This window comes from Bufo bufo, chromosome 11 (genome assembly GCF_905171765.1).
Source record: "Bufo bufo chromosome 11, aBufBuf1.1, whole genome shotgun sequence".
NCBI lineage: Eukaryota > Metazoa > Chordata > Amphibia > Anura > Bufonidae > Bufo > Bufo bufo.
Genome location: NC_053399.1, coordinates 14,460,716 through 14,527,781, shown reverse-complemented (window position 1 = coordinate 14,527,781; position 67,066 = coordinate 14,460,716). Strand labels below are relative to the sequence as shown.

The window sequence follows — 67,066 nt, the reverse complement described above, 5'->3', positions numbered from 1 at the left end:
GTTTATTATCCTGTACTGTGACATCACTGTGTGTATTATCCCTGTACTGTGACATCACTGTGTTTATTATCCCTGTACTGTGACATCACTGTGTTTATTATCTCTGTACTGTGACATCACTGTGTTTATTATCTCTGTACTGTGACATCACTGTGTTTATTATCCCTGTACTGTTACATCACTGTGTTTATTATCCCTGTACTGTGACATCACTGTGTTTATTATCCCTGTACTGTGACATCACTGTGTTTATTATCCCTGCACTGTGACATCACTGTGTGTATTATCTCTGTACTGTGACATCACTGTGTTTATTATCCTGTACTGTGACATCACTGTGTTTATTATCCTGTACTGTGACATCACTGTGTTTATTATCTATGTACTGTGACATCACTGTGTGTATTATCTCTGTACTGTGACATCACTGTGTTTATTATCTCTGTACTGTGACATCACTGTGTGTATTATCCCTGTACTGTGACATCACTGTGTTTATTATCCTGTACTGTGACATCACTGTGTTTATTATCCTGTACTGTGACATCACTGTGTTTATTATCTCTGTACTGTGACATCACTGTGTTTATTATCCCTGTACTGTGACATCACTGTCTGTATTATCTCTGTACTGTGACATCACTGTGTTTATTATCTCTGTACTGTGACATCACTGTGTTTATTATCTATGTACTGTGACATCACTGTGTTTATTATCCTGTACTGTGACATCACTGTGTTTATTATCCCTGTACTGTGACATCACTGTGTTTATTATCTCTGTACTGTGACATCACTGTGTTTATTATCCCTGTACTGTTACATCACTGTGTTTATTATCCCTGTACTGTGACATCACTGTGTTTATTATCCCTGTACTGTGACATCACTGTGTTTATTATCCCTGCACTGTGACATCACTGTGTGTATTATCTCTGTACTGTGACATCACTGTGTTTATTATCCTGTACTGTGACATCACTGTGTTATTATCCTGTACTGTGACATCACTGTGTTTATTATCTATGTACTGTGACATCACTGTGTGTATTATCTCTGTACTGTGACATCACTGTGTTTATTATCTCTGTACTGTGACATCACTGTGTGTATTATCCCTGTACTGTGACATCACTGTGTGTATTATCCCTGTACTGTGACATCACTGTGTTTATTATCCTGTACTGTGACATCACTGTGTTTATTATCTCTGTACTGTGACATCACTGTGTTTATTATCCCTGTACTGTGACATCACTGTGTGTATTATCTCTGTACTGTGACATCACTGTGTTTATTATCCTGTACTGTGACATCACTGTGTTTATTATCTATGTACTGTGACATCACTGTGTTTATTATCCCTGTACTGTGACATCACTGTCTGTATTATCTCTGTACTGTGACATCACTGTGTTTATTATCCTGTACTGTGACATCACTGTGTTTATTATCTATGTACTGTGACATCACTGTGTTTATTATCCTGTACTGTGACATCACTGTGTTTATTATCCCTGTACTGTGACATCACTGTGTTTATTATCCCTGTACTGTGACATCACTGTGTTTATTATCCCTGCACTGTTACATCACTGTGTTTATTATCCCTGTACTGTGACATCACTGTGTGTATTATCTCTGTACTGTGACATCACTGTGTTTATTATCCTGTACTGTGACATCACTGTGTTTATTATCCTGTACTGTGACATCACTGTGTTTATTATCTCTGTATTGTGACATCACTGTGTTTATTATCTCTGTACTGTGACATCACTGTGTTTATTATCCCTGTACTGTGACATCACTGTGTGTATTATCCCTGTACTGTGACATCACTGTGTGTATTATCCCTGTACTGTGACATCACTGTGTTTATTATCTCTGTTCTGTGACATCACTGTGTTTATTATCCCTGTACTGTGACATCACTGTGTGTATTATCCCTGTACTGTGACATCACTGTGTGTATTATCCCTGTACTGTGACATCACTGTGTTTATTATCTCTGTTCTGTGACATCACTGTGTTTATTATCTCTGTACTGTGACATCACTGTGTGTATTATCCCTGTACTGTGACATCACTGTGTTTATTATCTCTGTTCTGTGACATCACTGTGTTTATTATCTCTGTACTGTGACATCACTGTGTTTATTATCCCGTTACTGTGACATCACTGTGTTTATTATCCCGTTACTGTGACATCACTGTGTTTATTATCCCTGTACTGTGACATCACTGTGTTTATTATCCCTGTACTGTTACATCACTGTGTTTATTATCCTGTACTGTGACATCACTGTGTTTATTATCCCTGTACTGTGACATCAATGTGTTTATTATCCCTGTACTGTGACATCAATGTGTTTATTATCCCTGTACTGTGACATCACTGTGTGTATTTTGCCAATATTGTGAGACTAGTGTGTGCCCTATCCCTATACTCAGTGTGCATTATTTCTGTGCTGTGACATCACCATGTACTTTAGCCCTGTGCATTTGGAAGACCAATCATAAGTGTTTCTGAACATCGTGGTGGAATGGGGCCCCATGGTTACTTGCCACGGAACCCAGTGGTGGGGATGATCAGGTAAGTATGATTCCCTACACCGGTCCGGCCGCGCTGGTGGGTCTGCCTGAAAGGCTTTCGGGAGTGAACAATCCTTTTAAAGTTGCACCAAATTTATCAATCAACGCGCAACATTTGATACATTTGGTGCAAATTACGACAACACAGGCTTAAAGGGGTCTTCCGAGATTTTAAGGTAATCAGTTGAATACCAAATCCTAGAGAACCCCTTTAAGATCAACTGACTTTGAAAATTCCTCCTATGATACTTTTCCCCAATAGGCTTCAATTCTATGGCAAAAACATAGCACGAGAAGGTGATTTCAATGTTTCCCTACAGGAAAGAAAGCTGCAAACGACCTTGTGAAAACTCCAGTAAAACTGCATCATCTGATTTTTTTTTTGTCAAGTCTTCAAGTATACTCACACCCAGTAGATCTGTTGTAAAAATTAGGATGCCTGCCAACATCATTCTAATATGACTGTAATATACTGTACTGCAATGTATTATATCAGCGGTCAAGTACCCTAGAGGGACTAAAAAAAGAAAAGAAAAAGAAAACAATAAAAACCTACACATCCATAATGACCTAAACTAAAAGGCTACCTGCACATGGTGTGGATTACGAGCAGGTTTTCCAGGTGGATTTTGTGCAGAAAAACCGCAGAGTAAGGCCTCATGCACACGAACGTTTTTTTTCACGGTCCGCAAAAACAGGGTCCGTAGGTCCGTGATCCGTGACCGTTTTTTCGTCCGTGGGTCTTCCTTGATTTTTGGCGGATCCACGGACATGAAAAAAAAGTCATTTTGGTGTCCGCCTGGCCGTGCGGAGCCAAACGGATCCGTCCTGAATTACAATGCAAGTCAATGGGGACGGATCCGTTTGACGTTGACACAATATGGTGCCATTTCAAACGGATCCGTCCCCATTGACTTTCAATGTAAAGTCCGGAGTCCCTTTTATACCATCAGATCGGAGTTTTCTCCAATCCGATGGTATATTTTAACTTGAAGCGTCCCCATCACCATGGGAATGCCTCTATGTTAGAATATACTGTCGGATATGAGTTAGATCGTGAAACCTCATTTCCGACAGTATATTCTAACACAGAGGCGTTCCCATGGTGATGGGGACGCTTCTAGTTAGAATATACTACAAACTGTGTACATGACTGCCATCCGATCTCTTACAGGGGGCCGTGATCAGCACAATTAACCCCTCAGGTGCTGCACCTGAAGGGGTTAATTGTACTATCATATCCCCCTGTAAGAGATCAGGGCTGCCAGGCAGCAGGGGGCAGACCCCCCCCCCCTCCCCAGTTTGAATATCATTGGTGGCCAGTGCGGCCCCCCCCCCCCTTCCTCCATTGTAATAAATCGTTGGTGGCACAGTGTGCGCCCCCCCTTCCTCCCTCTATTGTAATAATTCGTTGGTGGCACAGTGTGCCCCCCCCCCCGCCTCCCCCCCCCTTCCTCCCTCTATTGTAATAATTCGTTGGTGGCACAGTGTGCGCCCCCCCCCCCCCCCCTTCCTCCCTCTATTGTAATAAATTGTTGGTGGCAATCATTGGCCCCCCTCCCTCTATAGCATTAACAACATTGGTGGCCAGTGTGCGGCCTCCCATCTTGCGCCCCCCCCCCCCCCCCCCGATCATTGGTGGCAGCGGGTTACTAGCAATAGTACAAGATTCATACTTACCTGGGAGCTGTCATGTTCGTGTCCGGCCGGGAGCTCCTCCTACTGGTAAGTGACGGTTCATTTAGCAATGCGCCGCACAGACCTGAGGCTGTCACTTACCAGTAGGTGGAGCTCCCGGCCGGACACGAACATCGCAGCAGCAGGTAAGTATTAATCTTCTACTATTGTACTATTGCTAAGTAACCATGGCAACGAGGACTGTAGTAGCGTCCTGGTTGCCATGGTTACCGATCGGAGCCCCAGCGATTAAACTGGGACTCCGATCGGAACTCCGCTGCCACCAATGATGATGGGGGGGAGGGGGGGGGAGATGGGAGGCTGCCCACTGGCCACCAACGTTGTTAATGCTATAGAGGGGGGGGGGCAATGGGGGGCGCACACTGTGCCACCAACGATTTATTACAATAGAGGGAGGAAGGGGGGGGGGGCGCACACTGTGCCACCAACGAATTATTACAATAGAGGGAGGGGGGGGGGGCCGCACTGGCCACCAATGATATTCAAACTGGGGAGGGGGGGGGGGGGTCTGCCCCCTGCTGCCTGGCAGCCCTGATCTCTTACAGGGGGATATGATAGTACAATTAACCCTTTCAGGTGCCGCACCTGAAGGGGTTAATTGTGCTGATCACGGCCCCCTGTAAGAGATCGGGTGCTGCCAGGCAGCAGGGGGCAGTCTTGTACACAGTTTGTAGTGTATTCTAACTAGAAGCGTCCCCATCACCATGGGAACGCTTCTGTGTTAGAATATACTGTCGGTTCTGAGTTTTCACGAAGTGAAAACTCAGCTTTGAAAAAGCTTTATGCAGACGGATCTTCGGATCCGTCTGTATAAAAACTAACCTACGGCCACGGATCACGGACACGGATGCCAATCTTGTGTGCATCCGTGTTCTTTCACGGACCCATTGACTTGAATGGGTCCGTGAACCGTTGGCCGTGAAAAAAATAGGACAGGTCATATTTTTTTCACGGCCAGGAAACACGGATCACGGATGCGGCTGCAAAACGGTGCATTTTCCGATTTTTCCACGGACCCATTGAAAGTCTATGGGTCCGCGAAAAAAAACGGAAAACGGCACAACGGCCACGGGTGCACACAACGGTCGTGTGCATGAGGCCTAAGGGCTCATTCACACGCATTTGCGGATCCGCAATACACGGGCACCATTCCGTGTGCATTCCGCATCACGGATGCAGACCCATTCACTTCAATGGGTCCGCAAATCCGGAGATGGGGAACGGTGCGGAACGGAACACTACGAAGTGCTTTCTGGGGTTCCATTCCGTGCCTCTGCACCGCAAAAAGATAGAACTTGCTCTATCTTTTTGCGGAACGGACGGAACGTGGACACATTCAAGGGACCCCAATTTGCAGTCCACAGCACGGGCACGGGCTTCACACGGTCGTGTGAACAAGCCCTAATACACTACCAGCAAAGTGTATATTAGACAAATCTCACATACTTTTTGCTTTTTTTCATAGCTACTAGTGTTGAGCGAGCATGCTCAGCCGAACTGCTGTTGAGCGCCATGCTCCAGTCTACACCGAGCCAATAAACGTGCAGGTAAGTACTGCCCTCACTGTAATAACAGTAGACATGTTGTCTACTGGCATTACAGTGATTGGCTGGCCGGAACACGTCATCGGGTGCTATATAGCACCCGATGACGCATGTTCGGCTCATCAGTAGTCAGGGAGAACTGCGCTTCGGAAAGGACAGAGAGTGTAGGGAGTCTGATCGCAATCAATTCACTAGAAAAACGTTTCAAAGACCCAAACGTCCTTTTAAGGACTATTGTGTGTGGTGGCAGGCTGGCAGTATTTTATAACTACAGTACAATTTTTTTCCCCCAGCATTTTCAATACTTTTTATATAGAGGGTGTCTGCAGTGACTAGAGGCATCTGTCCAATACCTTGTGTGTGTCAGGGCCAGAGATTGGAGAAATATAACTGAAAAATACTATATTTGTTTGCATAATTTAAAATAATTTCCATATAGAGGGTGTCTGCAGTGACTAGTGACATCTGTCCAATACCTTCTGTGTGTCAGGGCCAGAGATTGGAGAAATATAACTGAAAAATACTATATTTGTTTGCATAATTTAAAATAATTTCCATATAGAGGGTGTCTGCAGTGACTAGTGACATCTGTCCAATACCTTCTGTGTGTCAGGGCCAGAGATTGGAGAAATATAACGGAAAAATACTATATTTGTTTGCATAATTTAAAATAATTTCCATATAGAGGGTGTCTGCAGTGACTAGTGACATCTGTCCAATACCTTCTGTGTGTCAGGGCCAGAGATTGGAGAAATATAACTGAAAAATACTATATTTGTTTGCATAATTTAAAATAATTTCCATATAGAGGGTGTCTGCAGTGACTAGTGACATCTGTCCAATACCTTCTGTGTGTCAGGGCCAGAGATTGGAGAAATATAACGGAAAAATACTATATTTTTTGCATCATTTTAAATAATTTTCATATAGAGGGTGTCTGCAGTGACTAGTGACATCTGTCCAATACCTTCTGTGTGTTAGGGCCAGAGATTGGAGAAATATAACTGAAATCTATTTTCCTTTTTCCCTACTTTTATATACTTTTTCCATATACTGTGCTTGCTGTGAACTGTGACATCCGTGCCACATCTTGTGTGTCAAGCGTACATATAACATTTAATATGCGCAAAGCGAGCAGTAAGGGACGGGGAAGTGGCAGTGATGCTGATGGTGCATGCAGAGACCGTGGCCCTGGGCGCATTGAAACTGTGCCTGCTGCCAGAGCACAAGAAAAACAATCATCCACGATACCTAGCTTCATGTCCCAGTTTGCAGGGCATCGCAGGACAAAACTCTTGAAGTCAGACCAGTGCGACCAGGTGGTCGGTTGGATTGCAACAGATAATGCTTCCAGTCGGTTAAGAACCACCCTGTCTTCCACCAAGTCCAGTCTCAGTAGCCAAGAGTCTGGTCAACAGAATCCTCACCCTGATCCTCCTTCCTCCCACCATGGAGAATCTGACCAAAGAATGATCCCACACTCGGAAATTCCGAGAAGCTCTTTTCATTGCCATTACTTCATTTGGCCCTCTCGCTAAGCCCGCTTGAAGAGGGACATGAGATCTTGTGCCCTGATTTCCGACCTCTTGAGCATCCACAGTCACAAGAACATGACGGTGGGGAACGGCAATTAGTGTTTAATGAGGTAGATGATGATGATGAGTCACAGTTGCCAATGAGTCAACCGCAATTACTGTCTCAAGAGGTTGATGAAGAGGATGAGACAAAGTTGTCAATCACTGAGGTTGTGGTTAGGTCAAAAAAATCAAGAGGATGATCAGAGTGAGGAAGTGGAAGAGGATGTGGTGGACAATGAGGTCATTGACCCAACCTGGGAAGGTGGAAAGCCGAGCGAGGACAGCAGTACAGAGTGGGAAGGATCTGCAGCACCGCAACAGGCTGGAAGAGGCAGTGGGGTGGCAAAAGGGAGAAGGCGGGCGACACCAAATAGGCCCACAACTGTTCCACGGAGCACCCCCTTGTGTAAATTTCCCTTGCCAAGGGGTAGGTGTTCCGCAGTATGGCGCTTTTTTGAGGAAAGTGCAGACAACAAAAGAATAGTAGTTTGCAACCTGTGCCACACCAAAAGGAGCCGGGGCCACCACCAGCATGATCCGCCACATGGCATCCAAGCACCGTAATAAGTGGTACGAACGCCTGGGTCCACAATCTGTGTCTGCGAGTCACACCACTGCCTCCTCTTCCCCTATGGTACGTGCTGGTCAATCGCCTGTCGAAGGCGCAGGCGAGGATGCCTCCCGCCCTGGACCTTCGCAAGCACCATCAGCAACCACATCCACTTACCTGTCCCAGCGCAGCGTCCAAATGTCATTACCCCAGGCATTTGAACGCAAATGCAAATTCCAGCCACCCACCCACAGGACATAGCACTAAATGCACACCTTTCAAAATTACTGGCCTGGAAATGTTACCATTTAGGCTTGTGGACACTGAGGCCTTCCGCGGTACTCTGTCCCCAGCCGACACTATTTTTCGAGGTGTGCCGTGCCCGCCTTACACCAACATGTGTCCCGAAACGTCACACACGTCACACATGCCCTGACCAACGCAGTTACTGGGAAGGTCCACTTAACCACGGACAAGTGCATTTGGCCAGGGACGCTACATTTCCCTGACTGCACACTGGGTGAACATTGCAGAGGCCGGGAGCGAGTCGTACCCTAGGATGGCACAGGTGCTACCGACGCCGAGGATTGCGGGCCCTAATTCCATTAGGGTTTCCGCCAGTACCTACGTTAGTGGCTCCAACCCCCACTTCTCCGCCTCCACTTCCTCCTCCGAATTATCCGCCGCAGAGCTGTTGCAGGGGATAAGGGACCAGACTGAGCTGAGGCTCTCACCGCTCAACCTAGAACCAGGCATGGTTGTGTCTGATAATGGCCGTAACTTGATGGCGGCTTTGGAGCTCGGCAAGCTCACACACATTACATGCCTAGCACACGTCTTAAACTTAGTGGTTCAGCGGTTTCTCAAAACCTACCCCAATTTGCCTGAGCTACTGGTGAAGGTGCGCCGCGTGTGTGCCCATTTCCGAAAGTCATCGACAGCTTCAGCCGGTCTGTCAATGCTGCAGCAGCGCTTGAAATTGCCAGCTCACCGGCTGTTGTGCGACGTGAGCACACACTGGAACTCCACATTCCACATGTTGGCCAGGCTTTGTGAGCAGCAGACGGCAGTAGTGGAATACCAGCTGCAACATGGTTGTCGCCTTTCCAGTCAGCTTCCGCTAATCAGAAGCAATGAGGGGGCATGGATGTCTGATCTCTGTGAGGTTTTAAGAAACTTTGAGGAATCAACAGATGGTGAGCGGCGATAACGCTATTATCAGCGTCACCATCCCGCTTCTGTGTCTACTCAAATGCTCGCTGCTCACAATTAAGGACGACGCTTTGCATGTGGAAGAGGTGGAAATGTGGGAAGAAGACATTACACAGGGTGATAACCAAACCACCCTCCACCAGTCTTCTCAGCGCGAATTGGACAATGAAGAGGAGGAGGAGCAGGAGACGGTTGCCTCCGCTACAGAGGGTAATACCCATGGAAGTTTAATTCCATCTGTTCAGCGTGGGTGGGCAGAAGAGGAGGAAGAGGATGAGGAGATTGAGAGTGATCCTCCTGATGACGACAGCGAAGTCTTGCCTGTTGGTACTCTGACATACATGGCTGACTTCATGGTAGGCTGCCTTTCCCATGACCCGCGCGTTATACGCATTTTAGACAACACGGATTACTGGGTGTTCACCCTTCTCGACCCCCGCTACAAAGAGAACTTCTCATCTCTCATTCCTCAGGTGGAGAGGACGAGCAAAAGGTGCAATACCAGAAGGTCCTTGTTGAAAAATTGCTCCAAAAATTTCCATCTGACAACGCTGGCGGCAGAGTCAATACTTCCTTGGCCAACCGAGGACGGGAGATAAGGGGAACACACAGCAGTTCCAATAGAGGCAGGGCAACACTCTCCAAGGCCTGGGACAGTTTCATGACACCCCGCCAACACCCTCACCCTGATGCACGGCCTAGTGTCACAAGGAGGGAAAAGTTTTGGAAGATGGTGAAGGAGTACGTAGCAGACCGTGTCAGCGTCCTCAGTGATCCCTCAGTGCCTTACAACTACTGGGTGTCCAAGCTGGACACGTGGCACGAACTGGTGCTCTACACCTTGGAGGTGCTGGCCTGCCCTGCCGCCTATGTTTTGTCCGAGCGGTATTTATTGCTGCTAGTGGCATTACAACTGAAAATGCTGACAGGTTGACTCTTATAAAAATGAACAAGGCGCGGATTGCCCCAGACTTCTCGACTCCACCAGAGGAAAGCGGATGAACAAAGGCAGTTTAAATGTGTTGTTTAATGTACTGAATACACTGTATTCCCATGTACCCCTTCCACCACAAACAAGGGTATATGGTTAAATAATAATGATAATAATGTTTTACAGGGTCAGCTCAACTGCAGGTCCTCGCATATAATGTTTTACAGGGTCAGCTCAACTGCAGGCCCTCGCATATAATGTTTTACAGGGTCAGGTCACCTGCAGGTCCTCACCTAAAATCTTTTACAGGGTCAGCTCAACTGCAGGCCCTTGCATATAATGTTTTACAGGGTCAGCTCAACTGCAGGCCCTCGCATATAATGTTTTACAGGGTCAGCTCAACTGCAGGCCCTCGCATATGTTTTACAGGGTCAGGTCACCTGCAGGCCCTCACCTAAAATCTTTTACAGGGTCAGCTCAACTGCAGTCCCTTGCATATAATGTTTTACAGGGTCAGCTCAACTGCAGGCCCTTGCATATAATGTTTTACAGGGTCAGCTCAACTGCAGTCCCTCACATATAATGTTTTACAGGGTCAGGTCACCTGCAGGCCCTCACCTAAAATCTTTTTTTTCAGTGTCAGCTTAACTGCAGGCCCTCGCATATGTTTTACAGGGTCAGCTCAACTGCAGGCCCTCGCATATAATGTTTTACAGGGTCAGCTCAACTGCAGGCCCTTACATATAATGTTTTACTGGGTCAGCTCAACTGTAGGTCCTCGCATATAATGTTTTACAGGGTCAGCTCAACTGCAGGCCCTCGCATATAATGTTTTACAGGGTCAGCTCAACTGCAGGCCCTCGCATATGTTTTACAGGGTCAGCTCAACTGCAGGCCCTCGCATATAATGTTTTACAGGGTCAGGTCACCTGCAGGCCCTCGCATATAATGTTTTACAGGGTCAGCTCACCTGCAGGCCCTCGCATATAATGTTTTACAGGGTCAGGTCACCTGCAGGCCCTCGCATATAATGTTTTACAGGGTCAGCTCACCTGCAGGCCCTCACCTAAAATCTTTTACAGGGTCAGCTTACCTGATGACGACAGCGAAGTCTTGCCTGTTGGTACTCTGGCACACATGGCTGACTTCATGTTAAGCTGCCTTTCCCAAGACCCGCGCGTTATACGTATTTTATACAACACGGATTACTGGTTGTTCACTCTTCTCAACCCCCGCTACAAGGAGAATTTCTCATCTCTCATTCCTCTGGTGGAGAGGACAAGCAAAACGGTGCTATACCAGGAGGTCCTTGTTGAAAAATTGCTCCAAAGTTGATAGGGAAGACATCCAAATGGATCGTCGCCGTCACGGGGACATGCGATCGCCTAGAAGTTATCTAGAGTCAACAAAGCGGCAGCAGGCCCTTACCTACAAGTCCAGTCTCAGTAGTCAAGAGTCTGGTCAACACAATCCTCACCATGATGGCACACTGGGTGATTGTTGTGGAGGCCTGGAGCAAGTTGGCTGCTGGCACCAGACTTGCCCTCCAATAGATCCTCGTTAACGGAAAGTGTACTCATTCCAATAACAGGGCCGCTTAGGAGTGCTGTATTGTTATTTATCGTCACTACCTCCCCGAGTCGGGAGTGGGTAATTGCCGCGCACCTGCTGCCTTCCTTGGATGCTTGTGCTTTAATAACTTGACCCACCCTCTCTGGGTGGTTCACAATTAGGAAAAAAAAGGGGCAAGACAGCAACAGTCAATCAGATTTCAGCCATTGACCTCCCTTGGATGTGGTAGACCTTTCTCAGGCTCCCTCTCCGGCACGAACCCTGATTGCCCGTGGTGTTTCCATCAATTTCTGATCTTTTCCTATGAACCAGACACCCTCCCCTCTTCAGAGCAGGGGGTGCCTGGTTTAAAGCTCGGGTTCTCTCATCAACTTCCATTGTACTTGGGTGCTCGTTAGAGCACCCGAGCATCCCGATGTGTTCAGCCAGAGCCCCCGAGCACTTTGGTGCTCGATCATCACTTATAGCTACAGAAATTGAACTGCTGTGTGGATTTTGAAATCTGCAGCATATCAATTGTGGTTGAGTTCTTTTTTGTGTGGATTTACCCTTTTTAGTGAAAGGGTTGAGATCTGCATAAAATCTGCACCAAAAAGAGTATAAAAACGCACAAAAAATATAATATATAGTCCAGAAGTTCATTTGATGATCGGATGCAGACCCATTCATTTCAATGTGGTCGCAAAAAATGCAGACAGCACTCCATGTGCTGTCCGCATCCGTATGTCCTTTCCATAGTCTGGCAAAAAAAGATAAGAACACGTCCTGTTCTTGTCCATTTTTGAACAAGAATAAGCATTGTTACAATGAGTCCGCAATAAAAAAAAAAAAAAATGCAACATGGATGTCATCCATATTTTGTGCGCATCTGTGTTTTGCAGGCCGTGTGAATGCGCCCTTATGTTTGTATTTTCTGCACACAAATCTGCACCATGTGCAGCCACCCGCCGTGTGAACGCTGCGAAAATGAAACCTAGGAAAAGAAAACATATAAAAAAAATTACAAAATTGCTGCCCACCACCCAAAATTGTTTTATTTTTTTTTACCTTATATGTATTCCAAAATTGTGACATTAAAACTACAAGTCATCGTGAAAAAAAGAAGCCATGGTATGGCCACATCAGTGGGAAAAATTGAGAAAAAAATAAAATAAATGATCGCATACTCAATGTCCAAAGCAGAAGGGGTTAAATGTTTCTTGTAACTTATTTCCCTTAGGAAACAATGTAGTTACTCCTGGGTATTTGTGTTTGTCATTGCCTCTACAAACTGAGATGGTGGCCAAGTCGGTTATCACCCAGCTTTCCCAGGATCAGATGTCATTTTTTTTTCTTGTGCAAACGGCGGCAACGAGTGACCATACTGAGAGAGAGAAGGCGCGGACATGAGGACCTGTGATCTTGCCATTGCCGCAGCTTCTATGCTTCTAATAATTGGCAGAGGGAACACAATGTAACGAGCGCTCTTCATTATCAAATGGAAGAGATAAGTGGTTAATTCTTGTTTTTCACAGCTCTTCTTGGTAATGGAACATTTACCAGGCAGCAAAGGACACAATATAACAAATCGGAAAGATGTCAGAACAGGAACAAAAGCGTTAAGGGGGTTTTCTGGGACTTTTATATAAGGACTGGCCATCAATATCGGGTCGGTGGGGGTCCAACTCCTGACAGCCACACGAACAGCTGCTTTAAGGGGCTGCAGCGTATCCGTGAATGCCACATTTCCTTTAGGCCTCCTGCACACGACCGTATTCGTTTTTGCAATCCCCAAACAAAGACACGGATACCAGCTGAGAGCCTGCCTCCTGCAGAAATGTCCTATCCTTGTCAGCAAAACGGACAAGAATAGGGCATGCTCTATTTTTCTTGCGTGCAAAACTACAGCCGTGTGCATCAGCCCTTATTGTTAACAAAGCACAGCGCCATACATTTTGCAGTGGCCATGTCCGGTATTACAGCTCAGTCTGGCTGCGATATCAGAATGTATGGCGCTGTGTCGAGGAAACCATGTAGGGCATGCCGGTGAACCAAGTCCCCTACAATCAGCTTATTGGTGGAGGTTGAGGGAGTTGGACCTCCTACAGACCTAATGTGGATGGCCTGTCCTAAGGTTAGACCATCAATATTTAAGTCCTAAAAATAAAGCTTAAAGGGGTACTCCCATCCAGTGATGGTCAGTTTGCAGTGTTCGCCAGCGAACACATGCGGGCTGCCATCTTTAGTAAGGTAGAATCACCCGTCCGGCGATGCACAGGTAAGCCCTTACCTGTACCTGTGCCGCGAGCCGGTCTGAAATCAAATGCGGTCACCGGGAGCAGGCAGTTCCGAGAACAGCGCCGGGGGCCTTCATCGGGCTGTTCTCAGAACTGCCTGCTCCCGGTGACCGCATTCGTTTTAGACCGGCTCGCGGCGGAGGCACAGGTAAGGGCTTACCTGTGCATCGCCGGACTTGTGATTTAAGATGGCAGCCCGCATGTGTTCGCGGGGGCGAACTGGCCATCACTGGTGGGGACCCTAGTGGTCGGACCCCCATTGATCTAATAGATATCCCCTATCATTCTTCTGGAATACCCCTCTAATCACTGTATAATGAAAACTTTTGTAACCTGCTAACATACGTTTTGTTATAATTCCTCACCAATTTGATCTCTGCATGCTGACAGTGAATAGAAACATTCTTGTTTACAGAGCATAGTCAGAAGGAAGGGGGGCGTTAAAAAACTGAAATCCTCCATTAGGCCTCCTGCACACGACTGTAGGTGTCCCGTTGCCGTATTGCGGATCCGCAATACACGGGCACCGTTAACGCCGTGTGCATTTCGGATCACGGATGCGGAACCATTCACTTCAATGGGTCCGCAAATCCGGAGATGCGGAACAAAGCACTACGGAGTGCTTCCGTGGGGTTTCGTAACGTACTTCCGTTCCGCAAAAATATAGAACATGTGCCATCTTTTTGCGGAACGGCCGGATCGCGAACCCATTAAAGTGAATGGGTCCGCGATCCGTAGCGGCTGCCCCAAAGACGGTGTTCGTGCATTGCGGCCCGCAGCACGGCCACGGGGCGCACATGTTTGTGTGCAGGAGGCCTTAGGGGTGTATGTGTTTCAGCCCATGGATGTATTCAAGAATGCTTATATCCACTGACAGCAAGCCAAGATCTGCATAAGGGCTCATGCACATGACCGCTGTTGTTTTGCGGTCCGTTTTTCACTGATCCGTTGTTCCATATCTTGAGGTTTTTTTTCTCTGATTTAGGTCCTCTTCCGCTCCGTTATTGCTCAAAACATATCTGTATGGTTTCCGTATTTGATCCGTTTTTTGCAGCTCGTATACAGAAACAGTAACTTATTAATCACCAAACACATGAGCAATATGGGCTGGGCATAGCATTTCTACAGTATGGATCCGTGAAATACAGATGTGTTCCGTGTGCGTTTCGTATTTTTTGCGGAACGGCCATGCAGACAAACGGAATGCACACAGAGTAACTTCTGTATTTTCTACAGCCCCATTGAAGTGAATGGTTCTGCATACGGTCGGCAAAAAAAAAACAGAACGGAAGTGTAAAGAAAATACGTTCGTGTGCATGAGCCCCAGTGCGCCCCCTCCCTGTTGGAACAGGGAGTATGAATCTTAAAAAATAAAGTGTGCTCCGTCCAATCGGCTGAAAGCACTTTCCTTTTTGGCTCTTCCATTGTATGAAAATCCTGTATTATTGCACTTACCCCGTAAGTCATTGCAGCCCTCATGTATTCATGCGCACATTGCACGTAGACGCTCATTTTTTAAGCCGTGCGCGAGGCTGCAGATATGCTCCCATTCTTGTTTGTATCAGTAGCTTCTCATTCTAGGATGTCAACTGCTTTCAACCGCAGAGAAAGTATTTGGTTCTGAGGTTAATTGGATCCCCATGGCAACTACACTTAAATGAACAACTTCAAAAAATAGCAGTACACTCTCTTCAACACTAGATGGCAGCACAAAATAATTATTTAATGTGCATAAACATATATATACACTGCTCAAAAAAATAAAGGGAACACTTAAACAACACAATGTAACTCCAAGTCAATCACACTTCTGTGAAATCAAACTGTCCACTTAGGAAGCAACACTGAGTGACAATCAATTTCACATGCTGTTGTGCAAATGGGATAGACAACAGGTGGAAATTATAGGCAATTAGCAAGACACCCCCAATAAAGGAGTGGTTCTGCAGGTGGTGATCACAGACCACTTCTCAGTTCCTATGCTTCCTGGCTGATGTTTTGGTCACTTTTGAATGCTGGCGGTGCTTTCACTCTAGGGGTAGCATGAGACGGAGTCTACAACCCACACAAGTGGCTCAGGTAGTGCAGCTTATCCAGGATGGCACATCAATGCGAGCTGTGGCAAGAAGGTTTGCTGTGTCTGTCAGCGTAGTGTCCAGAGCATGGAAGCGCTACCAGGAGACAGGCCAGTACATCAGGAGACGTGGAGGAGGCCGTAGGAGGGCAACAACCCAGCAGAAGGACCGCTACCTCCGCCTTTGTGCAAGGAGGAACAGAAGGAGCACTGCCAGAGCCCTGCAAAATGACCTTCAGCAGGCCACAAATGTGCATGTGTCTGCTCAAACGGTCAGAAACAGACTCCATGAGGGCCTGACGTCCACAGGTGGGGGTTGTGCTTACAGCCCAACACCGTGCAGGACGTTTGGCATTTGCCAGAAAACACCAAGATTGGCAAATTCGCCACTGGCGCCCTGTGCTCTTCACAGATGAAAGCAGGTTCACACTGAGCACATGTGACAGACGTGACAGAGTCTGGAGACGCCGTGGAGAACGTTCTGCTGCCTGCAACATCCTCCAGTATGACCGGTTGGTTTGGGTCAGTAATGGTGTGGGGTGGCATTTCTTTGGAGGGCCGCACAGCCCTCCATGTGCTCGCCAGAGGTAGCCTGACTGCCATTAGGTACAGAGATGAGATCCTCAGACCCCTTGTGAGACCATATGCTGATGCGGTTGGCCCTGGGTTCCTCCTAATGCAAGACAATGCTAGACCTCATGTGGCTGGAGTGTGTCAGCAGTTCCTGCAAGACGAAGGCATTGATGCTATGGACTGGCCCGCCCGTTCCCCAGACCTGAATCCAATTGAGCACATCTGGGACATCATGTCTCGCTCTGTCCACCAACGTCACGTTGCACCACAGACTGTCCAGGAGTTGGCAGATGCTTTAGTCCAGGTCTGGGAAGAGATCCCTCAGGAGACCGTCCGCCACCTCATCAGGAGCATGCACAGGCGTTGTAGGGAGGTCATACAGGCACGTGGAGGCCACACACACTACTGAGCCTCATTTTGACTTGTTTTAAGGACATTACATCAAAGTTGGATCAGCCTGTAGTGTGTTTTTCCACTTTAATTTTGAGGGTGACTCCAAATCCAGACCTCCATGGGTTGAAAAATTTGATTTCCATTTTTTTATTTTTGTGTGATTTTGTTGTCAGCACATTCAACTATGTAAAGAACAAAGTATTTCAGAAGAATATTTAATCAATTCAGATCTAGGATGTGTTATTTTTGTGTTCCCTTTATTTTTTTGAGCAGTGTATATACACACACACACAGTCTAGTCCCATTATTCTGACCGCTTTAGACGTCGGCAGTGTGTACCTCATGAAGGAAGTCCCGTGTGCAGAGCTGGCTCGGTGGGTATATAAGTGTGTAATAGGCTGTCTGAACACGTATCCCGCGTTGCGGTCATGGGTAAGAGGAGCGATTTATCAGAGTTGGAAAAAGAGATGATTATTAGCTTTTGGGCTCTGGTATTTCTGAACCTGCAGTGTGAACACGGTGTTCTCGTGCCTCATCCATTTGTTCTTGAAGAGCCAGCCTTCGCCATCTAGATGTGAAATCTCGCGAGGCGTGGTGACATCATACATCACCGCACACAGGATTTCGTGCCGAGATCTTCGATCAAGATGGCGGCAGCCCGCTCCACACACCCAAACAGATGAGGTAAGTATGATTTTTATTTTATTTTTTTAACAGCCATTCAGGAAAAATAGATTCGCTACCACGAAGCACGAGGAAATTTGGCTTAGCTGCAAATTTAATTTTCCCTGAATTTCGGATCGAATTCCACTTCGTGGAGTTCGATTCACTCAACACTAGTCACTGCACCTCTGCTAAAGTTGCTTTCATTTTCGCGCCAGCATTGGAGTCGGACCTCCTCTGATTGGTAAAGGGCTGTCTTCTCCGATGAGTCACGTCTTCTGCTTCATGGAACGGACGGACGTTGGCGTGTCAGGAGAGAAACATCAGAGAGGGAATGCCCTGCAGCCATTGCTGGGAGAAGACAAGCCGGTGGGGGCAGCGTTAGGGTCTGGGGAAGGTTTTCGTGGCGCTCTCTGGGCCGCTCATCCATGTGGAAGGCGCTCTCTACCGATCTGTGTATGAATCCATCCATGCAGATCACGTACACCCATGCTGATTGTCTCCTCTGAAGCGGAAGGGATCTTCCAGCAAGACAATGTGACATGTCACACGGCTAGAAATGTCTGACATTGGTTGGAAGACCCTGACCGAGACTTCCCAGTAGCACCCTGACCCCTAACACCCCAGACTTGAACCCACTTGATCATCTGTGGGACCACCTGGATAGTCGTGTTCGCTCTATGAATCCTCCCCCCACACACCCTCCAGCAGCTGTGGCTCCAGACACCTGTGACCACCTATCAGGACCTTATGGAGTCACTCCGGGCCCGTCTAGCTGCTGTCCGTGCTGCACGCGGCGGTTAATCTGGCTATTAGTTGCTGGTCAGAATAATGGGACTGAATTGTTTATATACAGTATACCCTAAAACATTAAATTGTAATGCTTCATTTTAGAAGGTGCAAGTTTCATTAATTTTCAGAAAATTAATCTCCATGACGTCAGGCACAGGAACCTGCAGGAATATATAGGCCATAATAAAATGGCCCAAAATCTGCTACTGTGACTTTGTTCTTTTGATTTGTTGTTGATACGGTGCTATTGGTTTTCTGTGTAAAAACACAAAGCATGCAAAAAAAAAAAAATGTAAAAAAATAAAATAAAGAAAATAAGCTACAAAAAATGGCAATTTTTTGATGATTTTTTTTGGGGGGAATGGAAAAAAACAAAGCAAAAAATCCCCTGACAAAAACTATGTGGCAGCAGAGTGAGAAGTCCTTCATATTTACCTTCTTTTCTAATCAATGGCCTGAGACGGCTTGAAAACGCTGCATGCACCAGCAGAATAGTGAGTGCAGCTCTGAAGTATAATACAGGATGTAACTCAGGATCAGTACAGGATAAGTAATGTATGTACACAGTGAGTGCAGCTCTGGAGCATAATACAGGCTGCTCAAAAAAATTAAAGGGAACACTAAAATACCACATCCTAGATCTCAATAAATGAAATATGCCAGTTGCAAATCTTTAGTCATTACATAGTGAAATGCGTTGATAAAAAAAACCATAAAAATGATCAATGTAAATCAAAATTAATATCCCATGGAGGTCTGGATTTGAAATGATATTCAAAATCAAAGTGGAAAATCTAATTTCAGGCTGATCCAACTTCACTGGAAATGCCTCAAGGCAAGGAAGGCTCCGTAGTGTGTGTGGCCTCCCTACAACGCCTGTGCACGCTCCTGATGAGGCGGCGGAGGTTCTCCTCTCAGACCTGTATTAAAGCATCAGTCAACTCCTGGACAGTCTGTGGTGCAACGTGGCGTTGGTGGATGGAACGAAAGATGATGTCCCAGATGTGCTTGTTTGGATCCAGGTCTGGGGAAGGCCAGTCCATAGCATCAATTCCCGGTACCTAATGGCAGTCAGGGTACCTCTTGCTTGCACATGGAGGGGTATGGCCCTTCAAAGTAATGCCTCCCCACCCCATTACTGACCGGCCACCAAACCGGTCATGCTGGAGGATGTTGCAGGCAGCAGAACGTTCTCCACGGCGTCTCCAGACTCTCACACGTGCTAAGTGCGAACCTGCTCTCCTCTGTGAAGAGCACAGGGCGCCAATGTCAAATCTGCCAATCTTGGTTTGCTCTGGCAAATGTTAATCGCCCTGCACGTTGTTGGGCTGCAAGCATAACACCGACTTGTGGACGTCGCGCCCTCACGGAGTCTGACAGTTTGAGCAGACACACGGATATCAGTAGCCTGCTGAAGGTCATTTTGCAGGGCCCTGGCACTGCTCCTCCTCCGCACAAAGGAGGAGGTAGCGGTCCTGCCGCTGGGTTGTTGCCCTCTCCCGGTATCTGCTCCATACTCTGGACACTGTGCTGACAGGCACAGCAAACCTTCTTGCCACAACTCGCATTGATGATCGCCATCCTGGATGAGCTGCACTACCTGAGCAACTTCTGTGTGTTGTGGACACCGCCTCGTGCTGCCTCCAGGGGTGAGAGCAATGACAAAATGCAAAAGTGACCAAAAAACAGCAGCCAAAAAGGATGAGAACAGAGAAATGGTCTGTGGCCACCACCTGCAGAACCGCTCCTTTATGGGGGGTTGTCTTACTAATTGCCATTTCTGTTCAATTTGCACAACACTAGGTGCAATGGATTCACATTCAGTGTTGCTTCACAACTGGGCAGGTTGATTTCTCAGAAGTGTAATGACTTGGAGTTACATTGTGTTGTTGAAGTGTTCACTTTATTTGAGCAGTGTAATACGGTATATACACACACTTATATACAACAATCCTTTATGCAAAAATTCAAGTTTAGATTTAGCATCTCTGGAAAAAAAATAAAAATAATGAACACACTTCTACTCATGTATAAAGAATATATTTAATTATGTAAGATCACAAATAAAATTCAGCTTCCACTATTTTTTATTTTTTTAAACAGTAAAATATTAAAAGTAAAAAAAAAAAAAAAAATTGCCAGTGACTACGCAGGTTTGATAAGCAATGGACATTCATCTCACAAAGAAAAAAGGAAACTAACAGAAAATAAAATCAAAAAGGACGAGTTTACCGACAACACACCATGTTTAACCCCTTCCGGGCCTAGTTTCGTATTTTACACGTCTATTTTTCTACAAGTATTGCATGTTGTTCTTATCCTGTACATCTGTAGCAAATTGTAAGCCTCAGGTAGCAACGCTTTAGTGGAATCGCAGGTATAAATGCAATTTCGTATATGTAAACACCCTATTATACAACATGCATAGTCTAAGCCAGGGGTCGCCAGTGCTTGGCGTAATGATTTGCCTTGGCGGTAATACAACCCCCATCATCCTTTGCTAACGAATTACCTAGAGTTGCAAACCAGGGATAACGCTCTGGCCAAAAACAAGTATACCCTGGGTCCTAATCTTACCTCCCGTCTTCCAAAGCCAAACGGCCATTGTGCTTTGCTTCTTATAGGAACTTAACAGATGCATTTTAAGAAAGAAGGAGTTTATTTCCAGGGAGCGCAGGACATCGACTCCTAATGTAAACCTGGCCTTTGATCATCATTTTAAAGTATAAATCATCAAGCAGCCTTGCAAATATTCTAACCTAACCTTACTTGGAGCGGTATACACCAGTCACATCCGGAGCTGCAGTTAAAAAAAAGTTTCCTCTTCTTCTCAAAGTCTATGACTTCACATCCCCGTGTTTCAAACGTTACATTTATTACAATGTACTGTAATGTAGTAGTGCTTTACTGCTGCAGAGGCGGCTAATCCAAATGCCGCTTTGGATGTGACTGGGGTAAATAAGTGCCAAATCAGTACAAGAGCAGCAAAAACAAAGCATTTTGCAAGCGACTGTGTAGACGTAAACGGCAAAACGATGTTCAAAAGCAAAGCTGCTCCTTAGTATTCATTATTCCGAAAGTGTCAGAACATAGTGGCTTAAGCTCCCAGCAGAAGCACCGGATTTAAAGCATGACAAATTTGGTCTCAGTTGTCAAGTCGATAGAATTTTTTAAAATTGATGCAAACTTAAAAAATAAAAACAAGAGAATTGAACTATAAAAATCTCATACTCCCCAATAATAAAAAGTTATAAGAGCGCTGCCGGAGAAAGGGATCCCTGCACAGAAACTCCAGGCAGCAACCTAAAGTGCCTCCTACATGAACTGTGCTGGCAGCCATGTCCACTGGATGAACCTGCTTTCAGTCCATCAAGTCCCTGACCCCCAATACTATGTAGAAGAGGTGAAACACGCTGTAATGATCTTATGGCCCAGCCTGCACAGAGACAGCTCCCCTAGCCACCACTAGAGGGAGCTCACTGCATGCATGCAGCTTCTACACTGAAATCAATAGCACAGCAAGCTTCCTCTATGGCAGGGATGGCCAACCTGCGGCCCTCCAGCTGTTCTAAAACTACAACTCCCAGCATGCCCAGACTGCCTAGGTATCAGTCTACAGCAGGGCATGGTGGGAATTGTAGTTTTACAACAGCTGGAGAGCCGCAGGATGGCCATCCCTGCTCTAGGGGTAGCTGAAGGCTCTACATCTATGCAGGGGATCTGGAGCACTGTATCAGCAAAATATAGCACCCAAGGCTATAAAGATATATTGTGAACTTAAAGGGGTTGTCTGGCTTCAGAGCTGAACCTGGACATACCCTTATTTTCACCGGCAGTGTGTTCAGTGACGTCACCGGGCTTCCTGGCAGCCCCATGGAGAGCCCCGGTACATCACTGGATCTCCAAAAAAAATGCCTTTGCTCTGCGTGATTTAGCGCAGGGCAAAGGATAGCATCGAAGCATGAACTGCTCCGATGCTCAAGTCAGGGGGGCTGCCTGGGTGAAAATGGAGGCATGTCCGGGTTCAGCTCTGAACCCAGACAACCCCTTTAATCAAATTGGTGGACCTGAACATGACAAGTTGATAAAAGTGAACATTCACTTTAAAGGGGTTTTCCAGGACTTTGATATTAAAGGGCATCTGTTGGCAGATTTATCCCTGTGACCCTGTTGGACCCGTTACATGTGCACTTGGCAGCTGAAGACAGTGTTGGTCCCATATTCGTATGTGCCCGCATTGCTCAGAAAAATGATGTTTTATTATATGCAAATGAGCCTCTAGGAGCAACAGGGGCGTTACCATTACACCTAGAGGCTCGGCTCTCTCTGCAATTGCTGCGCCCTCTGCACTTTGACAGGACTAGGTGTGATCACGTTTACACTGCCTGGCCCCTTTCAAATTGCAGAGGGTGCGGCAGTAGCAGAGAGAGCAGAGCCTCTAGGTGTAATGGCAACGCCCTCTTTGCTCCTAGAGGCTAATTTGCTTATATTCAAACGTAATTTTTCTTAGCAATGCGGGCACATATGGACATGGGACCGACAGATGCCTTCAGGTGCCAAGTGCACATGTAACAGGTCAGCCGGTGTCATAGGGACAAAACTGCTGACAGATGCCCTTTAATGACCTATGCTCAGAATGGCAGGGGTCTGGCACCCCCAATAATCAGCTGTTTTGGGCAACTGGAAACTATACAGCGGATGAAGCCGGAAGCAGAAGGTTCCGTCCACTGTGCTGCAGCTCAAGTGCCATCCACTGTATAGTTTCTGAGGCTAGTCCAAAATAGCTTATCTGTGGGGTGGTCAGGTGTCAGACCCCAACCGATTTGACCTATCCTCAGAATAGGTCATCAATAGCCAAGTCCAGGAAAACCCCTTAAAGTCGGGTTTTGCAGGGCATTTGTCAGCTATATGTTGTATGTAAAGGACGGGCACATCCAAAAACATAGTAAAACCTCTAATTAAATATTTGCACTTTGCTCCTTATGGAAGGAATAATAAATAGAATAAGATATTATACACAATAAGATAACAGGAATAAAAGAGGGTCGGAAATGTGTGAATCATTACTCAAAAACAGGATTGTACTGGGGTCCATCTTCCACATATTCTTGCTGTAAGTGAATTGTGCTCAAATTAAATAATCTGTTAACCTTCACAAACAGTCTATAAAAGCTGGAAAACTTTCAGTTGTGATAACTAAAGCTCGTTATATAGTTCCCACAATAAATTAGACTTTTCCGGAATTCACCAGATGGACCAGAACCTTCACATCGATAGATAGATTAGGCCAGAATTTTAAATTAATGCTAATAGGAACTTACAGAGATTCAAGGGAGTCAGTTCTACGACCCCTCTGCTCAATGGTAACTATTCTTCCTAGTGTTAAAAAGAAGAAGAAATGGAAAAATAAGTTGTTGTTTTTTTTGTGCAACTGTTCTCTACATTATAATAAAAATAATAAAGACTAGAACATGAAATATAGAGGCGAAAATGTTCTTCTCCCAGGCTAGAAAACCTTCCCCTCTTGCTGGGAGCTTAAAAAGAGGGTTGCCCAGGCTACACATATTGCTGACCTATCCTCCGAATAGGTAATCAATATCACAAGGATGATAGGTGAGGGTTTACATTCAATGACAGCAAGAAGGGCTGTTTTCATAACTCCTTCAGACTAACGGAGAGAGTGGCAGGCATGCTTCATCTTCCTGTCCTCTCCATCTCGGCCATCGCTGGACACTACGGTTTGCAAATTGGGGGGGGGGTCTCAGAAAAAGGAACCGTAGGAGAAGCTGCAGGCACGTCCTTGTGGGCCTCTGTCAGGACAGGATAACCTCAGTAGAACTCAAGGACCCTGGCTGGTTACTGCAGTGCATGGAGTTGTGCTATTCCTGGGCACATAAGCATCTGCAAAAAGGGGTGCAGGGAGCTGGACAGACACCAATCTGATAGCCTCACCTTAGGTCATCTCTATCAATATTAAAGTTCCCCCCCCCCCCCCCAAAAAAAAAAAAAAAAAAAAAAAACAAAAAAAAAAAACAAAAACTTATGCTGGAAACTAAAACAAGAATTAGGCCTCTTGCACATGACCATATGCCGTCCGAGACATATGGTCCGTGAGCGACATACATCGTGTGCACAGCATCATAGGTTACTATGATGCTGTGCACATCGGGCCGCCCGCGGGACTAATGTCCCGCACTCATATGATATTATGAATGCGGGAATAGTCCCGTGGGCGGCCAGATGCTGTGCACACGATATATGCTGCTCCGGGACATATGGCCCGCTCACGGACGGCATACGGGCGTGTGCAAGAGGCCTTAGCCGTATGTGTGATCGCCACTCCCGGGGTTCAAAACTAGAGAGCTTTAGAAAGGGAATCGTCCGTCTTCCGTAGGAGACCTGAAATATTAGATTTGCAAACCAGAGCTCCATTACAAAAAGCTGTACAAGAAGAAAGGAGATTCAGCAGCAGAGAATGGGACTGGATGTTACCAACTATATTCATAACTGAATCTCTCCAAACAGCAGAGTTTTGAAAGCAGCTCTCGGTGGGATTGGAGTAGTTTTGCAGTTACTTAGCATGATCTGAAGATGTAAGAAAGGCAGCTAAACGCTCAGCAACGGAGGAAGGTACCAACTGTACTATAAGCTACGCAAATAACTCTCAATGGAAGAAAGTCCCATTTTCATCTTTGTGACTTAGGGGGGTTTTAAATGGATCTGTCAGGTCTCTATCCGAGAGAAGCATGGGGTAGAGGTCTGAGCCCCGCTTCACCTGCCAGAGAAAGCCTAAAGCTAACTGCACACGCTGTGGATTACGCGTGTGGGTTCTCAAGTGGAAAAACCATGGTGTAATAGTCAGTGTACAAAATTAGACAAATTCGTACAAATATACACTTTGCTTTTTATTGACCCACTGTGTGGAATTAAAAATCCGCAGCATATCAATTGTTTGCGAGATTTTTGGTGTGGGATTCAGCAAAGCCGCACCAAAAACCTTAAGTAACACGTGCACTTTGTGGTGAGGAAACACACAGAAATCAGCATGAAAAACTTTTCACGTTTTGAATCCTTCACCAGTGTGCACGTAGCCGAAGGGTGGCTGCACACAGTTTAGACCAGGCATGCTCAACCTGCGGCCCTCCAGCCGTTGTAAAACTACAACTCCCAGCATGCCCTCCTGTACTCTGATAGCTGTAGGCTGTCCAGGCATGCTGGGAGTTGTAGTTTTACAACAGCTGGAGGGCCGCAGGTTGGGTATCCCTGGTTTAGATGTTGTGCAGAAAAACTGCAGCTTAATACAGTATCAGTAAAGTGAATGAGATTTGACTAATCTGACGTAGTACTGTGTTTTTTTACTTCAGGCTCACGCACACGACTGTGTGCTGGCCATGTCCACGTTGCGGACCACAAATTGTAGTTTGTAATGCATGGGCACCGACCATCTGCAGACGCAGACCCATTCACTTGAATGGGCTCCGTGATCCACATCGCTAAAAAGTAGTGCATGGACTTCTTTTTGGCATGTGGAGGCACGGACAGAAAATCCACGAAAGCACTTTAAATCTGTATCATGTGCAGGCACCCCAAGAGTCCTCCTTTCCCCACCTACACATAGATAAAGGCTACATGCACACGACCGTGGTGTGTTTTGCGGTGCGCAATTTGCGGAACGGCACAGACAGACTTTAATATAACTGTCTATTCTTGTCCGCAAAGCGCGGACAAGAATAGGACATGTTACTTTTTTTTTTGCGGGGCCACGGAACGGAGCAACGGAGGCAGACAGCACACGGAGTGCTGTCCGCATCTTTTGCGGCCCCATTGAAGTGAATGTGTCCACATCCGAGCCGCCAAAACTGTGGCTCGGATGCGGACCAAAACAACGGCCGTGTGCATGAGGCCAAAGCCTGAGAGTCCTGCTTCCCCTGATCACTCAGACTGTCCCGATTCCTGTCGCCCATACAATGACGGACAGCTTTATTTGTCTCCATTTGTATACAGTGGACAATGTGGGGGAACCAGGACTCTCAGCCTCTGGCAGCATTTAAACAGCTTTTTACATGAAAATACTGTATTATATCATAGAAAACTAACCCCAAGACCAGCGGCTCCTTGCTTACTCTACACTGCCCTCAGACAGAGATCTAACAAATCTGCTTTAACAGTACAACGCAGCGACAGATTCCAGGTACAACTCTGTATAGAGTTTACAGGTAATAATCAATGTCAAATAAATATAACGTTTGCTTCCAGAATTATTGCATACAATAGAAATAATTTTTGAATATATTAATTTTCTGAACCGGAAAGAATAGCTACACAATACAAGAGGGGAAGAAAAAAAAAAAAAAAGGACATCTTAATATACCTGCGAATACAGTATATTAGCCAGTAGTTAAATGTAAAGGCACGTAAGACAAGCATGCAAATAAAATAAAAAATTTTAAAAATAAAAAATAAACTGATTAAATAAACACAATCTGTTGAAGAAATAAATTATGAAGCAAGAACAAAAAATAAAATAAAAATTTGTATTAACTATCATGGAGATACGAAGGGGAGTAAATTGGTTTCCAGAGTTTTGTAAAGTTACAGATGTGTATAAAGAATAAAATTATAGACATGATATAAACTTTACATGTGCAACAACTATGGATTGCAAGCGGGATCACCTGGACATTGCATGTCAATGCTCAGAAGGAAATCCTCACTTCATTTTAGATCTACACAAAATGACCCATCTTGTTCAGCTTTTCAGTTACATTGCCTTTTATGCTCCACTCACAGCCAAAGCTGCATTCAAAGTTCCCATTGGTTTCCTGAAACTGCAGTGTAGATGGCAGACTGTAAAGAACAGAGTCGTTAAGCCTCATTGGGTTTCATCAATGAAGCGCAGTCTGACTCCAAACTCCAACAGCACAGGTTTTAAAGCAGCTCTTGGTGCGGCTGGAGAATAGGATGTGATGTCGAAGTTCAAAACACTCTTAGGCCTCATTCACACATCCTGGAAGAGTCAGTGTTTGATCCGTGTACCAGTTTTTTGCTATCTGCATGTCAAATCGCATTCACGGACACGGGTAAGCTGAAAATTAATTTATTTCCAGAGCATCGCCTAGCACCAATCTGTGAAAATCACGGACCAAACATGAATGGCATCCGTGTTGCATCTGTGGTTTTCACGGACCAATAGACTATAACATGTGTGCAGGATCCGTAATCATGGACAAAATAGGGCATGCTACTGTGGGCGCGGTCTGTGGGAAACAACTGATGTGATGGGTGTCCAAGGAGCCCACAGACCGCACACGTCTGATCCACCGAGGTGTGAAAGAGGCCTTACAGTTATTTTACATGATCTGAGGATGTAAACGCAAAGTTGTGATATTTTGCTTGTGAAGAAGTGAATTGTACACGAGGACGATAAGCAGCTATTTAAATTAAAAAATAGATATCTTAAAGAAATAAAATTCTATATAAATGAAAAAAAACTAACAAAAAAAAACACACACAACAACTAAAAAATTCCCTAATATTTAGGGAAACTAACAGATCTTTCTCCCTCCCGAGCTACGGTCAAAAGGATAACTGGCTAGGAGACATCACCCAGAAACCAGCATGGCGTAAAAATTCACTAAACGAGATTTGCAAGGTGTCCACAGATATCAACCCCCCCCCCCCCCCCCCCCCCCCCGCCGCAGAACCAGACAATCGGTTGCAGAGTTTTTGTCCATAAAGCAAAATAAGGAGGGGGCAAGTCCCGTGTACAAGGGGGGTGGTGGTCTTCATTAATGCTAAACTAATTTAACAACATCCAAAAAAGCAAAGAAAACAAGTTTGTGCATGCAGCATCTGTACAGCCGGGACTGTGGTCATCAGGCAGCCGGGAACGTGTCTCAGACTCAGGGGGGAGAGGGGAACGGGCGGCGAGTTATTTACAGACTGAAGGAGGAGGTCACACTGTTCCAAGTTTAGTCTCTGTCCTCGCTACTAAGATTGGAAGCAGAGTGTGGATGTGTGTGTGAGGGTAACTAGAGATGATTAAGGCAGATCTCTCAAAGGGCTGGAAGTCATTTGCCTTTTTGGTAAGTAGCTGCTTGTCCACAGAGCATGACGCGGGTGGTTGGCTGAGTTCTTGTAATACCTGAAATTCTGGGCAAATTAAGTAGTCAACACTAACAGTTCTTTGTCTCATGAGGCAGGGGTGAATCTGACGTCTAGAAGAGCAGCCTGTGGAGACAAAATGTAAGAAATTATTTAAAATAATAAAAGCACTGTAGTAGCATTCGTAGCAGAGGGCCCCTGCAAAACTCCGCACATCAGCTGTCCTCATGGTTTGAATAGGCGCCCATTAGCCCTTGATTAAAGGTGAGGGGATATCAATGGGCCACCTATGTAACACACTGATGGCTCTCCCTTAGGGCTCATGCACACAAACATATTTTCTTTCTGTGTCCGTTCCATTTTTTTTTTTGGGCGGACCGTATGCGGAACCATTTATTTCAATGGGTCTGCATTCTGTTTCCGTATTTCCGTTCCACAAAAACATAGAACATGTCCTATTATTGTCCGCATTACAGACAAGGATAGGACTGTTCTATCAAGGGCCAGCTGTTACGTTCCGTAAAATACGGAATGCACACAGACATCATCCGTATTTTTTGCGGATCCTTTTTTTTGCGGAAAGCAAAATACATATGGTCATGTGAAAGCCCTTAGTTGGGAGATTCTCCTCTATTACACATCCATATGGCCTTGACAAATTTAAACACGTCTTAAACATGATTTAAAGGCTATGTACACCTTTGGGGGCAAAAAAATATTATTTTTTTTGCATTGTACTCATTTTGAGCAAAAAAAAAAAAAAAATATATACATTTTTTCAATTGGCCTTTATTCAAATATTTAGAGCCCCTTTCTCTGTACAGCCTTGAGTTTCTCTAGTAGCAGGATCTGTATTTTTACTGTTTCCTGTCAGGCAGCTCAGCTGATGGCTCCTCATCTCTGACCTCCTAAATACTCATTATAGCTTAATTCTTATTTTACTGATAAGAATGTGGCTTAGGGCTCATTCCAACAAACATAAGGGCTCCGTGCCCATATTGCAGACCGCAAATGGTGGGTCCACAGTATACGGGCACTGGCCATGTCCTTTCCATGCTGCGGACTCATTGACTTGAATGGGTCCACGATCCGTGAGATATGGCCAAAGATATAGGACATGTCCTAATAGCTCCAGAGGAAAGCTTTGAAGCAGGCGAGTGTAGGGTCCAGTACACCCGAGTGCGTCTTACCTCTTCCTCCTCATCGGACATCTTAATAGCAATATCTGGTAACTTTATTGGCTTCTCCATGCATTCTCCATTCTCCTCGATTTTACCGTGCTCGGCTTCCCATTCTTGTAAAACTTGGTCAATGTTGAAGCGGCGGCGGTAATTCACAAAGAAATTTTTAACTTGAACCACAGATTTGTTTCCAATGACGTCAGAGATTGCTTGGAAATCGCGTCCGTATTTTCGGATGGCTGCAGAAGAACAAAGTAAGAAGCAGATCTGGGCACAGCAAGACCAAACGTAAAAAAAGGAGTAACCTGATGCAAGATTCACAGCAAGGTTGATTATACTGTTACACGTGTAACATATACTGCGGAGAGCCCGCACAGACACTCATCTGGGCTGTCGCCTTCACCCAAAGACATACAAGAGGTCAGCAGTGCTATATACGACATAGGATGCTTTAGAAGGAAGGGGGTTCCTGGTAAAGATTTTGCATCAAGGCCTAGGAGTTGCAAGCACTCCTTGGATATGGACTGCGCAAAAAAACAAATAAAACAGTGCATAGCTGATACAGTACTCTCATAATAGGGTTGGCCATTTATTAACTACCTTGTACGGCGAGAAGTTGCTCCTCTGTTGTCCAGCGAGCATTAAACTTTTGAGCAACCTAAATATATTTAAAAAAATATATAAAAATTAACCTCAAGCGTAGTAAACATATAAGACAGCATCTATACCATACGCCCCACTGACACATGTGCTGCCCAGTTAGATATCTGCAGGTAAAAACAAATGCTTCCATTTACTGACAGCATACATGAATCTTAAAATTTGAGGAGGTGAGAGATGAAAATTAACTACAAGATTACACCAGAAAATTGGTGGAAAAAAAAATACAAAAAAAAACCCACACACATTTGTGAAACGGGAGGTCCATTATAAAAATGCCTATTTTTGACAAGAATAGGACATGCTCTATATTTTTTGTGGGGCCGCGGAACAGAACAACGGATGCGGACGGCAGACGGTGTGCTGTCCGCATCTTTTGTGGCCCCATGGAAATGAATGGGTCCGAACAAGTTACGCAAGACTACGAAACAGATGTGAACCCATTCATATGGTCGTGTGAATAAGCCCTAATACACATATCAGGCTACTTTCACTTGCAGTAATCCCACTAGCATGCAGCGCTATTCTTGCTGTCAAAAAACAGACGTCAATAGGATTTACCATATGACGGATCCAACACAGTCGTGACTTCCTTTAGGAGCAGAAGCCACGATGCAGGTGTGAACAAAGCCTCGATACCACAAGACAAACATGATAGAAAACAGTCAATTCAGGCTTGAAGGTCTGTACTTACCTCAGGAATCCTGAACTCTTCCACTCCTCCCTGTAGCTTCTCCTTGAGAGCGCTGTTTGTCTGTTTAATATTTTGGATCTAAGGAGAAGGGAGAATTAATTTAGAAAAAAAAAACAAAAAAAAAACAACACCACTGATCTCAAAGAGGTTGTCCAGAATTTTGATACTGATATCAATAGTGACAGGATAGGCCATCAATACCAAAATCAACGGGGATCTGACACCAGTCACCTCCACCAATCAGATGTTTAGTTGCAGTTCAGGAAGCATACAGCTCTGCCCCCCCTGTGTAGTGGATGGAGCTGGTAACTGCAGCGCTGCTCCCATTCACTTCCATGGGAGTAGCGCTGCAATTATCGGCTCTGTTTACTGTGTAGTTCTGCCACTCACTTCTGGCACCGAAGCTACAAATAAACAGCTGATTGGCAGGGGTGCGGGGTGACGGACCGCTGTCAATGTGATGCTGATGGCCCACCCTGAAAATCCCTTTAAAGGGGTTGTCCAGGTTCAGAGCTAAAACCGGACATCCCTCCATTTTCCCCCGGCAGCCCCCCTGACAGGAGCATCGGAGCAGTTCATGCTCAGATGCTCTCCTTTGCCCTGCACTAAATCGCGCAGGGCAAAGGCATTTTTTGGAGATCCGGTGACGTACTGGGGCTCTCCATGTGGCTGCCAGGAACCCTGGTGACGTCACCGGCACTGATTGGCGGGATTTAGCGCTGCCCTAGCCAGTAAAACGGCTAGGGCAGAGCTAAAGCCTGCCCATCAAAGCCGGTGACGTCACCGAACACACTGCCGGGCGGAAGTTTCCGCTCGGCAGAGTGTTATTGAAAACAAAAGAGCCTGTGTCCTGCGCGATCTAGCACAGGGCAAGAGAGCGCATCGGAGCATGAGATGCTCCGATGCTAGCCTCAGGGGGGGCTGCCTAGGTGAAAATGAAAATAAGGGTATGTCCGGGTTCAGCTCTGAACCCGGACAAACCCTTTAAGGTGTAGACAAAAATAGTGAACGGGAGTTTTAGCCTTTAACATTAATGTCCAATCTCTAGGTAAGGTCATTAATCCTTAGTGTGTCCTTTGTTGTGCTGATCATAGGGTTCCCGGGGTCCTGCTCCCATCAATTACACATTATTCATCAGTTGTATCATCGTGGCATATCACGAATAGATGCTGTCAGTGTCAGATGGGTGCAGGTCCTACCTCAGGGACCCACTCCCATCTCTAGAACGTTCCCCCCGAATTGAACGGCGAGCAGCCGTACATGCACAGCCACCCTCTGTTCACCACTATGGAACTCTTGACAACAGCAGAGCGCTCCCGCTCGGCTTCTTTCAGAACTTGGAGAGCACGTTATACTCTCCTTTTCTTTAGAGGCTCCATTCCCACAGCTGGGACCAGTAGCTATCCAACACTGATGACATATCCTAGCGATATTCCACAAGTCCCAGATGGGCCAACCCCTTTGATTACCAGCTAAATTTCTTCATGTCAGCAGATGTTTTCTAAATTTCTTCGATGACGTGTTTGAGGGACTGTCCTATGCATGAGAAGTTGAGGGTGTATATAAGCTTTTTTGCCTTGTTATATATTTTATAGCTTTTGTATTACTTTTTTTAATCTTACAGTAATACTGTTTTACACTTCTTTTACAGTTATATCATCATGCTTCTGTATGTCAATGCATTATGATATGTGTCACGGTAGCAGAGATTAGGGCAATGTTTAATGGCCCTAAAAGCAAGCGTAATGAACAGACAGCCCTGGGGCCCATTTCTGTACTGGTGACCCTCTGATCATTCCATGGTTATTCTTGACCACACCAATGAAAGAGTTAATAGGCCGAGCTCCTCTGATCCCACCCATTACAGCAGAAGCCCAGCTGTCAATCAGCCAAGCACCCTCTCTAGGGAGGAATGGGACATCAGTGCAGGGCTTATGTTTCAGCACCGGGGGGGGGGGGGGAAATAATAATAAAAAATAAAAATAAATAAGGCTGCTTAAAGAGTTTTATGATAATCGGGATAGGTCATCAGTATCTGATTGGTGGGGGTTCCGACACCTGAGACCCCTATTCATCGGCTGCTTGAGAAGGCACTGGCGCTTGCAGTTGTGCCACGGCCTTCTCGCAGCTTTCCCTAGGCCGTGTGAGGTTACGTTCATTGGTCAAGTGACCTAAGCGCAGCTCCACTACATAGACGTGAACGGGGCTGAGCTGCAATACCAAGGACAGCTGCTATTAAATGGACAGCGCTGTGGTGAGCACGGAGAAGGTCACCGTGCCTTCTCAAAAAGCTGAACGACCATGACTCCGGGGTAGGTCATCGGTAACAAGATCTCGGAAAACCATTTTAATGGCCGCCGTAAAATGGCGTTTAAGAATTACAATCCGTGCGATCCCTGGGTATTGGTACTCGCCTGTCTCTTTATGGTCACTAGCTCCATATCCAGCTGTCTCAGCAGTGTCGTCGCAGCATTGGCGTTTGCAGAAACTGCTTGAACATCTTCTTGGAAAAGGAACATTCCCTTGGGAGGGTTCCTCTTAGCTCTGTTCTTGGCCTGTGATGGATGTTTATCTTTCTTCACATGAGGGATGGTATCGTTTTTTGGCTCCTGTCCACATAATAAAACACATATAAAGTGCAAATTTAAAAAAAAGCTACTTTTATTTTTTTTTAAATCAGGGTTATTCCTACCAGAGACCTTTCATTTCACATAAAAACTCATGAGGAGATTTATCCTCTCCCTATGCCAGGTATATTTATAATTAAAAAGTTGCAACACACGGTATTCCAATTTTTTTTAAATGCAATTACGACTAAATTTAGTTGCACCTGCCATTTTTACACCATCCTCACCAGTTTCTGAAACAGGGGGAATATTGAGGAACATTTATCATTATTTATGCCAGAAATTGGCATAAATGATTACTAAAATCTATGCCAGCTATGAGCAGAACAGTGAGTGCAGCTCTGGAGTATAATACAGGATGTAACTGAGGATCAGTACAGGATAAGTAATGTAATGTATGCACACAGTGACTCCACCAGCAGAATAGTGAGTGCAGCTCTGGAGTATAATACAGGATGTAACTCAGGATCAGTACAGGATAAGTAATGTAATGTATGTACGCAGTGACTGCACCAGCAGAATAGTGAGTGCAGCTCTGGAGTATAATACAGGATGTAACTCAGGATCAGTACAGGATAAGTAATGTATGTACACAGTGACTATACCAGCAGAATAGTGAGTGCAGCTCTGGAGTATAATACAGGATGTAACTCAGGATCAGTACAGGATAAGTAATGTATGTACACAGTGACTGCACCAGCAGAATAGTGAGTGCAGCTCTGGAGTATAATACAGGATGTAACTCAGATGATGTCATGTGAAAACATGATACTTTTATTAGCACTGATAATAAAACTGATGCCACTCTACACTGGACATATATTTGACCCTGGATGCTGTTTTCAATTATGGCCATGCTGTTCTCTAACAGTACAACTTTCAGGTACTTCTAGCAGAATAAATGGTGAATTAAAGCACAAAGGAAAACTGTTGCATGAGTAGCTTCCTCATCAGCGACTGATCCTCTAATTCGATTGTAGCTGGTGAATGTAGAATATGTGGAGAGCAGCGAGAGATGAATGTTCACCATTAGCACACAAAAGCCTGCTGACAATTAAACACAACACATTCATCTCCCTCATTCTAAGCAAGGACTCGTGCTTCCATTTATAGATGCAAAATTACCGCAGAAATCATCTTAGAGGAAAGCTGCATCTAAATTAGGGACCACGCTGCTGCCTTCAAGTCTTTGGCATACTGAACCTGCAATGATTAAAGGGATTTTCCACAAGCACTGCAGTAACCAGCTCCATCCACAACACAATGGATGGAGCCGTGCAGTCCTGGAGCTACTTTACAACAGCTGATTGGAGGGGATGCAGGGAGTCAACGGACCATCCTGGGGATAGGTCATCTACATAAAATCCTGGAATTGCTTTCCCCATCAAATAATTCTGGAGCTTCTTTATCAAGAACTCTGCATTGTGGTGTTCCTCCGTCACTCTTCCTGGAAATGTATGTTTAACCATTCCTCTAATAAATGGGACATTTCTATACACAGACCAATCAGTGCAGCGATACACCTTGCAGACAAGGGGATTGGTAACACACAATATATTTACATACACTTCCAGGAGGAGTAAAAGAGGAACAGTACAATGCAGAGTTCTGAGAAACAATGCCCCAATGCCTGCATGTGATAACAGATGCAGGCAGGTCCTCTTTGAATATGTTTTTAGAGCAGCCTCCGCGCATTACTTGCCTCTTTTTTAGGTTCTTTTAGCGGATCGACCACCATATCAATCGCGTTGCCGCCATTGTTCTCTTCCATCTCGTCTCCACTAATAAAATTAAAAAAGATTTTTAAAAATACACATGCATGCAAAAATTAGCCGAACCTATTTCAGCTTGCTCCTTGCAGCCATTACAATGTAGTGGAAAACTGATCTGTCAGACAATTTAAAGGGGTTGTAGAGGATTAGAAAAACATGGCGGCTTTCTTGCACAAGGAGCGACACACCTGTCCACAGGCTGTCTGTGGTACTGCAGCTCAGCCACGTTCACTTCCCGGGGTTTTCTGAGACTTAAATACTGATGACCTATCCTCTAGATCGATCAGATACCGATGACCTGTCGGGGTCTGACACCCAGCTGTTTGAGGAGGCACTGGCGCCCGCAGTAGCACCGCAGCCTACTTGCAGCTTTCCCTAGGCCAGTGACACGTTCATCGGTCACATGACCTAGGAGCAGCTCAGCCCCATAGAAGTGAATGGGGCTGAGCGTGATACCAAGCAGTGGCTATACTATGTAAGGCTCTGCCACTTGGCGAGCTGAGAGAAGGCCTCGGCTCCCGTACTAGAAGCCCTGCCTTCTAAAAATCAGCGGGTGTCAGACCCCACCGATCAGATACTGATGACCTATACTCTAGATTTAAGTCTCAGAAAACCCCTTTAAGCAGGGCCAGCAGCCACTTAAGCGGCGTTTACATTCTCACACAACGGCCATGTTTTCCTCTGTTTTCACTCATGTGTACGTGGCTGAATTTTTCCTGCAGACATCTGCACTGTCTGAACAGAGGCCACAGCTGGCCGCACACAAGATGAACACTGGAGGATTCTTACCCCCCTCTCGAGGGAATTAAATGCTTGTCTATGGGGGCGACACAGTCGTCGACCGAACGAGCATTCAGTAGACTTAAGCCGGCATCGAAACGCACTCCGCAAAACTCCTACATGTAAATTGACAAAGCCACCAGCCGTCCAAATAATGCTGGCGCTTAACTGAAAGTAATGTTGCTATGGATATTTTCCCCCAGTGAATTGAGGACCATTTCGGCTTATTCCTGGAGTGATTAACAAAAGGACACTTTTCACTGTAAAATACAGAACTGGGAACAGAAAGTACATTGATAAATCTGGAGCAGGTGCGGGCGAGGAGGTGAGAGGCGGGGGGAGCGGGCGCTCCTTACACAAAGCAGAAATCACATTAGAGTCCTTCTTTTACCTTCCTTCCCGTTCACGTTTTTGCTTGCGCGCATGGCGATCCATCACGCTGGTCTTGGACCTGGTCTTCTTCCAGGAGTAATAAAATTTCACTAGGCTGGCGATGGATTTATCGGGAAGCTGCAAGGAATTAAACAAGTTGTCCCATGAAGAATATTCTACATTCAAGCCTGGATCTGAATGCCTCTGAAATTGCATGCGATTAAAAAAATTATTAACTGATTTTTATCTGTATAGCGCCAACTGCTGTTTATTTTTTTATGCCTTTCTCTGTCCATCTCAGATACGTCGCTGGGCTGGTCGCACATGCTCAGTTCCATTCTTCAACTGCCACCAGCCAGATCTACTGTTAGAGGCTGTGACAGTTACAGAGCTGCAGCAGAATGGACACGCCCCCCTGAGCTGTCATAGGGAGAGAGCTGCATCAGAATGGACACGCCCCCCTGAGCTGTCATAGGGAGAGAGCTGCAGCAGAATGGACACGCCCCCCTGAGCTGTCATAGGGAGAGAGCTGCAGCAGAATGGACACGCCCCCCTGAGCTGTCATAGGGAGAGAGCTGCAGCAGAATGGACACATCCCCCTGAGCTGTCATAGGGAGAGAGCTGCAGCAGAATGGACACATCCCCCTGAGCTGTCATAGGGAGAGAGCTGCAGCAGAATGGACACGCCAACTGCCAACCCGAAGGGAATCTAGAGGGGCAATGGGAGCAATGAATGGGGAGATCTCTGGATCCATGTGAGGGACAGGGCTGGTTCTAGCTTTGTTAGAAAGAGACGCTCGTGTACTATATGACGTCTGATCATTTTACATCAATCATGGGATCACCCTTTTAAAAGGGTTATCCCATGATTAATGTAAAAAATGAAAATCATGTAGTACATGACAATCTCTTTCTAACAAAGCTAGAACCAGCCCTGTACCTCACAGAGATCTCCCCCATTCATGGCTCCAAGCTGGCAGTTTAGGAGGCATGTCTTTCTCAGAGGGAGTGTCCTTTCTGATGCCGCTCTCTCTCTATAACAGCTTAGGAGGCAGTTGCAGGATGGAAGTGAGAATGTGCGACCTTCTCAGTGAGGTGTACAGAAAAATTAGAGAACTAAACAGCAGGTGGCGCTATACACATACAATTTATTGGCAAACTCAGCGGCCATACTACATTTTAATGACATGCAAATACGAAGTACTCAGATCCAGCTGCTTGTAGAATAGTTTTCATAGGACAACGTCTTTAAGCAAAGATTTGTCAGGAAATGAGTCTGTGCCGGCCCAGCTGGATAAAGTTTGTGCAAGTGCATGTTCTGATGCCTTGTGAGGATGGGGCTAGTAACATACAACTTACATTAATCTAGGTTTTCGTAATGGTAAAAATTCTGAGAAAAAATAAAAAGCAATCCCGCTGCAGTTTTTATATATTTTACAGCATACACAGATCATCATAAATGATGGCAGAATGCATTGTACAGGCTATTTCTTGATGATGCCAAGTTTGTGTAGTATTTTAGGTTTTGGGACTTGGAGTTAACAAGTGAGGTCATACATTTTTATTTAGCATAGCTTTATTCAATTTTATTTTTTCTTATTAAAACCCAAAGGGTAATTTTTAAATTTAGATTATTTTTTTTTTTTTCATAATTTGCCGGCATATATCCATGTACTAGTAAATTAGCCTGTACACTAATTGTTCGGGTATTCAAACGTATGCCTTAACAGGGTATGTAGTCAGCCAGCCCGGGGGAGTCCTTCAATGTGCTTTCTGCAATACATGGCATAAGCCTTGGTAGCATCGCAGATCTACCCCGTTACGCAATACAAGGGGAGATCAAGCATATACATTAAAAGGGGTTGTCCAAAAATATTATATTGATGGCCTATCCTCAGGATAAGGTCATCAATATCAGATCAGCGTAGGTCCGCTCAAGACAACCCCAGCAATCTGCTGTATGAAGAGGCCACTCTTTACAGTGTACGGCGCTGTGCTCTATAGGCTGTGTAGTGGCTGTGCTTGGTATTGCAGCTACCTACCATTCTGGGCTGCATCTAGGCCGTGTGACCCATGTAGGGTGAAGTCACTGACCTAGGAAGAAGCTTCACAGAGCGCTGCAGCCTCTTCAGACAGCTGGTCGGCGGGGGTGCCGGGAGTCGGACCCCGAACCATCTGATATTGATGACCTACCCATCAATACCAAAATCCCTGATAACCCCTTTATAACTCTGCACAGGGCTCCAATCAACTATCAAATTGACAGTTGGGCCATCTATAAGTTGGCAATTCCTTCAACTGCACAGAAAGGGCAGCAGACTGTTCTTTTCTATACAGGGGGACGCTACAAAACATGGCCACCTCCGTAGCTTGCCATATGGCTGTAACACGACTTCTACAGCCAGGGGAAGGTGCAGAAACTTTTCCAGATGACACCATACAATGCTCTGTATGTAGATAATGTAGTCCTGCAAGCAATGGTGTATATCGTGCCCCGCTATGTAGTACCAGCGTAACCCACAGCTTCGCTGCAGCAGAGATTTTCCCTGCATGGTTCTTACCATTTGCTGGATCCGGTGAAAGGTTTTTCCATGAAAGCTGAACGCTTGTTCGAACAGAACTTTATCCTCCACCGTCCATTCGTCAGGAAACGGGGTAAAGTTAGGTAAATCAGCCAATGACTTCTCAATGTTGTGTTTGTGCCAGAAAAGCATTCCAAGAGCCTGTGACGGAAGCGTGTAATCGTGTAAGTCACGGCAGGGACGTGAACAACATGTCAGAAGTAAGCGGCCAATGTTTGCACACAGACGTGTGCGCTTCTGGTCCGTCCAGTAATCTAGCATTTTACAAGTGTGCCACAGAGCTTAACATGGGAGGTCACCTGCATACAAATAAATTATGTGACACTAATAAGATCCAGGTTCCTTTAATATAACAACCGCGAGTACCTCAGCCTGGAGCATTAGCACATTGGAAGAAGGGACAAGCAAAGCTCTGCACACTTTATGGGCCGCTCTGATCAATTATCCTATACCTGTTGCATCCCCAACTCTTTTGCAGGACTACGACTCTTAGCCACACGTGGCCAAGGCATGGAAGGAGATGCATTTTTGCAAAAATCAGAAAGCTACAATTTGGGGAATATCATAGAAAGTAATAAAAGACAAGCCAACAAGTTAGGTGCTGGCGGCAAATTCTGCATGCACTGGCTACACGATGCCAGGGATTTCACCAGTCCTGCTACATGAAGGCAGAGCAGTGATGTTTCCTTGCACAGCAGCTGTAATAGTGTAGGAAAGGAAAGGGGCCCTGTAACAGGCCATTCGCTCACCAGCCCCCCACCGCTCCAGTTGTGAAGCTTACCAAGTCTCCGCTAGTCTCTACCTCACGAGAGGCACGCTTTGGCAATCACTGGACGAGGCAGGTTGCCACGGCAGCCAGTGATTGGCAGAACGGACATCCCCAGGCATTTACGGCGTGTCGAGATTGGATCAGGAAGCAAAGACCAGAGGAACCCGGTGCCAGAACGGGAACGGTGAAGGATGGATATAGGCTTATCTTTTTTCTATCCCACTTTGAACCAGTGACTGATCAGCTGCAAATTTGCCATTGAGGATCTTCATGCAGCAGATCCGCAGTCTTGTACAGTACCAGCAAAGTGGATTCAAATTTCTGAATTCTCATTCACACGTTGCATTAAAAAAATAAAAAATAAATTATAATAAAATGATAAAAATGCAGCAGAAAAGGTGTCGCATCGTAGAATTGAAATCTGCACCCAGTAAATTTATAAAGCAGATTTCACCCTTTGTAATGGAGAGAGTGAAATTTGCTGGCTTTCCTGCTGCAAAAACCGCATGTAACATGTGATTTTTGCTGCAGGAAGGCGCCAGAAACCACAGCGGATTTTTTGTCACGTTTAAACCCGGCCTGACACTACAACCGGTAGAAACAACTCATTACCTGCTCCATGTTATAGCCGTGTTTCTCTTTTGCCACAGAAATATATTCATCCACTGAAAAACAGACAGAGGTTAGATTAATGGATGAGGCGAGATCATAGGACGACGATCTGAATAAGTCCAAAGTGCCATGGACGTGCACACAGGCTGGTGTTTTTGCCTATAGTGTGCAAGCACGACCACCGATGCTGGATTACAGGGTGGTCACAACCATGGATACGGGCAGTGTATAACGTGATGGAAAAATGAATCCAGCCAGCAAAGGAAGCAATATGGAGAATCACAATACATTAGTAAGTGCCTTGTATTAACTTTATCTACATGATAAATGCCATTTGCTGAAGTGAGACAACCCCTTTAAGAGTGCGGCATGAAATATAAAAATCAATATAAAGACCCAATGCCACGCTGCCCAGAGAAGTGGAGGGGATTGAAAACATCAGAAACTGTTACAGCAAAGATGTAAAGATTGTTCCATCATTTCCCCAACAAATCAAAAGGTAAACGGTGTGTAGAGCCCAATGTTATAGTAATGTGTGATTCGGGACTGAACCCTGCAGCCTGACACCTACGACCATAGTGTGCAATGGGATTCATGCGCAGCTCCTGACTGCCATCTAGTGGCAGAGTACAGACATTTATCTGCTGTAAAAGGTGAGAAAATAAGACTCCTAGACATGAACTATTGAGGGTCATTTAACTGAAAATCCATAGAAATAGAGAATAATAATTTTGAACACTGAATATCTGAAGACGGGCCCACAAGCACTAAATACATGATCCAACCTGCAATGCAGCCCTGTTCCTCAATAAAAGCTCCGGACTATGTTATACAGGGTGGGACACTCACATTTAGCCTCCGATAGATTCTGGTTAGGTGACCACACCAGCATGCCCAGATTCTCTCGCTCCTGACAGGTTTTTGCTACTTCTGTAAGAGACAAAAAAAAAAAAAACATGACAAATAAATACATTTTATATCTGAAAATACGGGGACAGAACTTGCTATGAGCAAACAAAATTTTCCCTGAACTGCCTGCAGGGCAAAGGTGGAAAATGTAAAATCTTCTTGACTTTCTCTAGTTATACAATATTGGGCCTTAGGTGCATAAAACCAGAGATTTTTCTTTTGAATGTGGACTTGAAGATGTCATAAACAGAGAAATATTGGTTGACGCGGAGCTGTAGCATCTTCTGCTGCACCTTTATATACTATGCAATTTTATAAAAGCAGATACCTTGTCTACTAAAGATAAATTGTGTATATCATGAGGCTCCTGATCGGAAACGGGTCACTGAAGAGCACATAAAATAATGCTGTAATACGTCTAGGACGGCAGCCATACATTATGCAGCAGAAAACTAAGGTTATCTCGGGACTTTCACTATACAGTGACTGAACACATCTTAAATCTCAGAAATTATAGGCTTGATGTACTGAGGCAGAAGTTCCGGCTGTGCCCTCTAGAGGGCAGACAATCTGCATTATGGAGCGGTGGCCGTGTGATCCTGCTCAGTAGCCTGGACAAGGGAGCGCTGATCTGCACAACGACACAATCTGCAGATTATAATCGAATGCTTATGGGAGGCTCAAATAAATAGTCATTAGCGAGTCAGGAATTACATCCAGGTAATCATCCTACAGCCAGGCTATGCTCCGGCTGCTGCAACAAAGGGCAAGGCCACGTGCGACAACAGCTCTTGTGGATATGCCATCTTGTCACTTAGGCTAAGTTCACATCAGCGTTCAGCCTTTCCGTTCTTCGACTCCGTTATAGGGGCTGGAAAAACGGAAAGGACGGATTCAGCACATAACTGAGCAGAACGGAGCCTACGGACCCCATAGACTATAATGGGGTCCGTTAGGTTTCCGCCCAGAGGAAGATTTTTGAAGCGGAGATAAAAATCCTGCATGTACTACTTTTGTCTCCGTTCCAAAATCATCTTCTGAGCGTAAACCTAACGGACCCAGTTATAGTCTATGGGGGTCTATGGGGTCCGTAGGCTCCGTTATGTGCCGAATCCGTCCTTTCCGTTTTTTCCTGCCCCTATTATGGAGTAGGAGAACGGAAAGGCTGAACGCTGATGTGAATGAATGCCGATAATACATTCATATGTGACACCAGGGAAAGGTTCTCCACCAGAACAAGGAGACAGATGACAAGGGGTAAGGTTACCATCAAATAATAAAATAAAAAAATTATATATATATATATTTTTTTTTTTTTTTTCCAGAAATATTTAATATTGTATCTGCTCTTAAGTATAGGTTACAGATAATGGGTGATGTCATCATTTGCTTTGACAAAGTCTGAACAGGAAATAAATCCATATTACTATGAAACATCACAACCTAAAATGTATCCTGTACTGATCCCGAGTTACATCCTGTATTATACTCCAGAGCTGCACTCACTATTCTGCTGGTGCAGTCACTGTGTACATACATTACTTATCCTGTACTGATCCTGAGTTACATCCTGTAATATACTCCAGAGCTGCACTCACTATTCTGCTGGTGCAGTCACTGTGTACATACATTACTTATCCTGTACTGATCCTGAGTTACATCCAGTATTATACTCCAGAGCTGCACTCACTATTCTGCTGGTGCAGTCACTGTGTACATACATTACTTATCCTGTACTGATCCTGAGTTACATCCTGTATTATACTCCAGAGCTGCACTCACTATTCTGCTGGTGCAGTCACTGTGTACATACATTACTTATCCTGTACTGATCCTGAGTTACATCCTGTAATATACTCCAGAGCTGTACTCACTATTCTGCTGGTGCAGTCACTGTGTACAGACATTACTTATCCTGTACTGATCCCGAGTTACATCCTGTATTATACTCCAGAGCTGCACTCACTATTCTGCTGGTGCAGTCACTGTGTACATACATTACTTATCCTGTACTGATCCTGAGTTACATCCTGTATTATACTCCAGAGCTGCACTCACTATTCTGCTGGTGCAGTCACTGTGTACATACATTACTTATCCTGTACTGATCCTGAGTTACATCCTGTATTATACTCCAGAGCTGTACTCACTATTCTGCTGGTGCAGTCACTGTGTACAGACATTACTTATCCTGTACTGATCCCGAGTTACATCCTGTATTATACTCCAGAGCTGCACTCACTATTCTGCTGGTGCAGTCACTGTGTACATACATTACATTACTTATCCTGTACTGATCCTGAGTTACATCCTCTATTATACTCCAGAGCTGCACTCACTATTCTGCTGGTGCAGTCACTGTGTACATACATTACCTATCCTGTATATATATCATAATACAGTATGTAATGTACAACATAATATAACAATGTTGTACATTACATACTGTATTATGCTATATTTACAGGATATGTAATATATGTACACAGTTACTCCACCAGCAGAATAGTGAGTGCAGCTCTGGAGTATAATACAGGATGTAACTCAGGATCAGTACAGGATAAGTAATGTATGTACACAGTGACTGCACCAGCAGAATAGTGAGTGCAGCTCTGGAGTATAAGGCCCCTTTCACATGGGCGAGTATTCCACGCGGATGCGATGCGCGAGTTGAACGCATTGCATCCGCACTGAATCCTGACCCATTAATTTCCAATGGGGCTGTGCACACGAGCGGTGATTTTCACGCATCACTTGTGCGTTGTGTGAAAAATCGCAGTATGTTCTATATTCTGCGTTTTTCACGCAACGCAGGCCCCATAGAAGTGAATGGGGCTGCGCTAAAATTGCAAGCATCTGCAAGCAAGTGCGGATGCGGTGCGATTTTCACGCACGGTTGCTAGGAGATGATCGGGATGGAGACCCGATCATTATTATTTTCCCTTATAACATGGTGATGGATCATGTGATGAGCGTAGTGATGTCATCAAAGGTCCTATTGCTCACAGCACAGAAGACAGAAACGATGCCTGCTGCGCGAGCATGTGGATTAAGGAGAGTTTAATTATTTTTTCATTTTTTTTAACCCCTCCAGCGCTATTGTACTATGCATTCTGTATTCAGAATGTATTATTTTCCCTTATAACATGGTTATAAGGGAAAATAATACAATCTACAGAACACCGATCCCAAGCCCGAACTTCTGTGAAGAAGTGCGGGTACCAAACATGCGCGATTTTTCTCACGCGAGTGCAAAACTCATTACAATGTTTTGAACTCGCGCATGTTCCCGCAACGCCCGTGTGAAACCAACCTAATAGAGGATATAACTTAGGATCAGTACAGGATAAGTAATGTATGTACACAATGACTCCACAGGCAGAATAGGGAGTGCAGCTCTGAAGCATACAGTCTGTAACTGGAGAAAGGTACATGAGAAGTAAGGCATTTGCAAAGTATCACACTTAAGACATAATACCTATGGATAACACAATGTGCAAAAAAAGAAAAAGAACAAGAACAAGAACTGGATCGCACATCCACATGCCCAGTGCTAGGTTTGACATTGCTGTTTGGCTGCTGGGTCGGCGCGCCAAATTTAGAGTAGGTCCTACTCAGAGGCAACCTTGGCGTGGTGAGAGGGCTGGGCTTATGACTTTTGATCAAAATGTACACTAATGCCTCAGTTAGCATGTAGCATAGCAGGCGGTACATATGCGCTGAGTAGCAGTTATGAGATCAGAGCATGAGGATGTGCCATCCAGTTCTTTTTCTGTTTTTTGCACTATGTTTACAGGTGAAAATACTCTTTATATACCAGTACACACTAACAAATCGTAAATGCATCCCTTACACAAGTAACTAAGATACAGCAGATGCAAACAGCTTAATAAATGTAACCACGTGCAGTGAAGATATGTCCACCGCCAAAGGGAAGCAGCAAAAGATTGCGCAGGCGACTTCCTAACCAGGCCCTTCTCAGAGATTACTGTATTTTTCACCCCATAAGACACATTCCTCCCCCCCCCCCCCCACAAAAAAAAGTGCGGGGGAAAATTCCCCTGCGTCTTATGGGGCGAATACTAATGAGTGCATCCATTATGGAAACTCTCATTAGTACCAGAGGACCGGGAAGCGGTGAAGGCTCTGTCAGCTGCGCAAGGGCGCTCTGTGACCTCACGCTGCGCGCGCGCGCGCCGGTTCCCATCACAGCCGACAGCAGGAGGAAAACAGAGCGCGGGCGGTGAGGAGTGGCCGCGTCCAGGAGCAGGAGAGGTAAGTGGTGCATTTATTTTATTAAACATGACAGGCAATGGGGGCTACAGAGGGCTAATATGAGGCAATGGGGGCTGCTAGGGGCCAATATGAGAGGCAATGGGGGATACTGAGGATGATTGATATGAGGCAATGGGGGCCAATATGAGAGGCAATGGGGGCTACTGAGCTGATATGAGGCAATGGGGTCTCATGAAGTCTGATCGGGGGTCATTCACATTGTGGGTCTGATCAGAGGTCTTGTTGGGGTCTTATTAACATTGGAAATTTGATTGAGGCTGTTAGCTGAGGTCTAATGAAAAATATTTTTTTCTTATTGTCGTCCTCTAAAACCTAGGTGCGAAAAATACAGTTAATACTGTAGGGATCTGGATGAGCAGGAAGTTGCACTGTGCAGCAAGCAGTGCACCCGTCTGTTGTGCAAACCCCCTGCTCCCAGCCGCTGTCTAGTACGGCCCCCGACGCTTCTCCAAACTAGGAAACACAGAGTAGTCACCACAAGATCTGCTTCTGAGCTCAGCAAGGACGCAATAAAGTTCTCTGAATAATTTTACCTGATACAGACCCAGCCACGGTGCATACATCTGCCTGCTGTCTGGGCTGCGGTACGTGGCTGTTCAGACAGAGAAGCTTTTGGTTGGGAGGAAATGGCATAGAAAATGCACAAGAAAGATCCCATTACTTTTTGTCTTTTCTTTAATCCTGTTTTGTCCCATATTACTATTAAAACTGAAAAATATCTTGGGTCGTTGGACCCCTCCTCACTGTCCAGATTCTGGCTATGAGACAACTGGCTGCAGAAGGAGCCTATCTCTTCCCCCCCCCCCCCCCCTCTGCAGCAGGAGCCTATCGACCCCCCCCCCCTCTGCAGCAGGAGCCTATTCCCCCCCCCCCCCCCTCTGCAGCAGGAGCCTATTCCCCCCCCCCCCCTGCAGCAGGAGCCTATTCCCCCCCCCCCTGCAGCAGGAGCCTATTCCCCCCCCCCCCCCTCTGCAGCAGGAGCCTATTCCACCCCCCCCCCCTCTGCAGCAGGAGCCTATCCCCCCCCCCCCCCTGCAGCAGGAGCCTATTCCCCCCCCCCCCCTCTGCAGCAGGAGCCTATCCCCCCTCTGCAGCAGGAGCCTATCCCCCCTCTGCAGCAGGAGCCTATCCCCCCTCTGCAGCAGGAGCCTATCCCCCCTCTGCAGCAGGAGCCTATCCCCCCTCTGCAGCAGGAGCCTATCCCCCCTCTGCAGCAGGAGCCTATCCCCCCTCTGCAGCAGGAGCCTATCCCCCCTCTGCAGCAGGAGCCTATCCCCCCTCTGCAGCAGGAGCCTATCCCCCCTCTGCAGCAGGAGCCTATCCCCCCCCCCCCTCTGCAGCAGGCAGGAGCCTATCCCCCCCCCCCTCTGCAGCAGGAGCCTATCCCCCCCCCCCCCTGCAGCAGGAGCCTATCCCCCCCCCCCCTGCAGCAGGAGCCTCCCCCCCCCCCCCCTGCAGCAGGAGCCTATCCCCCCCCCCCTCTGCAGCAGGAGCCTATCCCCCCCCCCCTCTGCAGCAGGAGCCTATCCCCCCTCTGCAGCAGGACCCTATCCCCCCTCTGCAGCAGGACAAAAAGAATTAAGCCCTGTCCCTTGACTAAGCTCCATCCTTCAGCCAGTCTAAAACAGATCAATATATTAACCCTGTGTTCTCTGCAAGATTTCTGCACATAAAATCTCCTGGTTACATTTTTCGGTTTAGTGTATCTTCAAAAGGGTTTTCAGAGATCTTTTTACAGATAACCTATCTGGATAGATCACCAGTATGGGATCGGTGGGGGACCCCCGCCGATCAGCTGTTTGAGAAGACACCGGATATCCTGCGAGTGCCGCAGCCTTTCCTAGGCCAGTGACGTCACGTTCAGTCACTCAGCCTCATAGAAGTAAATGTTGCTGAGCTGCAATACCAAGCATGGCCACTATACGATGCACGGCGCTGTGCTTGGTGAGCTGTGAGAAGGCAGCGCCGATGCTTTCCCGAACAACTGATTGGTGGGGGTCTGACACCTGGTACCCCCGCCTATCACATACTGAGGAGTAAAAAACAACAAAAAAAACACACACTCTGAAAAACCCTTTAAACACCCCACCCCCACGTGATGTCATTTAGCTCAGATATTTCTCAACTTTACACCCTCTTCTCTAAATCAAGTCTACAGAAGGTGGCTGCACGAGTGGTGTATAACACAGGCAGCCATGTAATAAAAGGCTGCGACGAGTCCTCCAAGGCAGAGACTGCGCAGTAGCTCACCCCATGAAGAGGACCCCTTTATGGCAGCCACTTAGATTTATATACATATATAGGAGTGAATGGGCTGCTCTTTTTATAACCTGCCCTCCCGGGTTTGCCCTCGGCATTTCTTTGACTTGTACCAATGCAATAAGCGAACCTCAGACCCAGGATGCCGTCAGACGGTCAGCTCGCTTCCTAGAAGCAGTGATGAGGATGAGATGAGGATGAGGATGAGGATGAGGAGGAGGGGGAGGGGGAGGAGGAGGAGGAGGAGGAGGAGGAGGAGGAGGAGACTTCGTATTAATGGACCCAAGTCTCAGTTCTCCGTATCGGATGACAGACTCGGGAAACATCCTGCTGCGGTATTATCTCCATCCCAAAAAAAACTGAACACTTGCCTGAATTCCAGATCCGGCATTCTGGTCTGCGCATGCGCAGACCTTTAAAAATGTGAAAAAAATACATACCATATCTGTTTTGCTGGATGACACTGGAAAAAAACGGATCTGGTATTGCAATGCATTTTCTGACTGATCAGGATCCTGATAAGTCTGAAAAATGCCTTATCAGTCAGAAAAAAATTACATGAGTTTGCACACAGTTTGCCTGATCAGGCAGGCAGTTCAGGCAACGGAACTGCCTGCTGGAATCAAACAACGCAAGTGTGAGAGTACCCTAACAAACTATCAGGAAAACTAAAGACTTATGGATACAATTGTAACAAAGTATCTTGGAAACAGAGGAGGAATGAAAATACGGCTACTTTCACACTAGCGTTTTTTTGCGGATCAGTCGTGGATTTGCAAAAATGCTTCCGTAACAATATTACAACCGCATGCATCCGTCATGAACAGATCCGGTTGTATTAGGTCTAAGGGCTCTTTCACACCTGCGTTATTGTCTTCCGGCATAGAGTTCCGTCGTCGGGGCTCTATGCCGGAAGAATCCTGATCAGTTTTATCCTACTGCATTCTGAATGGAGAGAAATCCGTTCAGGATGCATCAGGATGTCTTCAGTTCCGGAACGGAACGTTTTTTGGCCGGAGAAAATACCGCAGCATGCTGCGCTTTTTGCTCCGGCCAAAAATCCGGAACACTTGCCGCAAGGCCGGATCCGGAATTAATGCCCATTGAAAGGCATTGATCCGGATCCGGCCTTAAGCTAAACGTCGTTTCGCCGCATTGCCGCATCCGACATTTAGCTTTTTCAGAGTGGTTACCATGGCTGCCGGGACGCTAAAGTCCTGGCAGCCATGGTAAAGTGTAGTGGGGAGCGGGGAGCAGTGTACTTACCGTCCGTGCGGCTCCCCGGGCGCTCCAGAGTGACGTCAGGGCGCCCCAAGCTCATGGATCATGTGATCACATCATCCATGCGCATGGGGCGCTCTGACGTCATTCTGGAGCGCCCGGGAGCCGCACGGACTGTAAGTATACCGCTCCCCCGCTCCCCACTACTACTATGGCAACCGGGACTTTAATAGCGTCCTGGGTGCCATAGTAACACTGAACGCATTTGGAAGACGGTTCCGTCTTCAAATGCTTTCAGTACACTTGCGTTTTTCCGGATCCGGAGTGTAATTCCGGCAAGTGGAGTACACGCCGGATCCGGACAACGCAAGTGTGAAAGAGGCCTTATACAGCCAAGACGGATCAGTCATGAACACCACTGAAAGTCAATGGGGGACGGATCCGTTTTCTAGTGTGTATTGGGCGCATAGTCTGGCAGCGGACGAGATCTCCCTCATAGTTTATTAGAAAGTGAAAAACTGCAAACGCCCAGTTGAATGGGGCTGCAATACTAGTCGCAGGCTGCAAACGAGAGTGGCACCATTTCTCTTGATAGTCCTAAGAGCTGACCACGGGGATGATAGCTCCAGGCTCATACCGTACTAGGTTACACAGGCATGCCGATACAAGAAGCTATATGAAAGCAGTACGTTACCGTGTTCTCTAATGAGGAGTATGAAGCAATTAAAATTTGCTCAGTGCCGTGTACCTGCATCAACTAGTCTCTTAATCTTAACAGGAAGTTAAATATAGGGATTTCCAGGAAACAAAAAATTGATTTACCTTTCAACCCTACATGGTCTGACAGATGGTCTATAGATCAGCAAGACCTTGAAAACCTAATTAAGACCAGTTACTTGGATACACTGTCCTCCATGTAAGAGTAATCAATGAATCCGGCTTTTAACTCATGTTAATATTTTTTAATTTTACTAATCAGATGATAACTGCAAGGAAGGAACAGATAGGATGTTTTTTTTTTGTCCAAACCTGTTGCGATAAGCAGCACCACTGAGGTCCGAGAGCCGCTTATCTCCTCCATAGAACTAAAATATCAATTGGACTTGATCGAAGTAAGAAAACCTCCCTTTATCTGTATTGCGTTAAAAACAAAAAAATAAAAATAAGAAAACCCAAGCTGCCAGCACCCTGTTAGATCAGGCTACTTTCACACCAGCGGTTTTGCTGGATCTGCCACGGATCAGCAAAAACGTTTCCGAGGGGAGATTTATCAAAACTGGTGAAAATGAAACCTGGCTTGGTTGCTATGGGCAACTAAGTAAGATTTCCTTTACACCAATTTTGATAAATCTCCCCCAATGTCTTTTTTCCAGCACTTTACTTTTGCACCATTTGGGGTTCCTATGCCCTGAAGTTTTATCCTCCAAATCCTGCAGAGAACACAAGGGGTTAAGATCCCAGATTTTTTGAATTTATAGCTCATTCAGACGACCGTAAGTACTCCGTGCCCGTATTGTGGACTGCAATCAGCAGTCCGCAACGCATCGGCACTAGCTGTGTGAGTCCCGTATTGCGGTGCCGACCCATTGACTTGAATGAGTCTGTGATCTGGAAAACACGGCAAAAGATAGGACACGTCTTCTCTTTTATGGAGCCGAAAACCCACGGAAGCGCTTCGGAGTGTTTCCGTGGGCTTCAGATCTGTGCTTCAGCTTTTGTCGTATCTCGCTGATCGCAGACCCATTCAAGTGAATGGGTCGGCATCCGCAGCACAGAGTACACACAGTCAGTGTCCGTATACTTTGGACCGACTGTCTGAGGTCCGCAATAAGTGCACGGAGCCCTTATGGTTATCTGAATGAGCCCTTAGGCCTCTTTCACACGGGCGTTGCGGGAAAATGTGCGGGTGCGTTGCGGGAACACCCGCGATTTTTCCGCACGAGTGCAAAACATTGTAATGTGTTTTGCACTCGCGTGAGAAAAATCGCGCGTGTTTGGTACCCAAACCCGAACTTTTTCACAGAAGTTCGGGCTTGGGATCGGTGTTCTGTAGATTGTATTATTTTCCCTTATAACATGGTTATAGGGAGCCAGAACTACTGTCAGCGGAGGGGGTTTGGGGCGGCAATCAGGAGGGGGGGGGGGGGGGGGGGTTTGTGGGGGTTGTTTTACTTTTACTTGGCAGGTTTCTGCTCTGGCTACTAGAGGCAGTGGGAATAGAGAACGCCCAGAAGGAGGAACTGCTGAAAATGTTCTCTCTCTATTCAGGATGAATATGTGATCAGCTAAGAGGGAAAAGATAGTAAGAGGGGGCACTCCGCTTGTATCCAAGCCACAATTTCAGAGCAGAGACTGCACGCAGACGGCTCTAGTGTGGATTCTGCTGACTTGTCTCTTCAGCCAACGTCCTGTCTGCGCTCGGTCTTACTATAAACCTTTATATACATCCATGTGCAGAGGCAAAAGGGGAAGGAAGTAGAAATTAAAAAGATCCATGTATGGGAGGAGTTAATGGCAGAAATAGAAAAATAAGACCACCACATAAAGACCTCCCAGAGCTGGCGGTGGGAGAGCGGCTGGCGTCGGCAGGATCTCTGTGGGTGCTGAGAGCACTCTGGGAACGCGCAGTACAATGCAGCGTTCAGCAATCTGCCCGTGTTTGTGCCGTCTGATGTGTAACGTTCCGCTCGGGCTGCTGGCTTTACAGCCGCACAGAAGGGAACACCTTGTTACAAGGGAAGGGCGCTGAAGACAATTGGGCCTCTTTCACACGAGCGATACGGATTGTGTCACTTTTTTGAAACTGTGCGTTTTTCCATTCGGTTTTTCATGTGCATGAAGAACAATCTACTTCTTCTAGCAACCGTGAAAAACGCATTGCATCCAGATGACTTCCGTTTTTTTTTTACTCAAGCCCCATTCACTTCTATGGAGCTAGGGCTGCGTACAAAATGCCCAACATACAACACGCTGGGATTGTCCCGGGATGCAGAGATGAAACGGAGGGAAAAAAAATTAAAAATGTCAACACTCGTTGAAACTAACGTGTCCGTATTCAGTCCGGATGCTCAGCGTTCTCTACACGCATCGCCTCTGGATGGAAAACTCACTCATGTGAAAGAGGCCTTAGAAAAGCACCTTCTTCTGTAGAGGTAACGTCCAACTTTTTAAGACCAAAGACGGACACTAAGGCCTCTTTCACACAAGTGTGACGGATTGGCTCCGGATGCGTTCAGTTAAAAAATGTGTGATTTTGCAAGCAAGTTCAGTCAGTTTTGTCTGCGATCGCGTTCAGTTTTTATCGCGCAGGTGCAATGCATTTTGATGCGTTTTTCACGCGCGTGATAAAAAACAAACAAAACCGAAGGTTTACAAACAACAACTCTTAGCAATCATCAGTGAAAAATGCATTGCATCCGCACTTGCTTCCGGATGCGATGCGTTCTTCACTGAAGCCCCATTCACTTCTATGGGGCCGGGGCTGCGTGAAGGAAAAAAAATAAAAAAAAAATAAAAAAAAATATAGAGCATGCTGCAATTTTCACGCAACGCACAAGTGATGCGTGAAAAACAACGCTCATGTGCACAGACCCATTGAAATGAATGGGTCCGGTATCAGTGCGGGCGCAACGCGTTTGAATCACGCATTGCACTCGCTCGTGTGAAAGAGCCCTAAGAATGAAGGATGAGCAGAAAGCAACTACAAGGGGAACGCCGTAGTAATCAGCTGCCAACACATAAAGTGCCGCTCATCTCCAACAGGATTTGAAAAAAAAAAATTAAAAAAATATAATGATTGTCCTCCTAATGCCTTCCTTCCGGACAATCTGCTGCAATATCGTCCCATGTAAAGGGACCTTCAGTGTTTGATCAGTGATTTTGAGCTAAAACCAAGTGCAGATCTTTCCCTTATGCCCATAAGGCCTATTGCACACGACCGTATGGCTTTTTCAGTGTTTTGCGGTCCATTTTTCACGGATCCGTTGTTCCGTTTCCATTGCGTTTCCGTTTGGCATATACAGTAATTACATAGATAAAATTGGGCTGGGCTTAACATTTTCAATAGATGGTTCCGCAAAAAACGGAAGACATACGGATGCATTTCCGTATGTGTTCCGCTTTTTTGCGGACCCATTGACTTAAATGGAGCCACTGAACGTGATTTGCGGGCAATAATAGGACATGTTCTATCTTTAAACGGAACGGAAAAACGAAAATACGGAAACCGAATACATACAGAGTACATTCCGTTTTTTTTGCGGAACCATTGAAATGAATGGAACGCAAAAAACGGACAGTAAACGGGGAAAAAAACGGTCGTGTGCAGTGGGCCCAAGGCCCCTTACACACGAGCGTGACGGATTAGGTCCGGATGCGTTCAGTGAAACTCGCACTATTTTGCAAGCAAGTTCAGTCAGTTCTGTCTGCGATTGCATTCAGTTGTTCAGTTTTTTTCTGCGCGGGTGCAATGCATTTTGATGCGTTTTTCACGCGCGTGATAAAAAACTGAAGGTTTACAAACAACATCTCTTAGCAACCATCAGTGAAAAACGCATCGCACCCACACTTGCTTGCGGATGCAATGCGTTTTTCACAAAGCCCCATTTACTTCTATGGGGCCAGGGCTGCGTGAAAAACGCAACTATAGAACATGCTGCGATTTTCACGCAACGCAGAACTGATGCGTGAAAAACAACGCTCATGTACACAGACCCATTGAAATGAATGGGTCAGGATTCAGTGCAGGTGCTATGCAGTCACATCACGCATTGCACCCGCGCGGAAAACTCACTCGTGTGAAAGGGGCCTAAGTCTGTGGAGGCTCCAATCCCAAATTTGGCTCACAATCATGAGTGAATAAGGTTTTAAAGGGTTTTCTAAAATTTTAATACTGATGAGCTATCCTCTGGATAGGTCATCAGTATTTGATTGTGGGGGTCCAACCGCCGGTCAGCTGTTTTAAGAAGGCAGCGGTGCTCCTGTGAGTGCTGCAGCCTTCCCTCTTCTCACCAAGCACAGCGCCATACATTGTATAGTGGCCGTGCTTGGCATCGCGCTCAGCCTCATTCACTTCTATATGGCCGAGCTGCTCCGAGGCCACGTGACAGACGAACGTGTCGTCACTGTCCTAGGGAAAGCGGAGAGAAGGCAGCGGTGCTACTGTGAGCGCGTGCACATTTTAATGTGTTTTGCACGCGCGTGAGGAAAAATTGGCATGTTTAGTACCTAGACCCGAACCCAGACTTCTTCACTGAAGTTCGGTTTAGGTGTTCTGTAGATTTTATTATTTTTCCTTATAACATGGTTATAAGGGAAAATAATAGCATTCTTATTACAGAAATATTAGTAAAATGTCCATTGAGGGGTTAAAAATAATACATTTTTTAACTCACCCCATCCACTTGGTCGCGTAGCAGATCTCCTCTTCTTTCTTCAGGACCTGGCAAAAGGACCTTTGATGACGTCACTGCGCTCATCACATGGTACATCACCATAGTGATGGACCATGTGATGAGCGCAATGATGTCACTAAAAGGTCCTTTTGCTCCCAGGTCATCAAAGAAGAATGAAGACGAGCCGGGCTGCGCAAACAGGTGGATGAGGTGAGTTAAATAAAATAAAATAAAATATGTAACCCCTCCATCCCTATTTTACTAAGCATTCTGTAATAATAATGCTATTATTTTCCCTTATCACCATGTTATAAATGAAAAATAATAAAGATCGGGTCCCCATCCCGATAGTCACCTAGCAACCATGCGTGAAAAATCGCACAGCATCCGCACTTGCTTGCGATTTTCACGCAGCCTCATTCACTTTTATGGGGCCTGCGTTGCGTCAAAAACGCACAATATAGAGCATGCTGCGATTTTCACGCAGCGCACAAGTGATGCGTGAAAAATCACCGCTCATGTGCACAGCCCCATAGAAATGAATAGGTCCGGATTCAGTGCGGGTGCAATGCGTTCAACTCATGCATTGTGCCCGTGTGAAAGAGGCCTAAGTCTCCATTCACATCTGTGTCAGTGGCTCAGTTTCCTCTCCACACAAGTCAGCTGGAGGATGCGGCACATCCACCAAGATGTGAACAGAGCCTTAGATCACTTTATGGGATGGTTTACAAGTACCGGTCCACAGCGGCCGGGAGATCCGCATTACAGCGTACGCCAGGCTTGGTCCAAAAGCTGCTGCGGTACCAAAGGGCTGCTGGGTATTTTGGTGGGGGGGGGGGGAGAATGCACACAAATAGGGCAAGAAACACAGGGAGCTTTTCAGAAAAAAGATCTAATATCACCCCTTTAATTGTATTATTTTGTATATGTGAGAGTCAGAATAGTCACAGAAATGGCTGCACAAAGCTGCTGAACAATAGAACAATGCCGCAGACACATCCTAGAGTTCTCTCTCGGATTACAATAAACAGTCTATTCCCATATGTCTGTACGTACACACACCAATGCTCGTCACAGCTGGTGAAGGTATATATATATATATATATATATATATATATATATAAAAATAAGAAAAAGCAATCATTCTGGACAGAGCCAGACAGCCCTCCACCATGGCTCTATACTGGAGCACACGGTCAATAGTCTGCAGTACACAAGGTCATGTCCAGGCTCCTGAACGGCAGCCATTTATGAGACGCTAACATGCTCCCAGTACAAGACCCCATGACCCTCGCTGCCACTGACATGACAATTAGGCAAATACATACAACAATTTTCAATCAAATCCAATAATCATATCACAGTCATCGCATTTCCCCTCAAGCTGTTAATGGCAGTTTAATCACAAGTCATTTGCAGTATTTCTAGCGGTAAACATACATATTTTATGCTTCCATGCCCCCCCCCCCTCCCCGCCCCGCTGCTAATCTGTATGCTGGGGTGGGATCTGAACAGAATCAGTCATCTTCCCCCTCTGGCAGCTGACAATGTGCTTCCTCTGCAGAAGGAGGGTTACTGCCATGCTACTGCCGAGTCTCTGCTTCTTCCTGGACATACAGGGCAAAAAGCTCCTTCTATTGGCTGCCCTGCAGTGAAGAGGATCATTATGCAGAGACCTGCTTGTCAGGAGAGTGACCGAGCATCTGTGCCCACTGTCTTTAAAGCCCCACTGATTTCAGTTTGCATGCATGACCACACACTGCAGGACAGCTGAAAACCTGGGATTTATACCTGGTACAAGAATAAAACACCTGAACTACAGTTAAGACTGACACCAAAGGATATGCCCCCATTGTCTGGGACAGGCAGGGACGGGTCCGGCCACCACCAAGCCTTCCTATTGGCCCGCCGAAAATAGCCGAGTGCCATTTTCAGAATCCCTATAAAGATTAATGGAAGTGCATCGCCCTTCCATCAGATCAGATGCCATACTGAAGGAATTTCATACCACCTAGACCTTTCATTTCTCCATGCAAATGAAATACTGATGTACCAGCAGAATGACAGGGCTGCACCCTGCTGCAGCAGAAAGGGCACATCCCCTGAGCTGTGATGGGCAGAGAGCTGCAGCAGAGAGGGCACATCCCCTGAGCTGTGATGGGCAGAGAGCTTGCAGACTCCTCCCCTCCTCCCATTGCAAACATGGCTACATGCTGGAGGTAACTAGGTGAGCTGTTTGTGAGTCGGCCTGATGCTCCTGTAATTTGCCCACTGGCTCCTGGTATTGCCCAAACGGCTCAGGTAGGAGAGTGTTAGGTCCCGGGCTACTTGAGAAACCTTGGCGTGGTGCCCGGGCTTAGACATGTTCTACACCAGTGGTTCTCAACCTTTCTAAAGCCATGACCCCTTAATACAGTTCCTCATGTTGTGGTGACCCCCAACCATTAAATTTTTTTCCTTGCTACGTCATAACTAATTTTGCTACTGTTATGAATTGTAATGTAAATATCTGATATGCAGGATGTATTATTATTGCTACAAATTGAACATAATTAAAGCAGAGTAATTAATCACAAAGACAAAATGTTATATATTGTCAAATATTTATTTCTAATTACAAATAAATGAAATTTTGTATTGAAGCATGGTGTATAAATCAGTGGTGCTTCAAGTCTCCCCCAAATAAATAAATCAGAAGTGCTCAGGGTCCCCCAAATAAATAAATCAGTGGTGCATCAGGTTTCCCCGAAATAAATAAATCAATGGTGCTCAGGGTCCCCCAAATAAATAAATCAGAAGTGCTCAGGGTCCACCAAATTAATAAATCAGCGGTGCATCAGGTTTCCCCGAAATAAATAAATCAATGGTGCTCAGGGTCCCCCAAATAAATAAATCAGCGGTGCTTCAGGTCCCCCCCCAAATAAATAAATCAGTGGTGCATCAGGTTTCCCCGAAATAAATAAATCAATGGTGCTCAGGGTCCACCAAATTAATAAATCAGCGGTGCTTCAGGTCCCCCCCCCCCCCCCCAAATAAATAAATCAGTGGTGCATCAGGTTTCCCCCAAATAAATCAATGGTGCTCAGGGTCCCCCAAATAAATAAATCAGAAGTGCTTCAGGTCCCCCCCCCCCAAATAAATAAGAAGTGCTCAGGGTCCCCCAAATATAAATCAGCAGGGCTTCAGGTCTCCCCCAAATAAATAAATCAGAAGTGCTCAGGGTACTCCCAAATAAATAAATCAGAAGTGCTCAGGGTCCCCCAAATAAATAAATCAGTGGTGCATCAGGTTTCCCCCAAATAAATTAAGCCTTGCTCAGCCAAATAATTAAAATAAAATTAGCCAGGCTCAATTAAATTATTGGTGGCAGTGGTGCTCAGCGGCGGTGTCATTAACGAAAAAACTCGGACCTCAGCAGACAGGCGGCCCGACTAACCCGTCCAGACGTCAGGCTCCTTCAAGCACAGGCAGTGATAGGACATCACTTCCTGTGCGCGAGGATAAGGGGCCGCTGCCGTTGTGCGGGCGACCCACAATAGGAAGCCTCAGGCGACCCCCCGGAAAGGGCCGATCGACCCCCAAAGGGGTCGCGACCCCTAGGTTGAGAACCGCTGTTCTACACCGTAGGACATGTTGACTAATCTCTCAATTTTAAAATCAGTTTGAGGGTTTAGTGAGATTGCAGAGTGCACCTGTCTTTGTTATTTTGTTATATTGTTGTGCTGCAGCAGAGAGGGCACATCCCCTGAGCTGTAATGGGCAGAGAGCTGCAGCAGAGAGGGCACATCCCCTGAGCTGTGATGGGCAGAGAGCTGCAGCAGAGAGGGCACATCCCCTGAGCTGTAATGGGCAGAGAGCTGCAGCAGAGAGGGCACATCCCCTGAGCTGTGATGGGCAGAGAGCTGCAGCAGAAAGGGCACATCCCCTGAGCTGTGATGGGCAGAGAGCTGCAGCAGAAAGGGCACATCCCCTGAGCTGTGATGGGCAGAGAGCTGCAGCAGAAAGGGCACATCCCCTGAGCTGTGATGGGCAGAGAGCTGCAGCAGAAAGGGCACATCCCCCGAGCTGTGATGGGGAGAGAGCTGCAGCAGAGAGGACACATCCCCTGCGCTGTGCTTGAAATAATTCTATCAGAGCAATGAATGGCGAGATCTCTAGACCCATGTGAGGTACAGGGCCGGTTCTAGCTTTGTTAGAAATAGATTGTCATGTCCGGATTTAATATTTTACGATAACCCCTTTAATGACAGTCACTTTTTTTTTTACACAGCGGTCATTAACCCTTCCACGCCCATCGCCGTACAAGCTGCAGGCGCCATAGCTGCAGGGGGCCGCCTGCTTCTTTTAGCAGACACCCGCGGCTCACGTCCGCAACTGGCAGTATTGCCAATCGCGGACATTTAACCCCTCAGATGCTGTGGTCAATCCTGACCACGGCACCGGAGCGCGCTGAAACCGAAAGTGCGCACTTTCGGTTGTGCTCCAGCTCCACCGTGTGGCGATCGGAGGATTTAATGAAAAATAAATAAAAAAATAAAACCAAAAACATAAAAATTCACATCACCCCCCCCCTTTTCCCCAAAAAGTATATAAATAAAAAAAATACACATCATGGGTGCAGCAATGTGTGCGAGAACGCCCGTAGTATAAAAATACATTCCCCATACAGTGAAAACGAAAAAAGTGTCCAAATGGCCAATTCGCCGTTTTTTGGTTGCTTAACTCTCTAAAAAAATTTTTTTTAGAAAAAGTGATCAAAAAGTCACACACCCCCCAGAATGGCATCAATGAAAAGTTCAGATCGCCCCGCAAAAAATGAGCCCCCATACAGCTCCGTACACATAATTACAAAAAAAAAAAAAAAAAAAACTTTCCCACTTTAATTTTTTTAGCACCATCAAAACACAAGAAAAAAAAAAACTATACATATAAAAAAGGTATCGCCGGATTTGTATTGACCTGTAGAATAAAAGTAACCTGTCAGTTTTATCGCACATCGAACGTCGTAATTAAAAAACCCATAAAACTGTGGTGGAATTGCTTTTTTTTTTTTGCAATTTCACGCCATTCGGAATTTTTTTCCCTGCTTCCCACTACATCATATCCAATATTAAAATGTTGGCGTTGGAAAGTACAACTTGTCCCGCAAAAAACAAGCCCTCATATGGCTATGTGAACAGACAAAAAAAAGTTAGGGAGTGCAAAATGAAAACGCAAAAAAAAAAAAAACCATTTACAAAATACCCCTCTGGTCCTGAAAGGGTTATTAGGTCTAATTCTAGAGCACAGTGCTGCATGGGTGTCCTGTGCGGTCCTACAAATGACAGCCTAGTTCATGCTATAGCAGTACTTCCGACCCCAGCCCCTTCAAGGGGTTTGGTATTGCTTGCCAGTAGTCAGCATGGGCCATCAATATCACAGGGGGTCGAACTCTCAGCACCTCTGCCATTCATTCTGCACCCGGGGCGGTGCTCCCTTCAGCGGCAGGACAGGGAGTTGGACCCCCACCGACCCAATGTTGATGGCCTATCCCTAAGAAAAATATCCTAAACCCAAAAAACCTCTTGGGCAGGAGTGACTGCGACATGATCAAACAGAACTCCCACATCTGATCGCGTCATCTGTTTTCTCAGGGACGCAATTGGGAATCCCGTGCATTTAGCCTCAGGGGCCTAGAAACGACTCCAGTGTTGTCTGTAGACTACATGCTGCCCTAACAACTGTGTCATAGACAATGACGTCTACAGATGACAGATGTATGCTAAACCTAAAGAGATTCAATACAAAGACAAAAAAGTTACAAAAAGTGATCAAAATCCTTTTTTATTTTTTAGATAAAGCTTATCTGTTTTGGCATAACTGATATATATTGTATTTAGGTTGAAAGGTTGGTCTTGTTCTAATCAACCTGTTTCTATTTGATTTTTCATAAAAACAACAAAAAAAAAAAAAAAAAATATATATATATATATATATATATATATATATATATATTTATATTCATTCCTAAAAGAGCATCCCCCATCTGGGATATTTATGGCATATTCTTACGATATGCCGTGAATGTCAGATAGGAGCAAGTCTCAGAGGAAGGACCCACTCCCATCTCCAGAACAGGGTCACAAAGTAAAGGGAGAACAAGCTGCGCATGCGCAGCCACTCTCCATTCACTTCTTTGGGGCAATAATAACTGAGCGCTCGCTGTTATTTAGAAGCCCCACAGTGGTCAAATGAGAAGTGGCCAGGCTTGTGTGGTTCGCTCTCCATCCACTTCTATGGGTACGGCTATTTTGGGAAGTCCCACAGCAGTGAACTGATAAGATCCTGCGCATGCGCAGTGTGCCCTCTGTTCACTCTGGGACCCGGTTCTTGAGATAGGAGCTGGTCCCAGAGGTGGGACCAGCTCCTATCAGAAGTGTATAGTATTTACTATTGATATGCCATAGATATCCCAGATGGGAATACCCCTTTAAAGGTTATACAGTGTGAAACAATGTTATGGGGAGGACATAAAAAAAAAAAAAAACATAAAATACTATATTTCTAACACAATAACAGGTGTTTACACAGTATGAACACACAATGCAGCAGTAAAGAGGACGTAGGCGGCGGACTATCAATACTCTCCATGTACAGCAACATAAACAGAATTATATAAGGAAGGACATAATTGCAAGGAGCTTATGGTGAGCAATAAAAAGTACAAAAGTTATTCACGACTGCAGACCCCCCCCCCCCCCCCCCCCCCAACAAAGCACACGCCCGCTCGCCATATTGTAAAGTAGGCGGACGGGCAGTTTTCACAGCTCATGAGAAATACAATGCAGGAGTCTTTGCTGAGAACAAGTGATTGAATCTGTCTTGGGCCGGGCTGCCGCCATTTGCATAGCTTAAAAGAGGGCCTCACTGAAAAGAGAGAGGAGGGTGTGCAATATGTGCCGGCGTGAAATAAAGGGGGGGAAAATAATAATAAGCTTTGTGAATAGTTTCCAGCCTTGAACTGGTTAATGCAGTCTCCCATAACAATGCATAGTGAATAATGGGGAGAGAAGAGAAAGAAAAAAAAAATAATTGGTCAGTGCACTTCTCCAGCAGGCAGTGCACCTTCCAAGCAAAGTCAACACCCTGCATCCACAAAGGTGCTAAACAACGAACGCACTGCCGGCTCCAATACACTGCATTAGCGAAAAAATAAATTAAAAAAAACAAAACCTCCTGCAGGCCAGCTCAGTAAGTGCAGCCGAATCAGCTCAGAGAGATTATCCTAATATATACACGCTGACAGGAGGTCTATAGATATTCTCCAATGGTGGTACTCTCATCAAAACCAGGACTAGGCAATGAGGCCCGGGGACAGACGACAACTTCCGCCAACATTACGGCCTATAGCCTGGCAGCCAGCCAGTCTCATTACCTCCCTGCAGCGGTCGGCGACTTGGATCAGACAACAGTCACACTCAGCGGAAATCTAGGGAAATGGATGCTTCGGTAAAAACCTAGTGCAAAATTTCTCAAGGAGTTGCATAGAGCAAGCAGCCGGCCGTGCGCTCCTGAGCCCGGGCATTGCAGCCGGGACTATTCGGGTCTATATTGGCAGGACGCGTTTTCCTCGCTTGCGTTTCTCTCTCTCTGAAAAGTAGGTGATGTTATATCACTCCTTATTTTAGCTCTACTTATGAATAATAATTTAAAAAAAAAAAAAAAAAAAAAAAAAAAGAAGGAACTGCCATGCAGCAAATGTTCTCCTGCCCCCCAATACAGTCTTACAAACCCCCCAAAATAACAGCAGTCATTGCAACCTATGGATTCCTGAGGCAAATCCATAATTCGGCATTTATAGCAGGAGGAACCATTCACCCCCTCAGGCACAAGGTGCGACTGAATCTCTGCAGCGCCCACCCACAGCTACGACCACGACTGACGGCAATGGGGTCATACAGCCAGGACACATAACTAGTCCGTTCAGGGGCCCAGGCTTCTGGGAAAGCTAGGTGTGCTTACAGATACAAATTGCTATTTTCACATCAGTTTATTTATTTATTTTTAAATAAAATAACAAAACATTGCAGTAAAACTAAAACATATACAAATAAATAATATATAAAACACAACATCCATGGAATGGAAGCACAATAAATTGGCTTTTCATCCTACAACCCCCCCCCCAAGCAGTGAAGCCCCCGTCTCATCCCATCTCTGCAGGGCACATTTCCTGGCCAGATACCGTATTGTTACGGAGGGGGAAATCAGATTTATTATTTTTTACTTATTTAATCAATATATAAATCCAGAATTGATACAAGTAATGGTGGATATTGGGGGGGTGGATCTGCAGGAGATTAGGATGGTGCCCCCTGCTGTCCACATAGGGGATTACATGAGGAAACAGCTGCAGCGTGGCAGCAAGTGCTGGAGAGTTTTAGGCTACCACTACCTCTAAATTACTATTGCTTAGGTGGATCTGTTCCTGGGAAAGCTGGGTGACTAGGTAGAATCTATTGCAGCTCTTATAGGGATTGCCACTCAGCTTTTCCAGACTCCTGAAAAGCTCATCTGTCTGCCTGCACACTACCGCAGACTGAAGTCCTGCAAAGCTAAGAAAGCCGAGTGACAACCCCTGCCTTAGATAGAATAGCTATCATACTGGTTGTCACCCAGAAACAGATTGCTGCATGAATCAGCCATTCTAACAGCAACGAGCTGTAGTCACCCAGCTTTCCCAGATTCTATATAGGTTAATTTTTTAGACAGAGTGATGATGAGGATGATGAGGCTCAGGATTCTGGGAAAGCTGGGGGACCACCCATCTCTCCTTTGTAGGAATGAGGCTCAGGATTCTGGGAAAGCTGGGCGACTTCCCCTTACCCACCTTGCAGCTGAGAAAGCTGGGTGGCTATGCTTTTCTTTCTTACAGCTATAAGGCCAAGAAAAGTGGCAAAGTTAAGTGACTATCTTTCCATCCCTTGTAGCGATGAAGCTCCGGAGTCTGGGAAAGCTGGGTCACGATCCGTCTCTTCCTTATAGCCAGGAGTCTAAGAAAACTGGTAAAGCTGGGTGACTACCCTTCCCTGCCTCGTAGCTATGAGGCCAAGGAGTTTGGGAAAGCTGGGTGACTATCCTTTTCGTCCTCATAGCGACGTCCCCTTCGGCACTCCAGCTGCGGTGAAACTAAACTACAACTCCCAGCATGCACACTCACTCGACTGTTCTTGGACCTCCCATAGAAGAAGAAGTAGTGAAAGGATTCTGGGAGCCGGCAGTGCCGAACCCTGATATAAGAAAAGCTGGGTGACCACCTTCCCCGTCCTTGTAACTAAGGATCAGGAGTCTGGGAAAGCTGCGTGACCACCTTCCCCGTCCTTGTAACTAAGGATCAGGAGTCTGGGAAAGCTGCGTGACCACCTTCCCCGTCCTTGTAACTAAGGATCAGGAGTCTGGGAAAGCTGCGTGACCACCTTCCCCATCCTTGTAACTAAGGATCAGGAGTCTGGGAAAGCTGGGTGACCACCTTCCCCGTCCTTGTAACTAAGGATCAGGAGTCTGGGAAAGCTGGGTGACCACCTTCCCCGTCCTTGTAACTAAGGATCAGGAGTCTGGGAAAGCTGCGTGACCACCTTCCCCGTCCTTGTAACTAAGGATCAGGAGTCTGGGAAAGCGGCGTGACCACCTTCCCCGTCCTTGTAACTAAGGATCAGGAGTCTGGGAAAGCGGCGTGACCACCTTCCCCGTCCTTGTAACTAAGGATCAGGAGTCTGGGAAAGCTGCATGACCACCTTCCCCATCCTTGTAACTAAGGATCAGGAGTCTGGGAAAGCTGGGTGACCACCTTCCCCGTCCTTGTAACTAAGGATCAGGAGTCTGGGAAAGCTGGGTGACCACCTTCCCCGTCCTTGTAACTAAGGATCAGGAGTCTGGGAAAGCTGCGTGACCACCTTCCCCGTCCTTGTAACTAAGGATCAGGAGTCTGGGAAAGCTGCGTGACCACCTTCCCCGTCCTTGTAACTAAGGATCAGGAGTCTGGGAAAGCTGCGTGACCACCTTCCCCATCCTTGTAACTAAGGATCAGGAGTCTGGGAAAGCTGGGTGACCACCTTCCCCGTCCTTGTAACTAAGGATCAGGAGTCTGGGAAAGCTGGGTGACCACCTTACCCGTCCTTGTAACTAAGGATCAGGAGTCTGGGAGAGCTGGGTGACCACCTTCCCCGTCCTTGTAACTAAGGATCAGGAGCCTGGGAAAGCTGGGTGACCACCTTCCCCGTCCTTGTAACTAAGGATCAGGAGTCTGGGAAAGCTGCGTGACCACCTTCCCCGTCCTTGTAACTAAGGATCAGGAGTCTGGGAAAGCTGCGTGACCACCTTCCCCGTCCTTGTAACTAAGGATCAGGAGTCTGGGAAAGCTGCGTGACCACCTTCCCCGTCCTTGTAACTAAGGATCAGGAGTCTGGGAAAGCTGCGTGACCACCTTCCCCGTCCTTGTAACTAAGGATCAGGAGTCTGGGAAAGCTGCGTGACCACCTTCCCCGTCCTTGTAACTAAGGATCAGGAGTCTGGGAAAGCTGGGTGACCACCTTCCCCGTCCTTGTAACTAAGGATCAGGAGTCTGGGAGAGCTGGGTGACCACCTTCCCCGTCCTTGTAACTAAGGATCAGGAGTCTGGGAAAGCTGGGTGACCACCTTCCCCGTCCTTGTAACTAAGGATCAGGAGTCTGGGAAAGCTGCGTGACCACCTTCCCCGTCCTTGTAACTAAGGATCAGGAGTCTGGGAAAGCTGCGTGACCACCTTCCCCATCCTTGTAACTAAGGATCAGGAGTCTGGGAAAGCTGGGTGACCACCTTCCCCGTCCTTGTAACTAAGGATCAGGAGTCTGGGAAAGCTGGGTGACCACCTTCCCCATCCTTGTAACTAAGGATCAGGAGTCTGGGAAAGCTGGGTGACCACCTTCCCCGTCCTTGTAACTAAGGATCAGGAGTCTGGGAAAGCTGCGTGACCACCTTCCCCGTCCTTGTAACTAAGGATCAGGAGTCTGGGAAAGCTGCGTGACCACCTTCCCCGTCCTTGTAACTAAGGGTCAGGAGTCTGGGAAAGCTGGGTGACAATCCTTCACTTCCATGTAACTACAAGGCTCGGGAAGCTGGGTGCCCGGCCATTCTCTCCCTCTAATCTATGACTGGGGACATGAACGACCACCTATTGTCTTAGAAAACTAAGTGGCTGCCCATCCCCCCCCTTGTCACCTGGGAAAGCTGGGTGACTTCCCACAATACTACCTTGCACGACACTGACTAAACAACAAATAACCGCCCGCCCCCAGTAATTAACCCCTCCCTCCCAGGATGCACATCTCCTGCTATTCTCCATGCAACAAGAAAAAAAAAATAATAATAATGAAAAAAAAAAGTTGTTGTTTTTCCCCCTTTATTTCCCATTCAATCCATTCCTTAAAGCAGACATGTCACCCATCAGACAAGCCATGGGAAGAGCTAGCCTCCCCCCCCTGGAAGCGAGCACATGACTAGAGTTTTAGGCTACCACCTCCACCGCTGGCAGCAGCACAATAGTGCAGAACTTACCCTGGTCATACTCTGGCACCACAGCCTGGTACTGGCTGCCCACTCTCATGCCCCCGCCACCTGGAAGAGAGGACAGGTAGAGGGTGAGGCCAGGATGGGGGGGTGGCAGACCCCGGAGAGGGGGTGGAGGGGACAGTTCGAGGCTACCACCTTACCGTGCTCATCATCGCTGGACGAGGTCGAGCTGCTGCCTTCTTCCCACGAGTTGCTGCCATTGCCATTGGGAGCCGTCAAACTTTTGCTGCTGGCAGCGTTATTCCTGCCCCTCCTTTTGGCCGACCCCTCTGTCCCCTTCTCTAGCATGGCTGCTGGCATTTAGAGGGGAGCCCCTCCGAGGTAGGGAAGAAAAAAAAAAAATATATTCTAATAAAATAAAAATGGGCGAAGGCAATAGTCACCAGGCGTGAAGTCTAATTAAAAAGAGGCGATAATAAATCCCCGGTAACGAGAAGTCCGCGCCTGGCGCCCGAGCGAGTCACCCACAAAACAAGCGACAACTTTCCCGTCACATCGCCGCCCGCACGACTACAGCCACACTCTGCCTCACAGCCACAGCGGCTGAGGGCGAAACCTAACCCGCTGCTCGGGCTATTCCCGCCTTTCCGACATCCCTATTGGGCGCTGGGGAATTTTGGATGGAGATCTCTCTTCCCATTGGTCGATGGGGCCGTCGGTCAAAAGAAAGCCGGCGCTTCCGTTTGTCCGCGCTTGGTTGAGGCGCAGCTCCTCTCTCTCTCTCTTGTACGTGGGTTTGGGGTTTGCAATCTCTACGCCCCTTGATATCAGGTTCTTTTTTTTCTTATTATTGTGAGGA

At 46.2% G+C, this 67,066-nt stretch overlaps 1 protein-coding gene across 1 annotated transcript; it reads right to left on the bottom strand.

Annotated features, from left to right (window-relative positions):
* Positions 1-26,282: 26,282 nt before the first annotated feature.
* Positions 26,283-66,816, bottom strand: RCOR1 (REST corepressor 1). The gene is made up of 12 exons (XM_040412215.1): positions 66,408-66,816; positions 66,253-66,312; positions 41,453-41,533; positions 40,604-40,656; positions 39,202-39,363; positions 36,660-36,778; positions 35,419-35,497; positions 33,504-33,698; positions 31,090-31,167; positions 30,336-30,393; positions 29,745-29,974; positions 26,283-28,680 (listed from the first exon to the last, which is right to left on the bottom strand). Exons 1-12 carry the CDS (start codon positions 66,565-66,567, stop codon positions 28,642-28,644), a joined length of 1,314 nt encoding a protein of 437 aa, XP_040268149.1. The 5' UTR covers positions 66,568-66,816; the 3' UTR covers positions 26,283-28,641.
* Positions 66,817-67,066: the final 250 nt, after the last annotated feature.

Bases quoted from the DNA above. Each gene is read 5' to 3' on its own strand.
- RCOR1 (XM_040412215.1), bottom strand. From the start codon at position 66,567: ATGCCAGCAGCCATGCTAGAGAAGGGGACAGAGGGGTCGGCCAAAAGG. The intron at 41,534-66,252 runs GTAAGTTCTGCA...TGTCTCTTACAG, and splicing joins GGTGCCAGAGTATGACCAGG to AAGTAGCAAAAACCTGTCAG. The intron at 36,779-39,201 runs GTAAGAACCATG...AATTCCTTGCAG, and splicing joins TTCACCGGATCCAGCAAATG to CTTCCCGATAAATCCATCGC.